The sequence below is a fragment of the Pituophis catenifer genome, unplaced genomic scaffold (genome assembly GCF_029215685.1).
Source record: "Pituophis catenifer annectens isolate HBS135680 unplaced genomic scaffold, rPitCat1.0.hap2 SCAF_3, whole genome shotgun sequence".
Classification (NCBI taxonomy): Eukaryota; Metazoa; Chordata; class Lepidosauria; order Squamata; family Colubridae; genus Pituophis; species Pituophis catenifer.
In genome coordinates, this window is record NW_027256883.1 from 88,558,873 (window position 1) to 88,617,110 (window position 58,238).

General features: G+C 40.2%; 1 protein-coding gene across 1 annotated transcript; it reads left to right on the top strand.

Annotated features, from left to right (window-relative positions):
* Positions 1-442: 442 nt before the first annotated feature.
* Positions 443-52,216, top strand: DAP (death associated protein). Its single transcript, XM_070942596.1, has 4 exons — positions 443-643; positions 7,485-7,584; positions 49,556-49,598; positions 51,328-52,216. Exons 1-4 carry the CDS (start codon positions 589-591, stop codon positions 51,445-51,447), a joined length of 318 nt encoding a protein of 105 aa, XP_070798697.1. The 5' UTR covers positions 443-588; the 3' UTR covers positions 51,448-52,216.
* The last annotated feature ends 6,022 nt before the right edge of the window (positions 52,217-58,238 follow it).

A 58,238-nucleotide genomic window follows, 5' to 3' on the forward strand; every position in this document is an offset into this window, starting at 1 on the left:
TTTGGGGGTTCATGTCTGGTTTCTACGGTTATTTTAAAATACAATGAAATCTAGGTTTTTTGATACATTGCATTAATGTATCAAATTATATGTATTAAATGGGTAAAATGATTTAGCTTAAAACTGACTTGTGTTTTTGGTAATCGGGGAGGGGGGGTGTTGTGTAGAATCTGAGTTCATTTGAGCGCGAAATCTTGCTAGGAAGTCCACTGGCCAGCTCTGAAAATAGGTAAAAATAATTTCGCTTGAAACTGACTTATTGTGCTTTTTTGTTTTCTGGGATTTTGTGTAGAATCTGAGTTTATTTGAACGCGATTTTTTTTTTTTTAACGAAACTCCACTGGCAACCTCAACACATTGGCTGCGAGAAGCGCAGGAAGAGGAAGGAGTAAAGTTCCTCCTCCTTTACCCCAAGCTATGACGACAGAGCCGTGCGCAGCGCAGCGACGGGGAGTAGCCACGTTGACAAGTGAAGCTACACGGAGGAGGAGTGTCTTGCTTTGGAGTGAGCAAACCTACCAGCTGCTGTCTGTCTTCCGTACTGGATTCGCGACTGCCCTGTTGGCGGCGGCGGCTCTAGAGCAAACTATGTCTTCGCCGCCCAAAGTCAAAGCAGAAACCCGCGCCGGACATCCTCCCGCCGGTACAGCTGCTACTCCCGCTGCCCTTTCCCTCCGCTCTCCTTCCGCCACTTCTGCTTTGCTCTGCCTCCTGTGGGAAGTTTATGGCGGGAGGGCGCGCTGGGGAAGAAGGGAAGCTGATAATGGGGAAAGATCCCACCTCTCTGCCTCTGTGGGCGCTTTCAAACTGAGCTTGGGTTTTGGGAGCTTTATAGTCTGGATTCGACCCCTTCTCCCACGTTAATTGTTTCAGGAGGAAGACAGCAAGTTTTTGGGGGAGTTAAGTCTCGTTCGGGAAAGTAGTTTACTTTTGAGTAAACAGGACTGCGCGATCCTATGTCAGTACTTATTTCTAAGGCGGGGATTCACTCGACGTGCTGCAGAAAAGTATTAACGGCTCAGTTTTTAAACGTTCGGTAGTAACTGCCAGCCGCCTTCGTTTGAAATAACAGAAGGCGAGGGGGGAGGGGGGTGATGTTTCTGTTAGGCTTATGGAATGTGTTGCAAGTCTCCTAAGAACCAGGTTGCCCATCCCCCTCCCGGTTGACGTGTTAACATCGGGCACGTGTTGCGAATTGAGGCAGACTGTCGGAACCACGAGAGAGATCCTGTATTGGGGCTCTTTATGGAAGGTCAATACTTCAACCCGTTATTTTCTCTTTCCTCGTGCAGAAATTATGATACCGCAGTCACATAATTAAGAATTCTTGAAATGAATGCTGATTTTATATGTGTGTGTGTAAATGTGTATGCTAGGACATTCTTACTGGTTTTTTCTTGCATATTTCACTTTGATTTAAGGTAGCATGCCTAATACTGGGATTGTGTGAAGAGGTAGTTACTTACTTCAAACACCCAGAAACAATATCTACTAAAGAACAAAAGTGCAAAAAAATCATGTTTAAAATAACACTTCAGGAGCAAAAAAAAAAATCATTTTAAAAGCAACACATCAAATGCAATGAAGTGATTATTCCTTATTAGCCCTTTTTAAAGATTGTTTTAATTTCAATAATGAAATAAAATTAGAATAAAAAGGGGATCAAATCACAAGAGTTTAATGATGCTAACCATTGCTAATGATGCTAAGGAGCCTTGGTGGTGCAGCGGACTAAAGTGCTGTTAAGTAGCACTTAGCTGCCAGCTGCCTGCAATTACTGCGAGTTCAAATCTCACCAGGCTCAAGGTTGACTCAGCCTTCCATCCTTCCGAGGTAGGTAAAATGAGGACCCGGATTGTTGGGGCAATAAGTTGACTTTGTATAAAAAAAGAACACAGCTTAGGAGGGGCCGAAAGCCCTACTAAGCAGGTATATACAAAAGTATGAAGGCTATTGCTTAACGCATTGTAAGCCGCCCTCAGTCTCTGGAGAAGGGCGGCATATAAATTGAACCAATAAATAAATAAATAAATTCAGATGCTGATTTTTTTTCTGTTAAACATCAGGACAATAATCATATTCTTCAACTTTCTGCAATGTACTGTGTAAATAAATAGGGAAATATTTTCAAGTTCTCCTCTCAAGTACTTTGAAGTTCAGAAGTACCAGTGAAAAACCAAGTACTTTTTCAGAGTTTCTTTAATTGACTTTGACATTTTCCTGAGATATGTTTATTTGCAGTCAGTTTGATATAGTGGTTACAGTGCTAGCCTAGAAACCAGGAGACTTTGAGTTTTGGTCCCGCTTTAGGCATGAAAGTCAGTTGGGTGACTTTGAGACAATGACTTTCTCTCAGCCCGATCCATTTCATAAGGTGGTTTGTTGTAAGGAAAATGATGGGGAATACTACATATGTTTGCTGTCTTGAGTTACCTATAAAATAATAAAGGTAAAATAAAGATGTAATCTAAATAACAACACAGTCTGGAATATTGATTAAAGGTGCTGCACTAGGAGCAGGATAATCCAATTTCTAGTCCTCCATTAGGCGTGAAAGATGCTGTGTCTCTGGCCCAGCCACTCTCTAGGAACAAAGTACTGGCAAATCATATTTATTTATTGTAAAAGGAAAAAGAAAATTAGGAAATTGTTTCATATGCTTATTTTGTAAGTTGCCTCACTATGAGACAATTTTTTAAAATTAATATTTATGTAAAAGTCCATGTAACTTCTCTGTTTTAGGAAAATATTCCCTATATTTATAGATAATAACAATAGCACTTATACCGCTTCATAGTGCTTTACAGCCCTCTATAAGCAGTTTACAGAGTCAGCTTATTGCCCCCAACAATCTGGATCCTCATTTTATCGACCTCGGAAAGATGGAAGGCTGAGTCAACCTTGAGTCGGTCAGGAGTGAGCAGTGAGTTAGCCTGCAGTACTGCATTCTAACCACTGATCCACCAAGTATTCTGGTTCCTCTTATTTAATTTTTATATAAATATTTGGGTCAGGAGTATCCTTTAAACTGTTAACCTTCCACAAGCTGAACATTAATTGGTAAACCATAAAAATACAAAATTAAGTTGTTTTAATTAAAACCATAGGTGACAAATAGATGGGAAATCTAATGAACAAGGTTTTACATCTATTTCTCCACCATCTACATAAAATACTATATTGTATACAGTGCACTCAGAATTGTTACTTCTATTTTTCAGTATTTGCATAGAAGGTGTGCTACTGTGATCCCAATGCTTTAAAAGTGTTTGAAGTTAAAATGTTATTTTGGTTGCTTTTTGAAGTGTAGATTAGTAGTTATAAGGACTGTTGTGTATTAAAAATAGCACAATTCAAATTATTGCTCCATCCTTTTAATCGTGGCAGTACAGCTAGAAGTGAGTTTGTATTTCCTTGGAAACATAGGCTTGGCTGGTCTTTTTTCAACTTTTGGTTAAAACTTGCCTTCATTCCAGTGGGTTTAGCTTGCTAATTTTAGCTGCTAAATTTAAACCTATGTGGAGGAATCACTAAAAAAACAGCCTCAAACTTATGTTTTTTTCTTTGAATTTCTCATTGCTTTAGATCCTAATAATGCTTAAAAAGTTATTAAACAAACTTGGATCTAAAAACAAAGGATCAATTTATGCACCCATTTCTATGTCAGGGTTCCTAACATTAACTTTTACCAATACCTCAACCTTTCTACTGTTCCAATGTTGGAAAATTGGGCTTTTTACTTTGACCTAGTTTACTCTTGTTCCATCATGTTAAGTATCCTAAAACTTTTGTTCTTCATATCTGCTCATGTTCTTACGTTGTCCTGTCCTTTTTATCAAACTTTTATTTGTGTACTTCTATCAGCATAGATAGGTTTTGCACTGTGGTGTGCACTGCATAGTATTTGGAGATATAAGACAAATGCAGTCTGGTATAATGGTTTATTGCATGTTTTGGATTTTAGTCTTAGAATTTTAGAAATAGACCCTTACACATTGTAGATTTATTTATTGGAGGTCCTTGTGCTTATTTTAATTTAAGAGTAACAACTTTTCTTGTCTTTGTGCAATAACTGAAGTAAATTCCATCTGTATATTATAAAATATCACCATAATATTTTGTACTGTGACTAGGTACTAGAAGTCAGTGTTAGAATTTGGGAGCGGAAGGGATACAGAAAAGAAGCAAGACACTTGCTCCCTGACACTTTGGAGTAGGCTGAAATTATGAATACTCACATAGGAATATTAGAATCTGTTTCATATTGACTTCCTAAAAAAACTTTGTTAATCCATGGTTCTTTAAATTTTAAATAAATAAAAGGATCCTTTCAATTGCCTTTTCCATTCTATAAATGAATTGTCAGTCCTGGTGTGCCTGGCGGCCCAGGGCTGCCATTTCAGCAGGGAACTGAGAAGCCGGGATTGCCTTTTATGCGGGGACCCAAAAACGACACAGCCACCGTGACGCTAAACCCATCGAACTGAAGAGCCCACACCAGACCTGTTGGCACTGCTGACATCAACACCGAACAGCTGATGGGCGGCTAAAACCAAAATGGACACTTGCGTGCATGCTCACTGAGTATGGCTGACAATGGAATTCTGCTGGCCTCCCTGCTCAATGTCTACTGATTCGGTTTAGGGAAGAATAGAGGGTGGTGCGAGTGTGTGGGTGGCTGGGCAGGGCTAGGGAACAGTTTAAAATGGTGGGACAGTTACTGGACGATTAGTCCTGACTTTGAATTTCCTGTTGATGGATGTCAGTTCGTGCCGGTGTTTGTGAGGGAGATAAAAAATACTCACTTCAGAACTGTGTTTGGGGAATCTCAGACATTTTAGTTAGTAGGGGCTGGGCTATTTCATTTAATCTAGAGGTAGAAGAACAAGACTAGATTTCTTCTCTGAAACAATATTTAATAACCCTTGAGCTGAATTCATTTATTACCATACAGGTAGTAAGTCCTCAACTTCATTTGATGATGGTTCAAAGTTACAGTGGCTTTGGGAAAAGTGACTTATGACATTTTAATTACAATTGTCATAACACCCATAGGGTCACATGATTGCAGTTTGGACACTTAGCAACTGACTTGTATTTATGAAGGTTGTAGCATCTTGCAATTATGGCATGGTGATTTGTGATCTCAGATGCTTTCTGACAAGCAAAGTCAATTGGGAAAGTTAGATTTGCTTAATGATCACATGATTCATTTTAAAAATTGCATTAAGAAATTGGGTTTAATCACGTGATGACTCACTTTATGACCACATCAACTTAACACAGAAATGTATGACCCAATTTTATGAAAAGGCTAGGACTACATGTATCTGTTTGCAACGGAAACAATTGTCTACATCTTTTTGTGTGTTCTGGGAGTATAGTATAAATGGGGGAGGATTCAATCTTTTGTTCTGCAATGGTAATGGAGTCCAGGATCCTGGTGATCATACATATTTGTTGTACTAAAGGTGAGAGTGCTGAAAGCTGTAATTTGTCAACACGTGGAGAAAATTCACAACCCTGCTGTGAATGAATAATTAGAGACCCCTCCAATTTGAGAGGGAAAAGAAAACTTTACAAATGGCTGCCTTTCCAGAAAAAGTTTGTACAATAGGTTTAAGTCATTTGCAATAGATTTAAGAAGGATCTTGGAAGAGTTTTGGAATAATATCAGGTATCTATCAGTCTGAAGATCTGATAGACTTTTCAGCATGTACACGCACATCAGATTGAATCCCTAAATTGATTCTGTTAGACAATTCAAATCCAAATCACATTGATGCACTGAATAATGAATTCAGAAGGAATCTTAACTGTTACATGCAAGATCTTAAGTACAAACAAGTGGTTTGCAAAAGCATATTACTCCTTTTGGCACAAATCCTTTACTAGAAGCTTAATTGAATGCATCACTTTACAGCTTTTGTACATTTTTGCACACAGAAATGGAAAATGTTTCATTATTTAATACATGGACTATTAAAACTCGAATGATCAAAATTATCAAAATCTTTCCCTGCTTTTTAACTCTATGGTTCTCAGTCCTGTTATCTAAATTTATATATACTGAGCCTGGATATGCATGTCTCTGAATTGATCAGCAAAATAATCTTCCTATCTTTTTGGCCAGGAGCTTCTCAGAGATAGTGATTGTGTAAAGAAATTCCTAAGTTTTTTTTTAGGAAAAGCATTGCTATCGGATCAGTATTGAGGGATATTTCCAATGCCTTCTGACAAAAAAAAAATATTGTGCAATTTTATTTCAGGATGTGTAGATGTAGCCAGTGTTATTTTTCATTTCAAACTATTCTGGTCATTCACTTAATTAATTTCTGGAATTAATTTCTGGAATTAAAAAAGTTACATGTTTTTCATCTTCAGTCTAGTCACCGTCACAGCCAGCAAAATACAATTGATGCTTTTGGGGGGAGAAAGTTTCAGCATAGATTTTAAAGTATCATAACTTGTTTTGGGAAAAAGTATTTCTTTGCAAATATCTTTAAAAATCTGATTTTCCCTAATTGGCTTGCCAGGACACTTATTTGTTGAACTCATTTTAGCAATTTGACTCAGTAGGAGTGAGGTTGAAAAGAGCTGAAAGGCTATAAATTCAGGGTTTGGAAACCAAGAAGAAATATAGTGAAATAATACTGTAGTAGTATAAAGAAATCTTTTGTGCAGAAGGCATGATATTAGCCTCTGCATGGTGTGAAGTTAAGTAGGTACATCCTGAAAGAGGTTCACTAAACTCCTCTGCTATTGGAACATAATTTTTAAAGTGAAAAGTACCTATAAAGTGATGCTTTTATTGATTTATGTTTTGTTTCATTTCCAAAGACCCCATCAACCACAATTCCTTGGGTAGAACCTTTCTAACATATGTTCCCTCAGAAAGTATTATGAAAATAATTTACCATAATTTGTTATACCATTTTTACATAGCTCTACACAATATACATTTTTGTCAGTGCCATACCTGATGCATTTTTATCCAAATGTGCACGCATGCGCGCGCACACACACATAATATGCATTTTCAAGTAATCATCTACAGTAGTAACTTTCCCTTATCCCAGATAATGTGAAATTTAAAACATAAATACATTTGTTTAAAGTATAAATGGACTAGAAGTCTGAATGGGAATATAAATTCATATCTCAAAGTATATAATGTTATATCAAATAATACAATGGTTATGAAAGTTCTCAGGATTCTTTTGTTGACCCTATTCCTAGCTATCATTTTAATTGGGATGCTGTAATTGAATTAAAGGTCTTCCACAAACACAAAGACCTCTGTTAAAAATTTGTAAAGATTTAGGCATACAGTAGACATTGAATCAATAAGTGCTAGATGAATTTAATCACAATCACAACATTAAAATGACATAATTTTAATTTATGAAACTGTTAACCTTAATATGTTCATTGTATCTTTACTTATCTGATGGATTCTTTACCTCATCTTATTTTTCTCGTAGTCAAAGCTGGTGGAATGAGAATTGTGCAAAAGCATCCACATACTCCAGATACCAAAGAAGACAAAGATAAAGATGATCAGGAATGGGAAAGTGGCACCAGGTGAAGTATTATAAATAAGATACATGAATTATAATCTGCATTATCCTGTTTCAGCTTTCATGTGAAACCAGAGAGTTCTAGAGAACAGGAATTATGACACTTTTTTAAAAAAAATATTTTTTAAAAAAATTCTTTTAGTCCAAGGCTTATCTGTGACCGTATTTCAGCAAATAGAGTTGTTAGTAAAATGTGCAGAACTGGAAGTAAGAATTGGGCATAGTCTGGGACCACAATAATACATGCACTAACAACCACTTTAAACTCAATGTAAATAGTTCTAAATATGATTTCTGTAATAGAGTTGTCAAAGTCTGGAATACCCTACCTGATTCACTTGTCTCAGCTACAAATTTTCACAGTTGGTCACAAATTGACTTCCGTGGACCTTACTTCATACTTAAATGGTCAGTGGAGGGAGCGTGCATCAGTGCACTAAAGTACCTATCGTCCTTGTCATTGTATTTTTATTTTCTTATTCTTGTTCTCGTTTTTGTTGACAAATTCCAATAAATAAATAAAAAAAAGACATAAAATGTCTAAAAACTTGCAGTATCTGTAGTTTCTCTATTTCTTTAATGTAGTGGCACAGTGGTTAGAATGCAGTATTGCAGGCTAATTCAACTCACTGCCAGGAATTCGAGCCTCACCCACTTAAGGTTGACTCAGCCTTCCATTCTTTCAAGGTCGGTAAAATGAGGACCCAGATTGTTGGGGGCAATATATTGATTTTGTAAACTACTTAGAGAGTGCTGTAAAGCACTGTGAAGCAGTATATAAGTCTAAGTGCTATTGCTATTTAAAGTATTTTGGGCTCATAATTTATCTGTCCAGAGTAAATTGTGATTTTGGAAGAATTACGATATGAGCAGTGATAGCATGATCAAAATCTTTCCCTTGCATACCTGCAGTCATACCTCTGCAAAAGTTGAGGTGAGTTTGAAATGGTACAACCCTCTGAAAGATTTACTAATGAGACATTGTGTCCATCATTCGAAAGAAAAGCATGAATACAGGTAAAGCATCAGGAGATACAGAAGAAGCAATGTAAATACTCACAATACTCAATGAACTTGCTCTGGTAGAGCGCAGAGATAGTGAAAGCTTTACAAATTAGGTTTGTAAATGGCTGTAGAACTTGCAGCTTTCTAGAAGTTATGAATCTATACTCCTCAACAACCGTACCCAAGGTAGCCAACAGTTAAAGATGCTGGGGTTGTACTTCTTCAACATTTGAAAAGCCATAGATTTCTCAAAACTTACTTTGTTGGAAAATACATATAAAATGAAGAAATAAGATCTAGAATAGTGTATAATCTAATAACTCTGTCTAAGAGGTTGAATATGAGCATTTGCCTAAAGAACCTCACTGCAAATTGTTTGGTAGAAAATTTGACTAGATTCATTTGTTTTCTACATTTCTTACATTGCAGCCATAATAATGAAATTATGCCCACTGTAATAAAGTAGAAAAAATATGTACAAAAGGAAAATATGATTTCCAATGTGCCTTCATTCTTTCAGTAAATGTTTAGTTACTAAAAGTTTTGCTGAGTAAAACTGTATGAAGGGAGCAACTTAGAAGCTGATATAAGTTATTTTTTTCCTGATAGTAGTTAAATTATCCTTGACAAATGTCAGAAACCTATCAAAGCAGCATATCTTGGCTGAAGGAAAGTTCAACCAATTGCTGTTCTTCAATGAGGTTTCTAACATTCTGCAGAGTCATACATGAGCATGGCTGGTAAACATTGGATTGGATACAAGCCAGCCAAGCTGTAACTTGCAGGCTTTATATTACCGTATTTTTCACACTATTAGACGCACCGGACCACAAGACGCACATTAGCTTTAGAGGAGGAAAACAAGAAAAAAAATCTGCCTCTGCCTCCCAGCATCCATCCAGTATCCATCTGGCTAGCGTCCTTGCAGGAAACAGTGAACAGCCTGGTCAGCTTCAGCACATTATCACAGCCCCAGCAAATGGTTCATCAGGGCTCTGCTCCATTGCGCCCACCACTGTCAACTGAGCTGAACTTCTGCCGTTGCCGGAGACCACTGGAGCCTTCGCTGCCAAGCAGCTGATTGGCAGTTGGATCGACCTCCCAGAATACTGCCAGGGCTGCCATGGCTTCAGTTAAACATTGTTCAATCTCTTCAATGGCCACGGCGGCGATCCCCGCCACCTAGAACAACTGATTGGCGGTATTCCAGGAGGCCAATCCAACCGCCGATCAACAGCGAAGGCTCCAGCATTCCCCGCCAGTGGCGAACAGTGGCAGCAGTGACAGGCAGCAGTTGCTGCTGCCACACCAACCCCTCTCCCCCCCCCCACCGCAATATTCACTCTATAAGACGCACAGGCATTTCCACCCACATTTTGGGAGGGAAGTACATCTATAGTGTGAAAAATATAGTATATTGCAGCTGTATTACTTTTCTTGAAGTCTTAAGAGTCATTTAATAATACACCAAAATAATTTAGTGCGATTATTTTTCTTCTATTGTTAAATCTTTTCTGAGGAAAGTCAAAGACTTTCACCAACCAGATGCTGGTTTAAAGTGCTCGGATACTGGCTTAAGGCTGTTTCTCCTTACTATACACAGTTTCAGTTTCTGATGGTAGCCATGTCTTTTATGATGCAACCTTCATATTTCTTGCATTTAGTCATATTGACAAATAGGCTCAGGTTTATCAGTTGACATTTACTAGAAGATAACAAGGGGAAAAACCAATATAAAAAATGCTCATTTGTGTACTCAAAATATGAGATATATATTTTCCTTTGTAATTCTGAGAAAGTTAAAACCGTTGTGCTAGATTAAGCCAAACATCATTTTGGTCTATCTCTGACAATGGTCAGTTCAAGTATTGTGAGGAAATTCATGAACAGTACAAAAATGTCTACAGATGGTCCCCAACCATTTGTTTTGCAGCCGTTTGAAATTATAGCGGACCTGAAAAAATTGATTTATCATCCATGCCTGAAGTTATGGCTTGGTAGCCTGACCATACTTATGACCACAGGAGCGCTGCAACTCCCATTACCCACTTGTTTCCTCCCAATTTATGCCCTTTTGGCTGCCCTGCACATTGGCAGCCATAGCACCAAAGCTCATATTGAAATACTGTAGAGGCCAGGGTGGGCAACTGTGGCTCTTTTACAACCTGTGGACTTCACCTCCTAGAATTCCTGAGACAGCTTGGCTGGCAGTTGAAGTCCACAGGTTGTAAAAGAGCCACAGTTGCCCACCCCTGGTAGAGGCCCTTCAGCAATTTGGTAATCAGTCACCCCCAATTTCTTCTATTGAAAATACATATGCAGTTTCCCAGTGTTTTGTGATCAGTAATAGATGAAAACTAAGGTAGGTCTGTCCATTCCCCTCATTTTACAACTTTTCTTGCTAAAGTGCTAAGTGAATTAGTTAACAATGTTACTAACTAACAATTAGTGAATTAGTGCAATTGTTAACACAGTTGTAACAGTTGTAAAGTGAATCTGACTTCCCCGGAACACTGCAACCATTGTTATGAGCCAGTTGCCAAGCGTCTGAATTTTGCTCATGTGACTGTGGGAATGTTGCAATGGTTGTGAGTGTGAAAAACAGTCCTAAGTCACTTTTTCAGTGCTGTTGTAACTGAACAGTCACTAAACAAATGGTTAAAAGTCGAGGACTACCTGTACAGGTTGTCCAGTACTTTTCCTGCTTAGTTATAGTAAATAAGAAGGACATTATATATTGCAGTGTCAGTTTTTACAGAGGTATGTAAATATATTTTTTTAATTACATGCTCCTCTCAGATGTAGCTTTTTATATTATGAATTGTGGCTGAATTGTGATACTTGTTTAAATGCAAAAAGAGGTTGCATCATTGAATATTATTTTTGCTTCTAAATGATAGAGCAAAAAATAATTTTAGGTGATATAGCTCCAGAGTCAAATTTGTCCTTCTCAAATATTTTACCTATATTCTCATTCTCTTTCTCTCCTACATAAATGCTTACTTGAATAAAAAACAATTTTTTGCTTCAATGCTTTTGATTTCATTTGATGATTTTGAACAAAACCTCTGCTTTCATAGGCTTCCAGAATAATCTTAGTTATTTAAACATTTTAATATATTGTTGAAATTCAGTAGTAGGATACTGTAGATCATGTTCTAAAAACTTATTAGCATTTAATTACATTTTAAGAAAACAAGCAAGCTTGACTGCCTCAGTTTTTGCTTACTGATTGTTCTTTCAAGAATGGTCAAGGCTACATTTGGTCCATATCTGGTTGAGTGATACTTTTTTTTTTTTTGCAGTTGATAGCACTCTTAGAAACCATGTCAGTTTGGAAATAGAGTAATGAAAAAATTGATGTTACCTGTGTATGAACTGATGACAAAATCTGGTTGCCTTACCCAAAAAGTTGATCTCTCTTTCAGAATTTTTGCTAAAACCAGAGAGGGAAATGGTATCAAAGAACACTTTCCCCATGTATCAATATTAACATTAACTTCAGGAGATCTGACAATTTTATGGTGAAAATCTGAAATGTTAATTGGACTACATTCCAATCTATTCAGAGTGGTATCTAGCCACAGCTGAATTTATAAAGCCCAAAATATATTTAAATTTTCTTCTGACTTGTTTTACACTCATTTTTCATGATTAGTTCTAATAATTATGGGGCAATTTCTTCATAAGTGCTGTTGAAATGAATCAGAGGTACACGACAGCCCAGGAGATCACATACACAGATTCCATTTATTTTAATGGCATTTGTGCTATGGATTATGACCATTGTGCTTAATCATATTTTCATGGGTATGAGGCTGAGGCCTGCTGTTACAGCAGTGGTTTTATTAAATACAGTAAAAAGGTAGATGTCGGCAATGTTCCACTAATGATTACCATTCCCTCTGCTCTTAGTTTAGAGGAAACAAGATTCTTTAATCCCTTTTGGAAAAGACACCTGCTATGGATTCTCTCTAATGGTCATCAGTCTGACAGTCAATCCATCATCCTCCCAGAACTGATTGCATGGAGAAGTATGCATTTTACGGAAGCTTTCTGAGCATTTTTCTCCTTACATTCCTATCCTCTTTACTCCTGTATATCTTTACTGTAAGATGGGCTGGGTTGGTTTTCCATGCCACTTTGGGAGATTTTCTGTGTAGAAGCAAGATAGAAATATTTTCAGTCAATAAGCAAGAGAAGATACTTCTGCTCTTAATATTTTTATGGCAGTCTTGATAAATGCAATAAAAATTGCATTAATTCGTTTGTCCTTCTAACCACTAGATCAAGTAATACTTAAAATCACTAAAAATAGCAGCATTTAAAAAGTAAAATAAGGTTTAATATGCAGATGCAGGAGTTAAAACATTTTGAAATATTGTATGTTTTTTGCCAATGTCTCAATTTTTTGTTGGGGAAAAAAATTAGTTTTTTTTTATTCCCTTCTAGAAACTTCTGGTTTAACACAATAGTTGATGCATTAAGCAGTCATATTTATCTAAACGTTTTAATAACCATGTATTTTTTTATACAAAATGTCCAATATTTGAAGAATATTTTTGCAAATGCAAGAAAACTGCTTTCTGTGCTTTTGTATGCTTGAAATTCTATGTCTTTTTCAAAGTTTCAACATTCAATTGTTTTTGAGAATTCTTTGCAGTACCAATACACTCACAGCACAATGCCATTAGATGGTTTCTTACCAAATATGCTTATTGGCCCTGCCCTTTGTAGCACTAGTAGAAAACAGCTTGCTTGGGAATGATTGTAAATCTGCCTGCAGGGTAGTTTGGAGAGCAACATAAGAGATTATGTACCCACGTCAAATCCAAAACAAATCACTTAATTATGTTCTGTTTTGGTACTATCAAATCTGTCAACAACTTGTGGCAGCTTACAACTGACCACAAAATGTATGTACTACAAATAATTAAACCATCGACAGAAATTAATGTTTATTTGTATCAGAAGCATCACAATTAAAATAAGGCAACCTATATGACATATTTTTAAAAAAATTAAAATATGTACAAATTAAGTAGATCTTGCCCAGAAACTAGCAACATTAATTGTGTTTTGTCACGCTACTATGAGATCCTCAAATGTACACTGATCGGGGCATAAAGGGCAGATATTCATATGGTGTTGTCTGCATGTCACCACAGAAGCAACCAGATAGCCCCATTTGTTCAGAGTGTCTCTGGATCTTGTTGTACCCGTGTGCAGTCTATACAACGATTTCCATACTTTCCAGCTTTCATCAGACCCAGCTGCCAGCTCCTCCATTGATTCCATCCAGTGTTGATTCATTGTAGCTTGCCATAGATCCACTCTCCTTTCAAATTCTTCAAAGTCTTTGGTCAACCTAAGGAAGCTTTTCCTGGATTTTAATCTCTGCTGAGCTGGTTGTAGGCCATAGATAAGGTGTTGTCTAAATATTGGTGATTTGAGTCTCTCTGTATGCTGTTGCTTCTCTGCAAACAGCAGATAGGGCAATGCCATCTAGATGGTAGATCTTAGCTAGACAGGTAGGTTTAAGGCATCCAGTATTAATACTGCTAGCTTCATTCAAAGGAACATCTACTTTCCCAGCATGTGCTGATTTAAACCAGACTGGGCAGGCTTATTTGCCTGCTGAGTAGCAAACAGCTGTTCTCTTAAGGACCCTTTGTTTGGCACCTCAGCTAGAGCTCATTAATTTCCTGAAGATGTTATTTTGTCCACTGATCTTCAGCTTAGTGTTGGTACAGTGATGTTATGGCCCTATCTAGAGTGACCTCTAAATATTTAGGACTATGACAATGCTCCCATAATGTCCCTTTCCATATAATACGCAGCTTCCTAACAGCCTGCTTATTGTGAAGAGGGAAGGCACCTACCAGAGGTTTTGCTGGATTTGGTTTTAACTGGTTATCACAATTGTTCAACCTCCTCAAATGTTTTACCCTATACAGCCATTGCTTGATCATCCGCATACATATAGTTGTTACTACCTTCAGCGAGCAACTGATCATTGGTGTAAATATTAAAAAGAATTGGGGCCAATACACTACCCTATGGAAAGCTTTTACTTTGGTTCCTCCATTTACTTCGCTGTGATGACCCAGAGCTGGGCACGAAAGCAACACAGCCAGAGTGAAGGCTTAACTCCCTTTTATTGCTCCAACTTTTCCCCCCAAAGTTCCCACAGTTCACTGTAAGTCCCAGAGTAATGCTCCAAACACACCCATGTACCTCCACTAGTTCCTGGCTGCTGTGAGTCCAGAGAAGCAGCCTTTCTGAAGGCAAATCAGGAATCTTGATTCCAGGGAGTCCTCGTTGCATGGGAGGGGGGTGTCACTGGGGCTGCAGCACAACCCGAAAGAGCTGTGTTGCTGAATACTTGCCCACAGCCAGCCCAGGCAAAGCAAGGCAAGTCAAACCCAGGCAAAGCAAGGCTAAACATAGTAAGACAAGGTGGCAAGATGTCGACAACTGCAAGCGTGGCTCAAAAAAGTCAACACTTGTTCCTGACAAGCACCTTTCCCCACAGCGTCCCTTTAAATCTTATTCCCCAGGTAAGCCTTGTGATGAGGGGCGGGGCACCCTCTCCCCCGACCTCATCAGTTCGCCCTGTGCTGATCCCGCCTCTTCTTCACCCTCCGCGCTCCAGGATTGGGCGGGGAGGCAATTGCTCCTTCCCAGAGCTCCAGAGCTCCTCTGCTCCGCTGCCTACTCTTTCTCCTCGCTCAGTCATCCTGCACCCTCTCCATCGCTGACCACCCCTCCAAGGCCAAGGGATCTGGGACTACCTCGTCCTGCTTCCCTGGTCGCTCCTCTCGAGCCAGAGAGGCTGCTCCATCCTCCTACATTGGCCCCAGCTCTGTCTCGTCCTCGGAGCCAGGCTCAAAGGGGCCATGACATTCACCTTCCCTGGAACTCTACAAAAAAAATACATTTCTGAAACAGATTCCTGATGATATTTGTATAAGTTTAAAATCTTTAGTCATATCAAACGTTCTGCTTCAGTCTTCTAAAATTAATGGTATCATATGCAGCCATGAGATCTATGAACAGAGTTCCTGTTATAGTGCCCTTTTGAAATCCATCTTCAATGTATTGGGATAAATTCAGGAGGTATGTGGTGCAACTTTTGGGGGGCAAAATCCAGCCTTCTGTGGTATGAAAAGGGGTTCTATGGCTACAGTGAGAAAATTTTGTATCATTCTTTCCAAGATTTTTTAAGTATGGCATAAGAAATTGAACAACCTAGAAGCATCCAAAACAGAAAGTAATTAAAACTATCTATCTATCTATCTATCTATCTATCTATCTATCTATCTATCTATCTACCTACCTACCTACCTACCTACCTACCTACCTATCTATCTATCTATCTATCTATCTATCTATCTATCTATCTATCTATCTATAAGCAAAAACCACTCACACCGTAATCACAAAATCTCCAGAACCGTAAAGCCTACAAACTTGAAATTTGCCACTATGCTCCTCTTGGCTTCTAGGTGCTCACTAAGAAAAGATTTTTTTGAAATGCATTAGTATTTCCTATATTATTATTAACATGCTCTGATGTCAAGGAGTTCTACTCCCCCTCCCCACCTGAAAAGAAATCTGTTCCAAATGCAAAACTCAAGCAGAAGAGAAGAGTTTCATTTTCAGTTTTACTTGGACAGCAGGAAGCAGCTTTAATACAGAACACTTGAGCTAAGCCATGGCCAGGCTCCTTCCTGTCTCCTTGATCACACAGCAAATACTGTTTCACTTTCTGAGCAGCCCTCTGATGCTAAGGAGTTCTACTCCCCCTCCCAACCTGAAAAGAAATATGTTTCAAATGCAAAACACAAGCAGAGGAGAGGAGTTTTACTTTCAGTTTTTATTTTCACAGCAGCAAGCAGGGGATAGGATAGGGGAGGCTTCTGTGGGACAAGCCTGGGAGAGAAGGGGATAGGATAGGCTTCTGTGGGGCAAGGCTGAGAAGGGGAGAGGAGAGGCTGATCGTAACTACTCATTAATTTTCAAGCTGTAAGTGTTGATTTATCAAATCCCATCACATAGTTTCGTAGCGAAGCATCTAGTAAATTACATTGAGAAAAAAATTAACAAATCAACTATAACAATAATATGGCAAAAGTTTTTGCATAAATATCTGATTGGGTGTGTCTGAACAGACAAGAAAAAAAATGGAAGAATTTGCTTCTTATTTTCTTCTTTGTAAAATTCAGTGATAAATTCATGTGTGATACCAACCTGGCTTTGTAGGCTCAGAAAGTTATTTTAAAGAAGATGAATAATGCATATTCAAAATAATGTAGGATGGAATTGTCACATAATCCATTTACTGAAATGCCTAGCATTTATCTGCATATTTTAGATATGCTTCCTAAATATATCCAATTACATTTGAAATAAAAAGAATATATCTAATATATCCAATTGTATTTCAATTGGAAGATCTTCAGACATAACTAAACATCTGAAGCTATTCTGATCTTAATTTATAGCAGAAATACCTTGTTGCCACACTAAGTAAGCTATGGGCAACTATATCTTAGCTCTGTGCTTGGGGCTATAAGGTAGGGATATGGAGCATAGCAAGAAAAAGGCGTTGTTTATATATAATGCAATATCCAATGTGATCTGTTTGCTCTTATTCAGCTGACAGTACAAATGTTAAAAATATTTCATTGTGTGCCTGTTTTATAGATCTTAATTTGTAATCTGTTTCTTTTCATGGTGACGTGTTTTACAAATCGTAACCTGGCATTTTAACTAATAATTGCTAAAAGTGATTCAATATTTTCAAATTAGTTATTGTTTCTTACATTTCAAGCCTTACATTATAAATGGTAACTATCAGTGCTCTTGAAATATTGGAACAGATTTCAGCTTCACCCTCCAAGAAAACTACTACTTTAATTTCTTTTAAAAACTAGAGCTGTAAAACTATCTACTTAATTACTGCTGAATTTGTTAAGTTTATGCTTCTGTATAAAGATACATAGAACATGTTTAGCACATATGCAGTTGTTTTATAGAGAACATATATTTAAAATCAGCTTGTATATTTAGGATGAATAAATTAAAAGATAGAAAAACAATTCACAGTAACTGAGATTCTTCTCTGTAATTTCTTTTGCTTCCTTGATCCACCCCTTTTACTTAGTTTGCACTCTGGAAACAAATGTTGCCAAATCAAATTCCTCCATTTGTAAACTCCATTTATGATCAAAAATAGAGAATTCAAAGTTTTTCATCCCTTTCCAAAAAAAATTTCAGCACATTTGTGTTTTCTCTATCTAACTACTCCTAAGCAGCACGCTTAGCAATTGAATGGACATCTAATTAAGTAGGTTAAATTCTTCAGTTATCCCACCGACACTGAAGGGCATGCCACTAGTAAATAAAATGAGAACAAACTGCAGTTCCTACAATGACTGATAATGTTATCTAATTTGGTCATGAAATGTCTGCAAGAAAACAACCAAGCTCAGAAAGCACCACGGACTCCACAGCATTCTAAATATCAGATAGTTTTTATTTTTTCCAGAACAGGAACTTGCATTAAAGAGGCAGGAGTTCTGCTTGATGGCCCTATTGAGGATGTTTTCCTAGATTAAGTGATGAAGTGTGAAGAGGGTTTTCAGTAGGATTTATTTGAAAATGAATAAGCTTACTTGGCTTCAGCGGCATGTTCACATCACAGAAAATACTTCTCCAAAATTATATCTAGATAATTATTCTTAATGTTACATATTGTATTATGGCCAAATTATACTGTTAGTTTCACATAATGGCCACATTTATACACATTCCACTTTGCAGTATTAATTTATAATTAATGTAATAGCTGGGCTTGCCTCAGTTTTTCACAAAGGAGGATCTACCCTCATTTCCTATCTTTCCTCCTCCTAATATAAAATGTTTGAATAGAAAGTTCATGTGGGATAAATAGAATATACTCTGAAATTTCAGGTAGAAGCAGTTTAGTTTGTCTTGCTTTAAGCCAGGGGTGTCAAACTGGTGGCCAGATGTGTCATGCGCAGGCCACACCTACCCCAGCTCCGCAAATGGGAAAAACGTTGTGAAATATCACGTGACAACGTGACGCAGCAAGTAACACCCATGTTTTAAGCATACACATACCTGAGTAAATATGATTTACATTAACTCTGGGATGAAATGAAAAAAAAAAGATACAGCATATTAGAAATGCTTTGCTTCATGTTTTGCAGATTTGCTATAGAAGTTTGTAAGTGAGATACCATTACATACAAACATAGAATTGGTAATCAGCACAAATCTCTCCTGTTTGAAAATTTCGGTTCTTTTTAATCAATGCTAAACATTTCTTCACCCTTTTTCAATCAAGAGATTGAACTTTATCTTTTGAAACCCTGAAAAGGTCAGTATGATTTTACTTGGTAATTTTTAATTTCTTTCTGAAAGTAACAAAGTTTATTGGATGATGTGTATTAAAATTACAAAAATGCTGAACTAAAATAACCAATAGATCAACTTGCCCGCAATGGGTGGATTTCAACTCCCAGAATTCCCCGGCTAGAATTTTGGAGATTGTGGTCTACATTTCCATAGAATGTCCTGGTGTGTAAGTTGAGGAAAACTACATTAGAAATTTGCACAAATCTAACATTACTGTATAGGTTGAATTATGAAAAGAAAAGGGGCGTTGGTCCTACCTGACACGCTCCTTCTCGTTGGGTGGAGACAGCAGCCATGCTTGGGAGGTGACTCATTCGATCAGATTGGAAGACTGAGCCTGTAAAATTTGACAAGTCCCGCCTCTGTTGCCAGGGATCCCAGCTTTTGGTGAAGGCAGAAGGAAACAGGCTCGTCGTGTGGCAGAGACGTTCTTGAAGAGTACCAGAAGAGGAAAAACAATACCCTAAAGACCCAGACTGAAAACGGGTGGGGATGGCTGCTGTCTCCACCCAACGAGAAGGAGCGTGTCAGGTAGGACCAACGCCCCTTCTCCATTAAGGGTGGAGACAGCAGCCATGCTTGGGACATACCCAAGTTCACAGTGTTAGGCAAGAGAGGGCTCAGTCTGGGCCAACGACTCTCCTCCCGCAAGAACCCTTTGTAACACACTATGCCCAAAAGCTGCCTCCTGTGAGGCAAACCTGTCCAACTTATAATGCTTAACAAAGGGGGAAGGAGAAGTCCAGGTTGCCGCTCTGCAAATGTCTACTAAGGAAGCTTGCGTAACCCAGGCCGCGGATGTTGCCGCGCTGTGTGTCGAATGCGCCGTCAGCCTTGCCGGTACAGGAGAAGAGCGAAGCTCGTAGGCAGTAGCAATCGCCTGGTGAATCCAGCAACCGATGGTAGATGAGGATACCTTAGAACCTAAGGAAACAGGAAGGAAGGAGACAAACAAGGACTCCGAATGACGGATGGCCGCCGTTCTGTTGAGGTATATCCAGAGAGCCCTCCGGACATCCAACTTGTGCCACTTCTTGTCTAACGAAGTGGTTGGGTGAGGACAAAAGTCTGGAAGAATAAGTTCCTGTGAACGGTGAAACACAGAGTTAATTTTAGGAACAAAAGTAGGATCTAGCCTTAGGACCACACGATCCGCATGGAAGACACATAAGGCGCTTCGCATCGATAGCACTGTGATTTCCGAAATCCTTCTAGCTGTTGTAATCGCCACTAGGAAGGCCACTTTGCAAGACAGAAGCCTCAGGCTGGTAGACTTCAACGGCTTGTACGGTGCACCTGTGAGAGAAGTCAAAACAATAGAAAGGTCCCAAGTGGGGTACCTATGTAACACTGGTGGGCATAAGTTAGAGGCTCCTCTGAGGAAGCGGCGAATCAGAAGATCCTGTGACAACAAAGGAAGGGAGCCATAGGTTAGGACCGACGCGAGAGTCGCCACTTGTCGGAGAGTATTGGGAGAGAGACCCTTGTCTAAGCCGTCCTGCAAAAACATGAGAACTTGAACTATCGAGGCCCGGATGGGAGAAATGCCGTGTAGGTTACACCAAGTAGAAAATGTCCGCCAAGTGGCTGAGTAAATACGGTCCGTGAATGGGCGCCTAGATGCCTGAATGGTCTTTATGACCGTGGCAGGGAGATTGTCTCGCAGCAGCGCGTCCCACTCAATCTCCAAACGGTCAGTTGCAACCACTGGGGGTCCGGGTGCAGTATCGCCCCTTGAGATAGGCAGTCCACAGGGCAGGGAAGTCTCCAGGGGGGAGACACTGACAACTGCAAAAGGTCGGCGAACCACAACCTTCGCGGCCAGTGTGGAGCTAGTAGGAGCAACTCCGCTTGTTCCTGTATGAGTTTCCGCAGAACCGTTGGGATGAGGGGAATCGGGGGGAATGCATAAAGCAACCCGTGGGGCCAACGGGAGTGCAGAGCATCCACAGCCTCCGCCTGGTGTGCCGGAAATCTCGTGAAAAATCGTGGAAGTTGGGAGTTCGTTGGCGATGCGAACAAATAGACCACTGGAGTGCCGAATCGGGATGACAGGACCTGGAACAAACGAGGATTCAGGCGCCACTCTGCGTGATCAATTAGTTGTCGGCTTAGCCAGTCTGCGCACACATTCAACTCCCCTGATATGTGTTCTGCCCTCAAAGATGCCAGCCGACGCTCCGCCCAGAGTCCCAACCTCTTGGCCTCCCGCATAATGGCTCTAGACCTGGTGCCCCCCTGGCGATTAATGTGCGCCTTTGCCGTCACATCTGTAAGCACTAAGACGTGGGAGCCGGACACTAGATGTTGAAAAGCTCAAAGGGTTAAATATACTGCATGTAACTCAAGCCAGTTGATGTTTAGTGATGTCTCGAGTGTCGACCAAGTGCCCTGGGCCACCTGATCTAGACAATGGGCTCTCCAGCCAAATGCGCTGGCATCAGTCGTAATCACCAGCCACCGCGGTTCAAAGAAAAGGCAGCCCCTAGAAATGGCTGGAGACCGCCACCATCTAAGGGACGATAGTACCTCCCTGGGAATCGGAACCACCGTAGGTGAAGTGCCCTTGCCCACTCTTTGAAATGGCAAAAGAAACCACTGGAGGTCTCTGAGATGCAACCGGGCCCAAGGCACAATTGAAATGGCCGAAACCATTTTACCCAGCAACTGGGAAAGGAGCAAGGGAGATGCTCATCTGGTACATTCCACCCGAGCCACAAGATCTTTTAAGCTATCTTGCCGTTCACTAGATAAATATACTCTGCCCTCCACCGAATCAATAACTGCCCCTAAATGTAAGATACGTGTAGAAGGGGTCAGGTGGCTTTTCTCCGTATTTATGGAGAATCCATGTGAGGCTAGGGTCTGGATTGTGAGCTGCAGGTCCAACAGTGCTTGCTGAGGGGAACAAGCAAACAACAATATGTCGTCCAAGTAACATTGAAGACGAACAGAACGAAGGCGAAGAATGGCTGCCAAAGCGTCCAGAATTTTGGTGAAACAACGGGGAGCCGAGGAAAGGCCAAAGGGTAGGGCCCTATACTGAAAGTGGGCCCCACTGTAACAAAATTGTAAAAACTATCGGTGGGAGGAGAGAATGGGAACATGTAAGTAAGCCTCAGTGAGGTCAATCAAACAGAGGAGATCGCCCCTCTGGATGCCGTCTAAAATTGAGCGCAAGGATTGCATTTTAAATTTGCGATAAATCATGTAGCGGTTCAGTTGTTTAAGGTCCAGAATGGGTCTCCATCCACCCAATGACAGGTACTAAAAACACTTGGGAATAAAACACCTGACCAGCCTGGTCACGCGGCACCCGTTGAATAGCCTTAATGGCGAGGAGGTGCGCGATAGCTGAGGCCATCAGGGCCTGACGTTCGGGGTCACGAGAAGGTGGGCAGGGGAGAAAAGACACCGGAGGAGTGGAGAGAAATTCTATAGCCAACCCAGATCGAATGGTGGCTTGGACCCAGCGATCAGAGGTGGAACGCTCCCAGACCTTGGTGAAGAGGGCCAATCGTCCGCCAATGGGAGCTTCCAGTGAAGCATTAGCGACGGCGTCGGATGGAACGACCTCCTCTCCCTCAAAAGGGCTGTCTAGCTATGAAGGGTCTGCCCCTGGAATATCTATCATGGGAGCCCCGCTGCCTGTGGGCAAAATTACCAGTAGAACGAGGAGTACCCATTCCCCCGTCCAGTCCACGGAACTGCGGTCGTTGAGGATAAGGGGTGAAACAGGGCTCCCCCCGACGGAACATTGCAGGCAAGACCTTCCTTTTGTCTTTTGTCTCAATCTGATAGGTCTCCAAGGCAGGACCAAACAACTTCCCCCCCCCCCCGAGTAAGGCACAGAGGCCAAGCGCCACTTGTGACGGGCGTCAGTCTGCCAGTGCCATAGCCAACGAAGCCATGGATTTGGAGGCGAAGCGCGCTGCGTTCAGGGTGGCATCAGCGGAAAACTGCAAGGCCGCAATGATCTTATTCAGGTCTTGCTTTATTCGGGTATCGTCTGGGGAAAGCGTGTCCTGAAGGTGGCGAAGCCACAATAATGTGGATCAATTAAAAAAAAGAAGCGGTGGTAGCCGACTTAATGGCCCATGCCGCTCCTTGATGGGCCCTCTGTAACACCTGGTCTGACCTACGTTCATCGGGGCGTAGCCCCTCATCCGGATCACCGGGAACTGAGACGTTAGAAAGCAAGGCTGCAATTGGAGCATCGATAGTTGGTACCTGTAGAAGGTTGGCCAACTCAGAAGCCACCAGAAAATTTCTTTTATCTAACGAGGACGGTGCCTGGGGGGGCCCCAGGAGCCGACCACTGTTTCTTTATTATGTTGAGAAAGAGAGGAGGGGGAGGAATAGAGGCCACTTGTTTCGCAGGTTCAGCAAACAGTGGATCCAAAGAACCCTGTGAGAAAGATGAGGTGGGTTCTGCGACCACCGGGCCAAGTTGTGCCGTATTAATAGCTTTAAAGAGGAGAGATTTAAAGAGGGCTTGAGGGAAATGTCCCGTAAAAGCTGGTTGGTCTGGTAAAAGACCTTCATCCTCCGAAAGGTCAGGCTCCTGGGACTCAATGTCCGCCAGAATAGAAGACTCCCCCGCCTCAGAGGGATCCGGGGAGGCAGATGCTGCGACTGATATCGCATCCTCATCTTATTCTTGCACAGGAGAACGAGAACGGTATGAATGCAACGAAGGTTCCTGGTACGGGGGTAAGTATTGCGCTGAGAGCGATTGCTGCATGGCACTTGCGATCATCAATCGCACATCCTCTGGTCGAAGGCACTTATGACCGTGATCATGAGCCGGCCCGGCTTCATTGGGAGGTCGAAGAGGGCCAGAAGGAACTGTAAGGTCTAAGGGGACCGAATGGTCAGGACCTATAGGGACAGTAGCGGCAGACTCCCCAGGTTGAGAAACTGGGCCCCACAAGTCAACGATGCAAATTGTTGCAGGACAATCATGCAGGGAAACTTGGTCGGATACCAAAGAAGGAGACTTCCTGGCTTCCTTGCCCGATGACTTCGGAGCTGTCATCTTTGGGTCCAAGGAACGCTGCCCAGTGGTCTTAGCAGGGATCCCCTGCTGTCTCTTATCTTGGCACTTCTCCACATGGGAGGAAGCTGATGAGTGCTGTTTAGATGGTAGAGGGAGCGTTCGATACAGCTTTCGAGACAGCGGCACCAGGAGCCGTACCAGGCATGTCCAGGGGAACAGGGACAGTAAAATGCTTCGTCTTGGCCGAGGCCTTGGGCATCGTGCACGAGTCGCAACCGTGAAGTTGCAAGTTAACGGGGTGTGCGTTGTTAGAACCGATCACCCGGTGTAAGCCCAGTGATAAGGACCGCACCCTTACGGGAGACTTAAATCCTATACAAGGTAGTGCTTTAATCAATACAGGCAGCCAAGGCCAGGCAGTAATTATAATGACACCAAAATATGTTAGAAGGCAGAGACTACTGCACTAGTAAATGAGGGAGCATAAAATCTCCACACAATGCGAGGCCAAGTAGGTGTAGGGAACATAAAAATTCCACCCCAGAAAAGCAGCGTGAGGGCAGCAAGCAGGGGAGTGCAATAGCTCTGCAGCGATCCCGAGTAAATTCTTGTTCAAAATGGCCGCCTGTCAATCAAAACACAGGAGCACTGGGCTCTGCAGCGATTCCGAAGGAATGCCTGTCCAAAATGGCCACCTGCCAATCAAAACGGGGGCGCGAGGCTCTGCAGCGATTCCGAGGGAAAGCCTGTCCAAAATGGCCGCCTGTCAATCAAAACGGGAACGCGAGGCTCCGCAGCGATTTCGGGTGAATGCCTGCTCAAAATGGCCGCCTGTCAATCAAAACCGGGGTGTGAGGCTCCACAAGTACGGAGACGGCCACAGAGTCTTCAAAACCAATTAAGGAAGGGGAAAGGGCTTTAAAATCGGCCAGCAGATAACAAGGCAAGTCAAGACACACACTGGAGATCGCAAATCTCCTTCACAAGTCAAGGGCAGTAAATGGAACAAAATGGCATGCCGGCTATATTGTGGAGCTCTGTGATGAGAGGGGCCCAATATAGGGAGCGTTAACACTCCACCAGTTGCCACGATATGTTTAAGTAGAGGTAAAAAACTGACTAAGCAGGGAAGGGGGCGCGAAGTTCCATGATCCCTTCAGTCAGGGGAAAGTTGTTAAAATCTGATTAGAAGGGGAAGGAGTTAACCTTTTCTACCCCCACCCCCCAGCAAACCAGCAACGCTGGTTGCTGAGGTAAGAAAAGGGTAAAAGAACCAGGCAAACTCACGAAAGAATAGTCCAAGAGAAATCCGAGTCAAACCGAAATATCAACCATCTGAAAAAGAGAAATAGGAAAATTAGTAAAATTGTCAGAGACAGAAACCACACGACTGTCCAGTCTGAAGGACTGAGCCAAAAGCTGGGATCCCTGGCAACAGAGGCGGGACTTGTCAAATTTTATAGGCTCAGTCTTCCAATCTGATCGAATGAGTCACCTCCCAAGCATGGCTGCTGTCTCCACCCTCAATGGAGAGTAGGACGTTTTACCATATTTTAGAATACACTGGTTGGCTGTGTATAATGGAAGCTATACATCAGTCTGTGTGCCACTGTTGGGGAATGCTTTGCTAAATGCATAATGTCTAGTTAATAATATAGTATAATGGAGTTGGAAGGGATCTTGGAGATCCTGCCCAAGCAGGAGATCCTAAACCATTTTAGACAAGTGATTGTCTAGTCTCTTTTTAAAAGCCTCTTCAGTATTCTTACACCCACCTAATATTTTCTGATGTGAAATATTAGGGTCGCTAGATGCTGGCTACAAAAGGAAAGGAAGAAATTGAGTTCCATTCCAAATACGTTTTTTTTTTCAATTTTTTTATTATAGGAAAATAGGGGAGGGGAAGGGAAAGAGGAAAAAGTATAGGATAAACAGGAAAAGGGGAAATCATTGACTTCTAACTCTTTTTGGTGCAGTAGAATACAGTGATAAGTTCATACGATCTCAACTTTTTACTTTTACATAATATATACTAGTCATTTCTGTAACAACAAACGTATCTAATTAGCAAAACCCAAAATGAAAGTTTCATTTTTTTTCACCTTAAGCACAAAGTCCAAAAGCAATTTCCAAGGAGAAACAAAGTTAATTGTTTTTTTTTTTTTTAATCAAAGCAGTCAATTTAGCCATTTCTACTAACTCCATCAACTTTTTCAGCATTCATTCATTGTTGGAATCGAAAGTGTCCTTCCATTCCCTTCCAGATACTAATTCCAAAATAATCATTAAGGCTCTGTTGTCAAAGAAGGAAGATGAAAATAATTTTTAATTCTGCATCTATCGTAGTTCAGATGGAAAATGGATTATATTAAAGTTATTTGGATATGTTTTGCTAAAGAATTGACAAGTGAGATGCCCATAGCTAATTGGTTTCAGTTGAATGTATTTGGATTCAGATTCATCTACTAATTTTAACTGAATTCCCTACTATGCTTTTCTTATTACCTATCATGCAGAATAATGTGAATTGAGAAAATGGATCATGGGTGAAAGAATAATTGAAAAGAGAACCAGTACATGGTTTCAAAATGTAAACCACATCAAGATTAATGTAGATAATTTTTGAGTAAGTCATTTCTCTACATGACATTTATAACTAGTATGGAAGAAGACTGGAAGTGTTCTCTGCATCCTCTTGAAGAGTTTATCTGTCCTCACAAGGTTCAGCATATTAGTTTTTATTAGTATATTATCTGCACCTCGACTTCTGATAGAATCCCACAAGCCTGTTAACTTCTGTACATAATAGAGCTGTCAAGGTGCAGCCTGGAAAATAATCTTGTCTTTTTACAGATACTGAACCCATTACAATTTTGCCTGTCCTTGTTCTCTTTCGTTTTGTTTCCAGTCCCCCTGCTGTAGAGTAAAACGACACTCTTTTCAATTCCATTAAGTAGGAGGAAATCCTAAGTAATAGACTGGAGGAGAAAGCAAGTGAGAACTTTCTCCTTTATATTATGGTGACCCTAATATGAGATAAAGCACCCACAATATATTTCTTCATCTATCCCAGACTACATATCTATTCATCTGAAATCAAGCTGATGAAAAAAGTTTTGTCATATAGTATGAAAGCAAGTAAAGGTAGTTTTTGACAAGGTGTCACTGAAGCTAAAACTTTGCAGAGGAATAATTTTAATTTTATAATTTTATTTTTATGTGAGAAAATTCAGAGCTGGCAGGATAATGTTTCAGTGCAGAAGGCTGAACTCCCTTTCAGAGGCTCAGATTTTAGTGACTCCCTAAGTTTAAGACATGGGCAGGCAATCCTTGTGTTCTCTCTCCTTTTGGGAGGGGGAATTGGTCCTTCAGTAGCCAACAATATTTAATTATTTTAATCCATTATTCAAGTGAACCGGAAAAAAGCAAAAACTTAAAAACTTCATCCAATTATCTGATGTAACACTACTTCTGAAAAATAAGCTCCTGGTCTATAAAATATATCTAGCCCTTGAAGAAAGTAGAGTCTGGAAAAATTTCATCAGTGTGACACAGAGGCCAGACTGAAAAAAAATAGTTTACTTCTACATATTTTATTATTAAGAAATATCTAAAACAAAGAGCTGGATTGCTTTTACTTACCTGTGAGCTTCAAAGCAATTTTTGTGTTGAAGCTAGCTTAACCAACATTTGATGCCCTTAAATGCTTTGTACCATCCTTTTATTACAATAGTTGTGATAGCTTTCTCTCCATTTTTCAAGAAAATACTCTAGCTGAAATTCAATTCTGAGAGTATATAGCAGTTGTGGATATATAACTAGGTAGAATAAATATTGTCCATTGAAATTATTTAGTCCGAGGCAACGTTTTGATGCCCTGGAACAGCATAAACCTTTGGAATCGGCAATAATGATGCAAGATTATATCATAAATGAGAGAAGACAAAAGATCTGGGGAACAGGGCTTGTTTTGGGAAAGAGTTAATTTTTGTTTTTTTAAATCATAGTAATGGTTTATACTGTACTTTCTGTGCTTCCCACTTCAAATTCATTTAAATGGTGCTCAGACACGAATTCAAGGATAGCACAAAAAAATAGCTCTCCCACGCTTGATTTTTCATTTCATAGAATCTTTGTCCTAATAAAATGTTATACCATATAAGAAAAGTAGCAAACTTACTTAATCTTTTTAAGTATTAAATTAGCAGACAAATGTGACATACTTTGATGGTCACAAAATATTAAAACAAGATGCTACCATAGTTATCTACCATAGTTGTGGCTAAGACTAGCCCCTTCCAAGTTGATGAGCTTCCACCCTGCTCTTAGATGTTAAACCAAGGTGCTTTGTCTGTCCAGAGGGCCTGATATGCAAATACAGTGTGTATATATGAGTCAGTATATGTTTTGGGATGATGGAGAGACTATTTTTAAGGGGGAAGGGGCAAACAGTAAAAACAGCACAAGCTCATAAATAGGAAGCATTTTTTCACATTTAATTAAAGGGTGGAAGGTCTGGATAAAACAAGTTTCAGTTGAGAAATATCATTCCTGGAGATACTGTTGCTAAAGAATACAAGGGATGAGGGTTTACTGCTTCAGTATATCTTCATATACAGCGGGGCAAAAAAATTATTTAGTCAGCCACCAATTGTGCAAGTTCTCCCACTTAAAAAGATGAGAGAGGCCTGTAATTGACATCATAAGTAGACCTCAACTATGACAGAAAAAATGAGAAAACAAATCCAGACAATTACATTGTCTGATTTGGAAAGAATTTATTTGCAAATTATGGTGGAAAATAAGTATTTGGTCAATATCAAAAGTTCATCTCAATACTTTGTTATATATCCTTTGTTGGCAATGACAGAGGTCAAACGTTTTCTGTAAGTCTGTTGCTGGTATGTTGGCCCATTCCTCCATGCAGATCTCCTCTACAGCAGTGATGTTTTGGGGCTGTCGCTGGGCAACACGGACTTTCAACTCCCTCCAAAGGTTTTCTATGGGGTTGAGATCTGGAGACTGGCTAGGCCACTACAGGACCTTCTTACGAAGCCACTCCTTCGTTGCCCGGGCAGTGTGTTTGGGATCATTGTCATGCTGAAAGAACCAGCCACGTTTCATCTTCAATGCCCTTGCTGATGGAAGGAGGTTTGCACTCAAAATCTCACGATACATGGCCCCATTCATTCTTTCCTGTACACGGATCAGTCGTCCTGGTCCCTTTGCAGAGAAACAGCCCCAAAGCATGATGTTGCCACCCCCATGCTTCACAGTAGGTATGGTGTTCTTTGGATGCAACGCAGCATTCTCTCTCCTCCAAACATGATGAGTTGTGTTTCTACCAAACAGTTCTACTTTGGTTTCATCTGACCATATGACATTCTCCCAATCCTCTTCTGGATCATCCAAATGCTCTCTAGCAAACTTAAGACGGGCGCGGACATGTACTGGCTTCAGCAGGGGGACACATCTGGCACTGCAGGATCTGAGTCCCTGGCGGTGTAGTGTGTTACTGACGGTAGCCTTTGTTACGTTGGTCCCAGCTCTCTGCAGGTCATTCACTAGGTCCCCCCGTGTGGTTCTGGGATTTTTGCTCACCGTTCTTGTGATCATTTTGACCCCACAGGGTGAGATCTTGCGTGGAGCCTCAGATCGAGGGAGATTATCAGTGGTCTTGTATGTCTTCCATTTTCTAATTATTGCTCCCACAGTTGATTTCTTCACACCAAGCTGCTTGCCTATTGCAGATTCAGTCTTCCCAGCCTGGTGCAGGTCTACAGTTTGTTTCTGGTGTCCTTCGACAGCTCTTTGGTCTTCACCATAGTGGAGTTTGGAGTGTGACTGTTTGAGGTTGTGGACAGGTGTCTTTTATACTGATAACAAGTTCAAACAGGTGCCATTAATACAGGTAATGAGTGGAGGACAGAGGAGCCTCTTAAAGAAGAAATTATAGGTCTATGAGAGCCAGAAATCTTGCTTGTTTGTAGGTGACCAAATACTTATTTTCCACCATAATTTGCAAATAAATTCTTTCCAAATCAGACAATGTGATTGTCTGGATTTGTTTTCTCATTTTGTTTCTCATAGTTGAGGTCTACCTATGATGTCAATTACAGGCCTCTCATCTTTTTAAGTGGGAGAATTTGCACAATTGGTGGCTGACTAAATACTTTTTTGCCCCACTGTATACAAGGGAAAGGAATGCTTCTTGTGCAAAAAATCCTATAGTGTGTATCCTTTTCTGCTTTTTGATGTACTAACTTAACACAGTGGTGATGGTAGGATTGGGGGTTAAACATTAGTTATGCAGAAATGTGTAGTCGAAGTGTTAATTGATTCCCTCTTCCTTTTCAATTCCACAGGTGTGTGAGTGTGTACACTGTAGGTGATTGAACAGATCATAAGATGCACAAACAATAGCTAGATATATCATTAATGTTTATGAGGGTTTAACAAGTTTATAAATAGTCTATTTCCCAGGTACTTTTGAGGGTGACTCAATAGGATGTTGGCATGTTAAGGGAGCATTTCAATGAACTGCTATTTTTACTGACTAAAAAAAAAATGTCATAGAAAGCCAATTATTATGGATGAGAACAAGTCACATCTCTTTTTAGCATTTAAATTTTTCTGAGCAGGCAATTTAAACGAGGCTATGTCCTTGTATTGTAAGCATAACATATGAATAGAATAATCATTCTATTGATATATGATATATCATGATATATATTATCATGTTATATAATGTAGATACGATCAAGAAATTCAAGATGTCTATATACTTGCAAATGTGAGAATAATCTATGGCCGTGATGGTGAACCTATGGCACACATGCCAGAGGTGGCACACAGCGCTCTCTCTGATGGCACATGAGCTTTCACCCCAGTTCAACCCTGCTGCACGTGCGTGTGCCTCCTGCCGGCCAGCTGGTCTTCAGGTCTCTTCTGTGCATGCTCGGGGTGTGGGGTGCATGTGGGGGGGCCACACGTGCATGTGCAGGGCACATGCATGGGGGCAGAGCACATGCGCGGGGGCCGCATGTGCATTGCATTTTGGGGGTTTGGGTGCGCGCGCTTTGGGCACTCGGTTCAGAAAAGGTTAGCCATCACTGATCTATGGCTTCTGCCAATGCCTTACAGATGATATATAGTATAAATTGAAGTAGATCTGAATTGAATTGTTATCTTTAAAAACTAGTAACAATGTCCCAGCAGTCTGATAACTAATATAGTTTAAAGCTAGGACATAAAATTGTCATCTTATTTCTCACTGCCATGAATTCTTTCAGCACTATCTTTAGGATAGCATTAATACAGTGACTTTAAATTGAAATCTAAGAAAACCTTCTTGGAGGCATGTGTATTATTTGTATGACATTTATATAGTGTATATATCACTAAAAGCTAGAAACAAGCCAAACCAATCATCAGTTATCAGATGTCTGTAAAAATAGGTCAACTTTGTTGCTGCAGTGGAATGCTGCACTCTTACCCTTTGAATGCAGGATACTTTACCACAAATGGAAATGTTCTGTTATCATTCTTGAACTCATGCTTCTTCTAAATCTCATGGAGAGTTCCTTTGTCCTAAAGACAATCCCACATTGTTTAAAAACCAAAGAGTACTTGCTAGTCACCTTCATGTCTGAAAATACCTAAACCTAGTATCACATAACTCATAAAACTAAACCTTGATTTCTCAGGGATGATTCTTGCATGTACCACTGTTTTGCTCACATTATTATAGCAGCAAATAATGAGTAGCCTACATAGTCGTCTGTCACAAGAATAACACTGCAGGCTGAACCTGAAGCACAATACTTTTTAACAGTATTAGTTGCACAAGCTATTTCAGAGTGCCATGGTGGCCTAGAGGTGAAGATACTCACCTTCCACTCAGAAGGTCGAGAATTCAATCCTAGGTAGTGGCAGATGTTTCTTTCCTAGGCCACAAAGAAAAAAATATCTGCTGTGAATTCCATGTGGGCATCCAGTCAATAAACATTCAGCTCCATTTTGTCACTCCAACTCTACCCCAAATTAAGGGATTACAGAATTGCAAAAAGGGAGTTACACAAACTATTTGAATTTGTCAGGAGTGATTAAAATGGATGAAATAAATACATTGATGTTGTTGTAATAGGAATATTGTGAATAATCAAATGCTTTCCAAGTAGCAGTAAAACATTGGTTTGACAAACTGTTAGAACACATTGACAGGATTAAAAAGATTGCATCAATAATAAAGGATGCTTTTCACCCCTTATTGTTGAAAACCTAAGTTGATGCAATTTTGCATTTTAGAATTCTTAAGGAAATATAGGGCAAAACTATATAAAGCCTTTTATAGTAGAATAATCTATAGCAAGACATAGATTCTTGAGACTTATAGTGAATACTGAATCAAATTTAATACATTTGATGTTGAGTTTTGCATAATAAAATGTTTTATTGTGCAAAGTGAAATTTGGTTTGAGTTTTTTTCATTTTCTAAAAATGAAGGGGATTTTATATTGTAATGGAGATTTTTATAAAAAGACACTCCTATGATATCCTTTTGCTGTAAAAAATGAAATATGGGGAGTGAAAAGAAATCTAAATCATCCATTATTTATTAGTACTTTTAAAATCTACAGAACAAATACATGCAATCCAACACTTACATTTTCCCAAATGTGATGTAAATATAGAAAACAAAAGTACATGTATAAGTTCATGCTGTATTAGAAACAATTGCTTAAAAGTAGATATTAGGAGACATGTAGATGAAAATACATGCAGTTAAGATTTGGAAAAATATAAATAAGCAAAACTGAATTTAGTACCATGTTTCTCCAAAAAGAAGGCTGGGTCTTATTTTCTTTTGACTAGGATAGGCATTCTTTTTGGAGGATTCTAATTATTAACTCACGTCGCGGCAGTGGCACCGACAGCCCCGCCCAGCAGGAGCCCGCTGCTGGCCCATTTCTACTGCGGCCACTTGTCGCCACTCGCATGCATCGCCCCGGTCTCCATTTTGCCTTCAGATGCCTTCCAGAAAGCCCTCTGCAGCCAATAACAGAGCTTCAGATCGATCCAGAGTTCTTATCGGCTGCAGATACCTTCCGGCAGGCATCTGAAGGTGAAACAGAGGCCAGAGCGATGTGTGCGAGTGGTGGCATGTGGCCGCAGAAGAAGCAGCTGCAGAAGAAGGCGAGGTAGGTGTCGGAGTGTATGAGACCTGTTAAGTAGGGCAGCTCCATCACCACCCATCCCCACCCTAGCTTATTTTTTACCTGTGTGCCTCACCCCACCCCCTGCATCCTGGGGTGAGCAGGGTCTTAATTAGAGCTAATTTTGTGGGTGGGGCTTAATTTGATTGCATGCGCTCAAAAACGTGATAGGGTTTTTTCAAGGTGGGTTGTCATTTAGGAGAAACACGGTAGATTTTCTCATTTATTTAATATGATTATTTACTAGTGCTAGAACTTCTTCCTAAATACAGGCTAACATACTAGGGACCTTAATTACATACCCTACTGAGAAGATTGATTATTCAGGGATGACAAATGGAGTCGTCCTTTCCCCAAAAATGAAACTTTATTTGAAAACACAGGCATTATTGAAAGATGATGCAAGTTTCCAACATTGCATATAAGTAAAGAGAAATTGGCTCAGTGGGGATGTGCAAATAGTGTAGCATTTATCATATCCTCCACTGGGCTGAATAAAAGAATGATGATTGGGGAATGTTTAGTATGTTATAGCTATGTGAAACCTGCCATCAAACTGTTGGACTGCTTGCAATAGAAGAAGGGAAAATTTCATTGCTATTAAACCTGGATCTTTGGACTACTTGCTCTGTGGGGTGATGAGAGTTATAATTCAGCATATGTGTGTGCATGCTCAAGGCCCTTAAACCAATGACTATGTTAAAACTTTCTTCACCTTGTATGCTAGCATTTTGTTTTTTACTTTAGAATGGTGCAAAAATAATAGCCATGGTCTTTTTTTTTAAGGGCCTCAGGGGTGTATCTATAAGTATACATTAATTCTTCAAAAGGCTTGGGGGCACATTATTTGCAACTGTGCAACTTTATTTAGGAAAAATAAACTGCTTACTTTTATTCAGTTTCAAAATCTTGAAGGTTCATCAGTGCCATCCTGTGGAAAGCTTTGTAAATGTGCAGTTGGGCTTAAACTGTTAGGAAAACAATATTGCATGTTAATAAAATGCTTGACATTGTGTCAGTCTGCTAACAAAATCTGAGCATTATAAGAAGCAAACAATAATTAAATAATGGTCAGAAATCCAAACTGTTGTAGTTTTAGGATAGCTGCCTGCTAGAAAAATTGTACTTCCCAAATGTAATATCAAAAATTAAAGAGGAAAAGTAAGTAGAATCTCCCCATTGAGAGCACCCTATTGAGATTCTTCATAACTGCATCAAGGCAAGATTGTGTATTTTTAAAATATTAATTTGCAACTCCTCTGTTTTTTTTATGTAGCAGAAGACACCAGTATTGATCACTTCACAAAATCATTTCTGCACATATGTAAGATGGGAGTTGTGGCCACCATCCACATTTTCACGAGAGGGTAAAGGCAGCAAGCATTCTTAGGTGCCTATATTTCAGTTATTATCATCACACCTTTAGAATACCCAAGATCAGAAAGAGGCTTTCCTATGACTAAGCAAGTAGTCATGTCCCAGGTTCAATAGTAGTCATCCAGTATTTTCCTTGCAGCAACAACACTGCAAAGTGTTGCTGCAGCTATAGAAAACACAGACCTTCTTTAGGGATTCACTGACCACAGATAAAGCTAAGCAGTAATAGAGAGTGTTAGCATACATGCTTCCCTTTCTCCATTCTGTGAGCCCAGTTGTTTGTGACAAAACATGTGGTACAAAGATCAGAAGCCGGCCAGCACATGCAACCCTATCTTTGACTGAAAATCTTGCTAAAGTTGGTAAAACAGATCGTTGTCCCAGAGCTTTGGATTTTATGAGGATTATTGCTCAAATACACACAAAGTACTTAAAAAACACTAAAGGGCTATATGAAATATTATAGATGAGATCTAATAATAATTAAGAGTGACTGCATAGAGACCAAGACTGTTAGATCTTTTCTTTAGCTTAAATGGATTTCTCAACTAATCATTTTTCTCGGAGATTTATTTGTAGCGTCAGTAAACTGCATGTTTAATCCGTTGTGTTATAATACATTAGAATTCTGTTATATGGGATTAAAAATAAATGAAACCCTGAAAGAAACCAGTGTTCAGCAGGTTGTTTCATAACAGTGTATGAGTGACATCGGAGTTAGTGCTTGAAAAAAACAAGTGCTATTTTCTCCTCCATATGTTAATTGCTAGAAAGAAAACTCTTTGCCTATCTTAGATAAAAAATATTCTCTCTGAAATGTAACAAATTATTAGTGTTTTAAAAATCAAACCTGTTACAATTCCATATGATATTTCTAAAAGAACATGTTTTATTAAAGCCTTGACAACAAAATTTTTTAAAACCTTGACAACATCTTCAAACCAACATCTGTCAAAGCAGCCATTATAGCTTACAAAATACTGGGCGTGTAAGTTACACTTTGCATTCAACAAAAGCAGAGTGTAAAACATTTAAAACTGAAACTTTATTTCTTCATCCTAATTATGCCCCTTAGCATTAGATAAGTGAGAGAGAGAAGATCACTGCCAGGTTTTCTCTATCCTTTTTTATTTTTAGCTGATATTTATGATAGATGGTGTTGTGGATATAAGACTTTGGTGCTCCTCTTAAAAAAGAAATAGAAAAACAAAATGCAGGCTCTGTGATTAGCATTGAAATGAAGCAGTCTGGCATAAATACTAAGAGCCTGCTTTTAATAAGCTTTCAGTTTGTTGCCATTTCTAGTAATGTATCTTCAGGGATCTCTGGTCATCATAATTATTTAGGGACAAGCGGTCAGAACTCCAGAGAAGTTTTGACATTTGGGAAGAATGAGATGTCTTTTGAAAGTATGCTTTTTTTTCTTCTCAGATGATCAGAGATCATTTGTATTTCTTCCAGGCTTGCAACTTGTTGGCATGATATTTGATTTACCTGCTATCCTAAAACTCTTTTTTATATGTTTATATTCCAGCTTTCTTTAAACAAAGAAAACTCATAATGGCCTATGGGCCTCTTCATCTCATTGCGATTTTCATTCTCATAATAGCCTGTGAAGGAGTCTAGGCTTTGCCCTGTGGAGTTTATATTTGAGTCTGAATTGGAAACCATTTCCCTAGTCCCAAGTTTGATACCCTAAGTGTTCTCTTGAGCAGGCTGATTGGCATCAATTAAAAAGCACTAAAGAAAAAAGAGATACCCATGAATCAAGTTTTGTGGACATGTCCCTTTAGTTTTTTTAACAGCAGTGTTGTCATCTTCCCATATATTTTTGCTGTCATCCCCAGATTAATTTACAGTCTGATATTTACAAGTAGTCACCTTTCCAAGTAGTAATCAAAATGTTGTTTGCTTACTCCTTTAATATTAATACAAAGCCTGGTTGCCTGGACAGAGTTGTGTATTTGCCTTTTTCACGTCATATGTGACCAGGCAAGTATCAATTTCCAAACCTGTTTTAGCTGAGAGCAAAATGTCACAAGTGTTTCCTTTCTGGTACTCTCTGGTTGTATAAATTGATACCTGGCATATATTCCAATTAGTAAAATGTTGTCTGTGCCTGCCAAGGACCATAGACGTTATTGTCAAACCTCTGTGAGGGCCAGTTTATTGAAGATTCTTACATGCTCTCAGTCATATGCTACCATTGCAAGCCCATAGCTGCCTAAGCCTTAGGCCTCTATTTAAGCCAATTTATCAATTTATTCCTCAGCTCAAATTATGATCACTTGCCATGTTGCTGCCCCCTGATTTTGTGTAGTTAGCTTTTAGCTTGAAAAAAGAGCCTTGGTACTACAGTGGTTTAAAGCACCCTGTTATTAACACAGCTGCCTGCAATTTACTGCTGGTTCGAATCTCTCCAAGGCTCAAGGTTGACTCAGCCTTCCATCCTTTCTAAGGTAGGTTAAATGAGGACCCAGTTTGTGGGGGCAATAAGCTGACTTTGTATAAATATACAAAAGTATGAAGGCTATTGCTTAACGCACTGTAAGCCGCCCTGAGTCTCCGGAGAAGGGCGGCATATAAATCAAATTAAAAAAAAAAAAATAGTTTCCATATGCACGCTTACTAGAATCAAGATCATGTGAAGTATTAATAGCACTTTATAATGCCTTGATAAGGCCACACTTGTAATATTGCATCCAGTTTTGGTCACCACGATGTTAAAAAGTTGTTGAGATTCTAGAAAGAGTGCAGAGAAGAGCAACAAAGATGATTAGGGGACTGGAGACTAAAACATATAAAAAACTGTTGCTGGAACTGGGTATGTCTAGTCCAATATCTCAAGGGCTGCCACAAAGAAGAGGGAGTCAAGCTATTCTTCAAAGCACCTGAGGGTAGGACAAGAACCAATGGGTGGAAACTAATCAAGGGGAGAAGCAACTTAGAACTAAGGAGAAATTTCCTGACAATTAGAACAATTAATCAGTGGAAAAACTTGCCTCCAGAAGTTGTGAATGCTCCAACACTGGAAGTTTTTAAGAAGAGATTGCATAACCATTTGTCTGTGGGTTAGGGTTTCTTGCCTAAACAGGGTGTTGGACTAGAAGACTTCCAAGGTCCTTTCCAACTCTGTTATTCTATTCTAGTCAGAGAGAAAGATATTCAAACTAGTGTCTTTCCTGCTATAGGTAACATCATAGCAATGATTATTCTTGGATATATTGGTAGATAAATGTATTTCGGAATGATTGTCAGAAAATGTTGTACTCAACTTTCATGGTTCATTGGAGAACAATGAAAACTGAAAGGTCAGGGGGAAAATATGTGAGGAAATCATTCAAATTCAGATTTGCTATTATAAAGCCTTTCAGAAAATGCCAGAGCAGGCAAATCGTGTGTGAAAACTAAATTTCATGTTTTATTAATACACTGTCTGCTACTTATTATTCTTTATTTTCTTCATGTGTATTAGATGCTTAGCAGATATTCATTCAAGAAGTTTGCAAAGCAAAACTGTGCTCTAGAAATGTCATAATTCAGTTCCTTAATTTTTGTGTTGTAGCTAATTAGAATAAATCCACTCTTTGAGAAGATACCGCCCCTCCCCCCCAGATATTTGAAAAGAGACTGGAAAAAATGCAAACCCAGGTTATTTTGCAACTTGAAGCACAGTCTGTGGCCAATACCTTTGAAATCTTTCTACATAATAGAAATTACTTACTATCCACAACCAAGCCTGATCTTGTTCATTCATCTGCTTCTCTTTCCCCATGGTACTTGAAGCATATTGTTTCTCCTACTGCTTGCTAGGTCTGGTTGTGTTTTGAAATGAAGATAAATAGAATTAGAAGAGCTTATTTACTACAAGTACATTGTAGCCTGGTGAAGAGGTCAGAGCAGCTAATACACAGTTCCCAGGTATATGAGCTTTAACAGGTGGCTTTAAGGGCCTCGTGTATTTGTGCAGTGGAAAAATGGAATTGGAAGTGGTGAGTTAGAGAATTGTATGCCTAAACACAAATTAAGCACATTACCTTGTTAATTATGTTACTTTTTTCTGTTATTTGATTAGCCTAACATGATTAACATAAGATAGGAAACAGGAGACACATTGCTACATTTCCCTTTGATTTTCTAGAAATGTCTGAAGGTAGCAATAGTAACTACCAAACCTGCCATGAAGATTCTGTTTTTTACACTTACTGGAGTTAAACTCTACTGAACAACTTAAAAAGAAGGGATGGAGTGAAGAAAAAGGAGAGGGAGAGGGATGATGAATATTGTAAATGTAGAAGGAGTAGAAAGATGGTGAGCCTGGTGGCTCAGCAGACTGATGGCATTGTGATTAACACCAGCTGTCTGCAATTACTGTAAGTTCGAATCTCACCAGGCTCAAGGTTGACTCAGCCTTCCATCCTTTCTAAGGTTGATAAATTGAGGACCCAGTTTGTGGGGGCAATAAGCTGACTTTGTATAAATATACAAAAGTATGAAGGCTATTGCTTAACGCATTGTAAGCCGCCCTGAGTCTCTGGAGAAGGGCAGCATATAAATCAATTTTTTTAAAAAAAAAAAAATGGAGAAAAGTCCCTGTCAGCTAATTCAATTGCCTGTTAATCCTCCTCACTGATAATACACATTTTCTGTTTGACATTGAGTTCATAAGGGTAATGGCTACTGCTCTTGTATTAGTGACTGGAACTAGCCTACATATTTATTTCAGTTAAATTAGAAGCAAAGTAGAAGACCCTACTGTAGGTAATGTTAGTGTTGAACTCCTGAGAAAAACAGTACATGGATATGTGACAAACCTAAACCTAGCTCATTCTTAATATTGGCATTTATAAAATTTGCATTTGGCTCCAGTTATTAAATCTTGAAGTTCTTGTGAAACAATCAGTTGAAGGAGAGTAACAAAATAAATCCGGAGTGTCAAACTCAAGGCCTGAAAGCCAGATCTGGCCCACGGGGTGCTTAGATCTGGCCCATGGGGCACCCTGGAAACAGCAAAGGACTCTGTCAGTGAAAATGGAGCTCCATTTTTGGCTGCGATGACCTCCTGCAACCCTCTGTCAGCGTGGCCCTTCCAAGCTCTGTTTTTGCTGGCAGAGCATTCAGGCCACCACATGAGTGATGTCAAGCTGGCCACACCCACCCTGGCCACTTGTTCCCCGAGATCAAAAACAATCCTGATGCGGCCCACAATGAAATCGAATTTGACACCCCTGAAATAAATGGATCACTGCTGTAACTGTAACTAAGAGCCTTGGTGGCGCAGCAGACTAAAGTACTGTTAAGTAACACCAGCTGCCTACAATTACTGCAAGTTCAAATCTCACCAGGCTCAAGGTTGACTCAGCCTTCCATCCTTTTGAGGTAGGTAAAATGAGGACCCAGTTTGTGGGGGCAATAAACTGACTTTGTATAAAAAAAGAACATTGCTTGGGGGGCCCCGAAAGCCCTACTAAGCAGGTATATACAAAAGTATGAAGGCTATTGCTTAATGCATTGTAAGCCGCCCTGAGTCTCTGGAAAAGGGCGGCATATAAATTGAATGAATGAATGAATGAATGAATGAATGAATGAATGAATGAATGAATGAATAAATAAATAAATAATAAATTGCCAGCTATAATTGTTATTGTTGTAACAATCATGCTCTTCATTATTTTAATTGCCACAGATGTTTTCCAGTGTGCTGCTCCTACAATCCATAAATAGATGAGTTTTATTCCTCATGTCCTGACAGCAACTGAGTGAAATTTTTACTTCCTTCCTTCATGCTCTCACCATGCCCACTTGTCCCATGGTCCTCCAGTCTTTTTTCACTCAGTCGCTGACAAGACTGTGGTGTTCCTTTGTGCTTGGTTTAACAACAATTTTTCTAGCTACCGTTTAGATCATTTATTTTATTTTTGATTATTTGGATCACGAGAAGAGAGCGGAAGATCTGAGCCTGCTGCTAAGGCGCACGCGGTGGTCCTGGGGCTCCAGGCCGCCCCGCACCTTGCCTGACCACCCGGTTAGGAGCATCCGGTTTCTGACCCTTTGGGGCGGATCCGCACGGGCCTGTTAGCTGCCGGTGTTGGTGTAGGGCTGCGGGTGAGCTGGTTTACCCTCCCGCACCATCCCATCGCTCTTGCTAGTTGGCAGCTCCGGAGTCCCTGCACGGTCACCATGCAAACTCTTGATGTATTGGAAACCTTCGCTGTGCTGAGAAGCCTCGTTGCAGAGAGCCTGCGTTCCCGCCTCACCATTGCGGCCACCATTTTTGTCAATGAACTACAGTGGCCGCCATTTTGTGATCGCGGCGGCCGCCATTTTGGATTTTGCTGCAGCCGCCATTTTGGGAGCCTCCGTATGTTCTGCACCAGCAGGGAGGCGGGTGAGCGAAGTGGCGTGTTTTGGCCAGATTATGGCCAGCGCCGGTGGGAGCCTTTGGTGGCTTGTATTGTATTGCTTACGCTAGTGGAGGACTGTTATTTAAAGGATCGCCAGGCGGCTGGTCTCCTCCCACTCTTTCACAGGGACAGCGTGTGTGGGAGGGGAGTTGCAGGAGTTGGATGCTTTTTGGAGTGGTAACACCCTTGGTGGTCCATACCCCACTCTTACGCCCTTAGTTTTCCTCAGGAATCTGCCCTTCAGATCTACTATACCACATGGCGGATTCCTCTTTGTCATCTGACCTGGAACATGAGGCCAGTCCACCCACGCCTCCCAAATCCCACAAGACTATGTCAGGCAAATAGACTGCATCATCCAGCCGTAAGTCCCTGCAACCCAAGGCCTTGACTGCCCTAGAAAAGGATGCCTTTTTTTTTTAATTTGATTTATATGCCGCCCTTCTCCGGAGACTCAGGGCAGCTTACTATGTGCTAAGCAATAGCCTTCATCCTTTTGTATATTTATACAAAGTCAGCTTATTGCCCCCACAACTGGGTTCTCAATTTACCTACCTTAGAAAGGATGGAAGGCTGAGTCAACCTTGAGCCTGGCGAGATTCGAACCTGCAGTAATTGCAGGCAGCTGGTCTTAATAACAGGGTGCTTATGGCGCCACAGGGTGTTAGAACGCCAGTACAACAAGTCCAAGCAGACTGTACAAGCATATCTTTTTTTTTTATTGAAAAGTTTTACAAAGAAAAAAAAATTTCCCCCAATATTCCCCCCACCCTTTTTCCCTCCCCACCACCCCCACTCCCCTTCCCCCCTTCCCATCCCACCCACCCAGACTTCCCAGAACAAAATACAGGGTATTTCAGTTAACAATCATAAGCTAAATTAGTCTAACTATTCTTTAACTACCTAATCCCCCCCCTGAAACCTTAACTCCACTATGGATAACATAATACTTCTAAAGTAAAATTTAACATTCATTCATAAGCTATTTGATATTTTCTTGTCTGATACTTATTTTGAATATAATCAATCCATCTTCTCCATTCCGATATGTATCTTTCTTGTGTATAGTCCTTCAGATATGCTGAAATTTTCGCCATTTCCGCTAAGTTTGCTACTTTCAATGTCCGTTCTTCAATAGTAGGCAAAGAGTCCTTCTTCCCATATTGCGCTACCAACAGCCTAGCTGCTGATATTAAGTTCAAGATCAGTTTAGTCTCTAATACTGTACAATCCGTCGTTATTCCCAATAAAAACAATTGAGGAGTAAATTTCAACCTTTTTTTCAGAATGTTCTGCATCGCCCACCAAATTTTTATCCAAAATGCCTTGATTTTCTTACAAGTCCACCATATATGATAATAAGTTGCATCATCAGATTCACATCTCCAACATTTAGCTTGTAAGTTCGGGTACATACATGATACTTTTTTAGGATCTAAGTGCCATCTGTAAAACATTTTATAAAAATTCTCTTTCAGATTTTGTGCTTGCGTAAATTTGACATTTCTAACCCAAATCTTTTCCCATGTTTCCATCATCACAGGTTCCTGAAAGTTTTGTGCCCATTTTATCATACAATCCTTAACCAATTCCGTTTCTGAATCTATTTCCAATAAAGCATTATACAACCTTTAATATCATCTGACTTTGATCTCTAATCTGTTTTACCAAGTTTTCCTCATTTTGCATGACACCAATTTTTTGATCTTCCCTCATCTAGCTTGAAGCTGACCATACTGAAACCAAGTATAAATTATCCCTTCTTCTTTCAATACATTTAAAGATTTCAATTGCAGTTTACCTCTTTTCATAAAAAGAAGCTCTTTATAAGTAATCACCTCTGTTTTTTGTTCTATACTTATATTTTCTATTGCATGTCTGGGATTTGCCCATATAGGTATCTTGTAGTTTAGCTTATATTGATATTTTTTCCAAACCCTAGTCCAGTTGGCACATCCCATCTGTACTGCACTTGTTGGTTTCTCAGTTCATTTACCAAAAAGCGAAAATCCTTTCTGCTTCTTAACATTTTTGGAGGGATCTCTTTCAGAACCACCACTTCTTGTCCAGCCACTTGAACCTTATCCTTGTAGGAAGCTTGTAAAATGTCGTTTCTGATCCTCCTGGTTGTAAAATAAATCACCACATCTCTTGGTAACTGCCTTTGTCTTGCCACCCAAGAATTAACCCTGTAGATTTTATCAATTCGACTTGCCACATCATCTGGGCTTTCTTTGATTAGCCTTGCAATTGCTTCTGCACAAATGTCCTTTAAGTTTTCCTGGCTCTTTTCTTTTAACCCTCTCAGTCTCAAAGCAAATTCCATAGATCTGTATTGTAGCATTACCAGTTCATCATCCATCTTCTCTGTTTTAGTCATAATGCCTCCTACTTTGTTTTCCAGGTTCAGGTTGGCTTCATTAATTTCTTCCACTCTCTCTTCCACCTGGATAATAAGTTTTGACAATCCTGAGACTGCAAAAACAATATCATCTCCTATCTCATCATGCTTTACTGCAACAACTTCTTTAATTGACTTTATGTCCTCCTCAAATTTCTTTAATTTCCCTTCCATAATTACTGTTAGGTTATTCATAGCTGCAGCCTGATTATTCATGGCTTTCTTTATAAATTCTTTAAGTTCATTAAAAGAAGCCTCCTGGCTCTGTGAATCAGCCGGAAGTTATGCTTTCTGTGTCACTACTGACACAACTGGGGAACTCCCTCCGCCTCTAGGAGCTCCTGGCTTAATTTGTTTAGAAGCCATCTTTTAAAAAAAAAAAAAAACTTTTTTCCTTTCACAGCCACAAAATCCCTTGAACAGTTTTCAAAAGCTTGTAATTTATAGTCTATGATTTATCAAACAAAATAGTCTTTTCTCCACAAGCTCTCAATTTCCAGCAGCTTTAATCCACTCTCAAAGTGCAAAGTTCCCAATAAACACTTTCGTTTCTAACTTTCACCTTCAGGCGCCATCTTCAAAAAGATTCAGTTAGAAACAATGTAAATCCGGAGTTAAGCACAGTTACTTTTAAAGCTTGTTCTCCTGTTTCCACTCTGCCTGCGCTTGTATTCAATCAAACTCACTTTTGACAGCAGGATTGGACGTGGCATCTGGCTCTGTTTAAAACAGAGTTGTCCTGAATCCGGAGCTTCTTAGTGGGCTGACCGAGGAGCTCTCACCCTCCAAGCCTCTGGAATCCTTCCAGAGGACTTTCGGGGAGCTCCACTCGCACCCACCGGCTCTCCTCTCCTTCTCCCGATGGAGAGATTTTTAAGCCGTCAGACAGCTGATTAGCGCTGTCAAAACGGCTTTTACGGAATCGCGGGGCTGGTAGTCCGTCAATGACGCCTGCAGTGCCAACTGGAAGCCCGGACAAGCATATCTTGAACTGGATACACAATCTCCCTAACTCGCTACACCGCTTCAGAGGCCCACAGTTCAGGGCAAAACTCTACCTGCCGAGATTGTTGCCAGGTGACTTGGCTGATTCTAGACCCCCGCTGGGCCTTTCCAGAGGTGTTTCCCTCTCTTTGCCGGATGTCTAGCGGTTGGGTTAGCTGCATCACATACTCCTCTTCGGAGACATCCAGAGGCCACATTTACGCCGACTGCTGTGGGGCTCCGCGTGGCTGAAGGTTGCCCATCAGGGAGCCAGTTGGATTTTCAATCCTTGCTATCTACGGCTTTGTCATCTTTGTTGGCAGCTGGCATTCAGCAGGCGACTCACCCGCCTCTGCAATCCTTACCTATACAAAACCTGGCCCAGACTCACCCGTCTACGAGGGCCCATTCTCCACCTCACAAAGAGTCAGCCTCTTCCATTGACTCTGAACATGGGGAAGATTGCCCCGAGGATATTGAGTTCTCTGAAGATGGCCTGTTACCAGATGCCCCAGCCTTTACAGGTCTATTCAGACCGTCGTTGCTCAAATCTCTTACACAATGCCCGATTAACAACGAACCTCGGAAAGAACGACACTCCTTTCAGCAAATCTCAGACACCATCAGGGCCTCATGATTCGCTGTTTCGCCTGTCCAAGCCTGTCCCCAACATTTTTCAGAGGTGATTCGCAATCCATGGACTCAGCCTGGGTCACTAACCACACCCAACAGTCAAGACAAGAGATTGTATTGCGCTGCTCCTGAACTGGAAGAGCTCCTTGCATTGCCCTCTGTGGACACGTCGCAAGCCTCTCGTCGACATCCGTACTTTCGACGGATTCAATGGATGGGCTCAAATAGAAAACCGAACTATCATTTTGAAAGACGCACCAGGCGGCTGCCTGGGCAATCAAAACAGCGATTGCGACATCATTTTTCAACAGGGCATCACTAATCTGGCTATGGCAGCTTCAAGAACGGCTTCCTCCTGAGGAAAACAGATTGCACCAGGATATCAACAAAATTGTTGCCGCCACCGAATATTCGGCGGACGCCTCCTTAAATTTTGCTAAGTTCATATCGCGGGCTCTTGCCTCCGCTGTGACATCTCAATGCCTCTTCTGGTTCCGCAGCTGGAAGGCGGACGCCAAGATTAAATGGAAGCTGGCTGCGGCCCCATACGAGAACGCCAGCCTTTTTGGGGACGCTTTGGACCCTCTCTTAATCGAGGATAAGGACAAAAGCAAAATCCTTCCATCCTCGTACTGCAGGCCAGAGCGCCGTTACACCCCATACTCACAACAGCAGCCCTTTCGAGCCTTCTCAGGACCTGGGGGGGTCTTTCTCGCAACGATCATCCTTCCAAGGTGGCAGCCGTTTCCCGGATAGACAACACTTCCGCGATCGTGGCAGGTCCCAGTCTTCTGCCCAAAGGCCAACTACAGGGTCCAGATACAAGCCTTTTTGCAGGGGCAAGTAACACCCGGTCGTCGGGCCCCATCGGCGGTCGTCTCCAGCTCTTTCACCGCCGGTGGGAACACTCAACATCGGACACGTGGGTTCGCCACACCGTCACACATGGACTTTCGATTGAGTTCGCCGGCTGCCCCCCACAGAGGTTCATTCATTGTCCGATTTCGTCCTCGCCTGACAAGAAGCTCCTAATGGACGAGGAGATTCATCATCTTTTGACCATCAGAGCGATAAAACCGGTTCCCTTGGATCAGCACGGGACCGGCTTCTACTCGGTGCTGTTCTTGGTCCCCAAAAACTTGGGGGCTTGGAGGGGGATTCTAAATCTGAAACAACTGAATTGGTCCGTGTGCTATCGCAGATTCAAAATGCACTCCCTCCGGTCGATACTAGGGGGTCTGAGAGAGGGGGACCTCTTACAATCTGTGGACCTCAGGGAGGCATACCTGCATATACCGATTCACTCCTCCCACCGTCAGTATCTGAGGTTTGAGTATGCGGGCAGCCATTTTCAATACTGTGCCATGCCCTTCGGACTCTCCTCTGCCCCCAGAACCTTCACCAAGTTGGTGGCAGTGGTGGCGGCAACACTATAGGCCATCCCAGTTCGCGTCTTGTGTTACTTCGATGACATTTTGGTCCTCTTCTCCTCTCTGACCCAGGCGAGCCACGACATGGAGCTAGTGATGTCCGCCTTCCAACAGCACGGGTTTACGATCAATCTCGACAAGAGCCAATTGGTTCCATCCACCTGGCTCCTCCACCTTGGGGCGGTGATAGATTCAACCAAAGGACAGGTGTTCTTGTCACCGGACAGAGTCCAGAGCATCTCAGAATCGGTTTGCCAAGTGCTTGTCCAGAGATCTGTTCCCCTGCTGCTCCTGTCGCAACTGCTGGGGAGGATGGTTTCATGCTTTGCCATCGTTCCCTGGGCTCGCAGGCACTCTCGCCCATTACAATGGTTTCTCCTTCCCTTTCAATGGACGGGATGCAGCACCTCGACCCACAAGGTTGCCCTACCTCCTCAGATTCGTCTCTCACTCCGCTGGTGGACCTCGCCTGCCCTACTTCGAGGCTGTTACTTTCTGGAACCGGACCGTCTGGTTCTGACCTCGGACGCCAGCCTTCATGGTTGGGGCACGCACCTCAATCAGGTGGCGCAGGGTCAGTGGTCTCCGTCCGAGAGGCTGAGCAGCATAAACCTACTGGAACTGAGGGCGATCCGACTGGCCCTTCAGCATTTTCGACCCACGTTAGTAGGCTGCCACGTCTTAGTTCTCACAGAAAATATATCGGCCAAAGCACACGTGAACCGGGAGAGGGGCACGCACTCCAGATCGCTGATGCTTGAGGCAGAAAGGCTGTTCAGTTGGGCGGGATGTTACCTCCTCCCTATCGCAGCAGACCACATTTCCGGGGTAGTCAATGTCCATGCAGATAGACTAAGCAGGGAACAGATCAACCCTGCAGAGTGGCAGCTTCACCCCCTCCTATTCCGGGAACTCACACTTTGGTTCGGGACTCCGGTCATCTATCTGTTCGCCAGCCAACTGAACTTGCAACTTCCGTGGTTTATGTCCTGCTATCCAAACCCGTTGGTGGAGGACTGCAATGCCCTTCAGTGCCCGTGGCCATCAGGCCTGCTGTATGCATTCCCACCAATTCCCCTCATCCCGAAAGTCATCTGAAAACTGCTTGCCGAAAACGCCGATCATCTGGTGGCTCCCAATTGGCCACGCAGGCCATGGTACGCCGATCTCGTCCATAGGTGATTCCTCCACATTGGATCTCTCTATGCCAGGGGGTCATCTGCCACTCAGAGCCTCAGTGGCTCCAGTTGACCATCTGGCACTTGAAAGGGTCATCATGCGGAGGGACCACCTGTCAGACGAGGTGATTGAGATGATCCAAGCTTCTAGATAGCCGTCAACTTCCTGTATTTATGAAGCATCGTGGAGGGCGTTCTGTGCCTGGTGTTCCAAACACCAGGTTAATCCAACATCAGCTGAGGTTCTGGACGTTCTCGAGTTTCTCCAGGCTGGTTTGAAGAAAGGGCTCGCACCTTCTACGTTGCAACGACAAACCGCGGCTTTGTCCACCGAACTGTCCTGCGCACCCTATCAATCCTTGTCACATCACCCACGGATTAAAGGGTTTCTCCACAGTGCAACGAATTTATGCCCACCTACGGTTCATCATTATCCATCCTGGGATCTCACGCTGGTTCTACAAGCGCTCACCGAGCCACCGTTTGAGCCGATGGGTTCTGTCGCTCTCAAGTTCCTGTTGTTCAAGGTGACTTTCCTCCTAGCCATCACATTGGCCAGGAGGGTTTTGGAACTCACGGCTTAATCCGTCAGGAAGGATCTCTACATCTTTCATGCCAATACCCTAATCCTTTGTCTGGACCCTTCATTCACGCCGAAGGTGAACTCCCTGTTCCACCGGGCCCAGGAGGTCATCTTGCCGGACTTTTGTCCATCCCCTCAGCACCACCATGAACATCATTGGCACAAGCTGGATGTGAGGCGGGCTCTTCGTCATTACATTCATCGCACCGCTTACTTTAGACAGACTGAGGCTCTTCTGGTTTCGTTCCACCCAGCATCTATGGGCTTGAAGGTTTCAGCCTCCATGGTGGGACTGTGGATCAAGGCCTGCATTTCCTCTGCATATGAACTCAAGGCCAGGGCCCTGCCGGGCAAGATTCTCCCACATTCTACTCGTAGCGCGGCTACCACAGCCGCTTGGGCTGTGTCTAAGACACAGGCTTCTGTCTTAGATATCTGTCGGGTGGCTACATGTTCGTCCATTTCACCCTTTATTCACCATTATAAGATAGACACTTACGCCTCTGCCGAGGCTTCGTTTGGCAGGAGAGTGTTACAGAGCGTCCATGTGGACCTGGGGTCGGGGAGCAGTCAGCCTCCTGCCCAGAGGACTTAAGCTTGGGTATATCCCATCTATGTATTGTAGGAGCAGTGCACTGGAAAACAGACGTTGGCTTACCTGAACGTCCCTTTTCTGGGCGCTGCGACTACAATCCATTCCCTACCCCTTTGGCTTCCTGCTCCAGGACTGGGGTGGCCTGCTCTTACTGACTTGTATATACAGTTCTTCTCATCTATCAGGTGACTGTGCCTTTGTGACAAAAGACTGGAGGATCGTGGGACAAGTGGGCGTGGTCAGAGCACGAAGGAAGGAAGTAAAAATTTCACTCAGTTGCTTTCAGGACATGAGGAATAAAACCCATCTATCTATGGATTGTAGTCGCAACGCCCAGAAAAGGGACGTTCATGTAAGCCAACGTCCATTTTTATTCATATTTGTGTAGTGATAAACTCTGTAATAGTTTATAGTTTAAAGAAGAAAACTTCTATGGTTTGCAATGGTACTTCCACTTTTATTCTTCTTTCAGTAATTTTTTAAAATCAAAAACACCTTAAAATAATCCTGTTCAGATCACTCAGATATTTCCCTCTCATGCACTAATTGATTAAGCATGAATAAGGTCAAGTAGGTTGCATATTAAGGCTGTTTTGAGCAAATTAATTTCTAAGCAAGTCTATTTTGAAAGTTTGATTATACCTTTCAAATGTCTTAATTTTGCTTTATGGCTTCTATCAAATCAAATTGAGTATATTACTAAATGTTCCCCTTTTATTTTCCAGTCCACCTAAACCAACTGTGTTTATTTCTGGTGTAATTGCAAGGGTAAGTCCTCATTTTCAATAATTTTCAGCTTTTCACTGTGAAATATGAATTGCACAAGTCTGCTACATTTTTTTTTATCAATGATTTTCCTTACCAAGGATGTTGTTTTTGTTATACCAGATAACATAATTCAATTGTATAATTCCCATTATCTTGGAAAAGAAAAATACTTTTTAGACATTTTAATAGGATGTGAATTACCTCATGAGTTACATATTTAAAAATACTACTAGTTGAATTGTAACTCACTTTTTTGTTTTTTACAATTTCAATCCCCCCTGTCTTTGTAAATGTTGTCAGGGCAATATATGTCATTAAAACATTAATAGAATGCATAGAAAACTGGCAGCAATAAAATTATCAGTTTTACAGTTAAAGTTGGAAAATGAAAAGTAAAAATATGTATATTGGAACATGAAGGAAAATAGTTTGTATTTTTCAAAACTTAGCTTGATATCCTGGAGGGCTGGAAAATTTCTAGTCTGGGTTGTGAAACTAATAGAAATAATGCCTAAAGGTATATTTTGGAAAATAGGGAGTTCTTTCCCAGGCACTGAAAATATAACAAAGTAAATTATAGGAGAACCTTTTTTTCAAAAACGAGTGTAGTCTTGTAGAATCTTCAGGGCCCCTAAGTCTGTTACATCCTTACAGCATAAGAATGTTGACTGAAAATGCTTAGGCTTATGAAAAATACACCCAACATCTGAAATGTACTAGGAACAGACAAATTGCATTAGATTTGAATATGTGAATATAACTTATTCACATAACTACTCAGCAAATATTTTTATTTGCTGAGTAGTTATGTGAATAAGTTATATTTCATTCTGAAAGAAATTGATTTTTCTTGCTTACACTATACCCAAGCATGGCTACAAAATCATATATTAGCTTTTTAAGTTATACTTCATTTATTTCAATGTATTTACTTCAAATGCAATCAGATGTGTAACTGCTATAAGAGCATCATTTCATTTAAAAAAAATAATAAAGCTTCAGTTTCAGATGCAAATATTAAGCACACTTCAATTTCGACTTTTGTTTCAAAAAGCCCAGCACACTGCCCAATATCTGAAAAGACTTTACTGAACGTTATAGACTTTAATGGATTTAGAATTTGCAGTATTTACTGATTCATTCAGGCATAATTCCTATTCTAAACAGTTCCCACTAATATAGTATTTATTTATGGAGGCTGAAATTGATCAAGTCCAACAATCTATTCACAAACATGCCTTATGGATTTCTAATAGGCTCATGCTGATATACACTAGCTTTTTGAAGCATTAGTGTTTGGGAGACAAGGTGGGACAATAATTTGATGCATGCTGTTTAATAAGCAAGAAAAATCAAACTTTTACAGGATTTGCAAAGCTGACTAAATATTAAGATCTGCTAGAAGGATTGATAAATGCTGCTTCAGTCACTAACCAGAATTCTGCTACCCAAACACTTTTCATGCTTAATATAGAAGGATGCCACTGTGGCCTTCTAAAAATCTGCAACAAGATTTGAAGGTTGTTGTAGCCTGTTTGAAGCTATTTGTACAGATTCAAAAGTTCTTAACTCCAAATTCCAAGAGTCTGAACTTCAGACAGAAAACCTGAAATCAGTAAGCTAAAGGTCATTTCGGCAAAACTTCAGTTATTCTTTAAAAAGGTGAGAGACTAATTGTTGATATGTCTGTGTGATGTTTTTAATGCTGATGTGTTTATTCTTTAATCAGGGTGATAAAGACTTCCCTCCAGCTGCAGCACAAGTGGCCCACCAAAAACCACATCCTTCTGTGGAAAAACTTCCTCCCCCACAACATGTCAATCAATACATCCATCAGCCCCGTAAATGAATCGCCTGTCCCAGACCAGCCATGGTGTTTTACAAATGGAAAGATTAAGAGATTTCTACTACCAGATCTTTTAAAAATGGGTATCTCCTGCTTTTGCCTTAATTCCTATGGTTTAAATGGTTTAATGAAGGGGAGGGGAGAGTAGAAAGAGGGAAAATCACTTAATATGTTCCCATCTGAAAAGCAGAGTTTTCTGTACTGCCAGTGAAAAATGTTACGTTCATAGCAATGCAACACACTGCGGATATTTTAGGTTAGTAATTTCTTGGGATAATTATTTTAAGCTTTTTCTATTCTTGGGTATTGGCATTCCAGGAACACGTTAAGGAAGTTGTAATGGCTTAAAACTTTTACTTGCTCTTTTTTAATGAATTTTTTAAAAATGTATGATTCAGATTTCATTTGGATTGTTCTTGTTCTGTTTTTAAATGTGTTTCAGGAAGAACTAGCTGCTTATATATATTTTTAATGAATAATCTGAAATGGCAAAATTTATCTTGCAATATGTTGTCTTTTAAGAGAATGATCCTGCAGTTCTGGCAACATAGCCAAACGTTCTGATTATAGCCTGGTTCTCTGCATTTCTTTCCAGATTAATAGAAGAATGAGCAAAAAATTAAAAGATTGTATAGATCTGCTTGTTGCTTAATTTTTAGATACTCCTGAGGTTTCGGCACTTTTTCACCTTTTCAAAACGGTTTTTACATATGCAGGAATCAGATATGCAGTCTTTCCTACAAATAAAACTGTCGATTACGGTACATGGAAAGTTGGCTGAAATGTTTTTTTCCTGGGAATCTGTATGTGCAAGTAGTTCTTCAATGAACCATGAATGAATATTCAGGTTTAAAATGCCCTGTGTCTACCTTACAATCAGTGGTGGTATTCAGCCGGTTCTATCCAGTTCAGGTGAACCACTAGCGGTGGCTGCGGGAGGCTCCGCCCACCTGCCCGGACATCATCACATCCTGTTTTTGACGCTCTACGCATGCACAAAAGGTCCTGCACTTGCGCGGAGGTAGCGAAGATAAGTGAATACCACCCCTGCTTACAATACTATGGATCATATTTAATTTTTGAAAGTTTGATATAGTTATACACTTATAAAGTTTTGTGCTAGGTGAATCTGGTGAAAGCTGAAGTAATGTATGTTCATGAGCAAGCAGTGTACTTGCTTCTTTTTCATAGCAAAGAATACCGAGGCCAGCTCTCACGTGATAAGCAATCTCAGATTTCAAATTGCTGCTGAAAAATCTGTGTCCCTTTGTCAGATGTATCTGTTATGTTCAGTGGAAACTAGGTGAGCAGTAAGACACACATCTGAATGCAAACTTGCAGTAGCTATATGTGAAGAGTATATTTGCTTAACTGGAGAAAGAAGTAAACAATGTAAGCTACTTACTGAAAGATGGTCATGCATACACAACTGTATTGCAGTGGCATAATTTTAAAATCATTCCGTGCTATATAATCAAATTTCCCTTACTTTTTTATAGATACTTTCATTTTTAATTGATTAAAGTACACTACATCCCGTTTCAATTTTCAAACAAGCCATTTTAATGATTTTCAGAAAAGTTACCTGTTAATGTATCATTGTTATAAGTGTTTTCATTCCTTTTGGGCTTAGGGCTTACTTTTAAAGACCACATGAGAAAGTAGTAAGAAGGAATTTTCATAATAAACTTTTCTGGAAATGTTGCTAAATAAGAATCTATAATTAAGTTATTTTGAAACAAATAGAAAATCACAACAGGATCATCTTGATTTTTTTCCACACCATTAGTAATAGGTAAGACATTACCCATAGAAACTTTGCAAAATAATAAAGTTTATTTTCTCAGGGTATCTTATATACTATATGGTTTCTCCACCTCAGATGCTTCTCACTTTGTCATTAACCAGATAGGAATCCCAGATAAATCCCACTTTCACACATGAACAAATATTTTTATTTTAGTTACTGACCAGAATTGCAAATAAATATATATTAAAAATAAAATAAAAGTAAAACAAGATAAAATATTACAATTAGTAGATTTGTCCATGGATAATCAAAGTCTGCCTAATTTTACAATATAATGAGATATAGCTATATTTAAGGAGACTGAATCATACTGCTCTGATAACAAGAACTATAGATAAGAATGATCAGAATTTTCTGGGTATTTTACCAGATAAGGAGTTATAAGGTAAATCCTTGTAGAGGTACAGTAGAGCTGGACATGAACTGTCGTTTCAACAACCCCTTGTCCACAGGGACAAAATCTTCACTCATGGAGGACTTTTTTGTATCAATCCTCCAAAACACAGCCCTATTGTTGAACACTGATAGATATCCAAGAAATACACCACTGTGTGTGCCTGCAATCAGAGACTATATAAGCAGTTTAAACACCACCTAGAGAAATGTAGTTTATCTGCCACATAGAGTAGTGCTTCAGAGATTTTATAAATCTGGTTAAGCTGCTTGCCTGCAGGCTATTCTATATGGCTAGTAAATTCCATGTGAATTAAAGATTGTAGAAGTGCTTAATTAGTCCCAACTCCCAAAAAGTCTAATGAAAGTTAACAACATGGTGTGAATTTATAAAGCCTGGCAGTGCAATTCTTCACATTTCTCCTTGGAAACAGTCCTATTTATTTAAATGTGTCGTGTTCATGTAAGTGGATGTAAGATTGCATTAAACTAACTGAACTACTGAATTGAATTACTGTCAAGGAAAGCCTAATTTACCCAGTTGGTTATTAGAACCTTCTGTGCAATGTAATCATTGACATAACCATATTATATTAAGTATAAATAGTCTTCTCTTTAGAGAACATGGAATGTTTTTTTGGTTTAAAACATGATAATGCAATTACAGCAGTAAGGTTATAAATTGCTTAGTAAAATTTGAACTTTGCTTTAAACCAGAAAAAAAGTGAAAGTTAGATGGATGTACTACTAGACATTTCTCCCCACTGCAAAGAATTGAAAATTTCAATATCCTGTAAGAGAAAAAGCAAAAAACCCTCCAAGATAAGTTAATGCAAATAGGTAAGGTAGCAGCAGTTAGAATTGAAATACATGTAACTTTTACAATAATCACAATTAAAACCCTTTAATCTGTTACCATTTGTAATACAGAAATAGTTTCATAACAGGTATTGTGATTGCTGCCCATGAACCAATCTGCAAAAAGATAAACTAACCAATTTCACAAACAGGACAATTAAACAAAATTCCCAAACAACTCTTATAGAACAGATAATTCTGTTCTTATTCTGAGGCCATGGACTCAATAGATAGGAGAAAAATCTAATATTTGCATACTCTTCAGTGAGTTAAGTCTCTTGGCTTGAGTATTTCATCCCAAGCAGGCAGGTATATTTCTTCAACATTGGAAAAGTTGCAATAATCACTGCATGGTTGCTGGTGTGTTGACTGAAGAAAGGAGCATCTGTTTCTGCTTCATTGCATATGAGTGTTAATGCCACAGTATCCAACTTTTTTAAAAAATTGTCCCATTAGAAATATTTTATTGGACTCTATAAATACCAGCATTTACAGCCCAACAGGGGAATGAGAGCCAGTATTTTACATACAGATAACAACCAAGGAATAAAGATAGTATTTCAATTTCTTAATTGTACCCCTGAAACATCGGGCCAATATCACAAGTAACTCAGCAATCCAATATGGTATTTTACATGCATTCTGAAAATATCTTGATAGGCACAGTTCTACTAATCAATCCAAAGTAGTCGACGGACCCATTTTTGACTTGCTTTGCAACAGTGTCTACTTCATGCTACGCATGCTTTTGGATCCTGTTGATGTAGAGCTTTCAGAGTACTTTGAAGACTTACTGCATTTTCAATCTACCTGGAAAATATTCACTTGGTTAGAATGTTTGTTGGTGGAGCCAGGAAACATACCAGCTAGCAACTGTTACTAAGTCAATTCAAATATGTGTAAGTCCATCTTCTGGCTCCTCTCTGATTCAAATAGTGCTGAATGGAATGTTCTGTAGCATGGCTTCCCAAACATACTAGCGTGCCAATCACACTATTCTAAAGTTCACATGACTGGACAAGCCAAGGAGAAACCCATGCCAGAAATAGGACTCGAGGCAAGGAGGCATATAGTTACCATTTCATTCATATGCAGTCACTACTGCTCTAGCAATTGGAATGAACATCAGTGAACTGTAGAAAAATGGATTATGTTTGGAGAATGGAAAGATCAGTCAGGTGTTTTCCAGCACTTTCCCTTCATACTTTGGTAAAAAAAAAAAGACTCCTTAGGTAGTTGTGGTATAACAATTGATGACATAGGGGTTGATTTTGATGTAGACTTCAAGAAGATTCCATACAATCTGGTCCAGTTTATGGGCAATGCACTTGATGAGATTTAGCAATCCTGATACCGGCCTCATGAAGTAAACTAAACTCCCTTATCAGGGAGATGGGCAGCATATAAATTTAATAAATAAACCAGACAAGAATCACAATCAGATGAGTAATTCTACTTTATTGTAAAGCTACATAGACAGAACTTTGCTTTTTCCAAAGGGCAACTGGACTTTTAGGGGTTTTTTTCTTTGAAAATGTTTCACTTCTCATCCAAGAAACTTCTTCAGGTCCAGAACTGAAGAGAAATACTAGCCTACAGTATTATGTAAAAGGTCTTTTCTGATAGGAAATTATATTCTAAATCAGTTACAGAGTCCGTGAGTTGGAATCACAATTTGATAGCTATTTTAAGAGGAAATGATATGTTGCTGGAGCTTCTACTGAAATTACTGAGCAATCCAAAAATTGCGGGCAGCAATACTACAGTCCAATAGGAGAAAATTTGAATACCTTTCAAGATGCTATCTTTCTGATGCTGCTCAAGCAAGTTTTCCATTTTGTTAACTGGCATGGCAACAATTTAAAAATGCCATGGCAACAAGAGTAAAAAATCAACTTTTTAAAAAAATCAAACTTCAGTTCATCTGTACTGGTCCCAAAATTTAAATTCCAAAACACTTCTAAACTGGGCACTGAAATTGCTAATTCAAAAAAAACTCAGACAACTAAAATCGTGGCACTTATTGAACCAACATATATAGTCGTACCTCAGGACTCCACTGCTATAAAACTAAGTAAATTTGATACTCAACGCATTTTTATCAAAAATATCATCTTGATACTTGTCATTTAGTACTCGACGTGCTGCTATAGGAATGGGAACTACCGCAAAGGGCGGACAGGAAATTGGCCATGCTGGAAAGATCACTGACATAGGAAAAGGGACAGACAGGAAGTCCTTCCTGGCCTAAACAAAGGGTCATATGCTCAGTCACATGCTTTTTTGGTACTTATTGTTTTAAGTACCGAGCTACCACTATTGGAGAAAATTACAACAATAAAAAAAGATTCAACTTCCTAAATTACTATCTAGCTTTTAGACTGCCAGTTTCCTTCACAAAAGAAATTGTAATTTATAAAATGTGTATTTAACAAGGAAATGTCATGTATAAATTGAAAATTATATTGTAGTACCTCAAAAGAACAGTTTAACATAACACATTTTATAGCCTTTCAATGGAAGCATATTGCCTTTATTATGTTGAAAGTCCTATTTAAAAATGGATACAATAATCACATTTATATAGTTACGTTCTGGGTGTAATCCAGTTTAATGAGAAAATGATTAAACTGCCAGGAGGAGATCATCCAAAATCTTTTTTTGAGGTGTATTATTCAAATCGGATGAAAATGGTGCCCAAAATTAGCATCATGCCCTTCCCTAAGAGGACACCAGTCTTTCCCAGTGAATTAAGAAGTGGTGTCAGCTCTTTGAGATAGGTGAAATCCAGAAGCAGACTCCACAAGCACTACTGGAAGGATATGAGGGCGATCTGGCTGTGGCACTATTATAACACTTATTTTATTAATAAAGGGCATAGTAAGAATCCCGAAAGCCTGACAGATTCCTTCTTGCTCCTCTTACACCAAAGCAAATCAAGATGGAGGAATCAAGCTTTTTTCTCACTCCTCTCTTCCAGCACTGCACTGGTTTTTAAGCCAATAGCTGTTGAATTCATTCTTCAAAGCCATCTCCAAGGTCCTCTACAGTTGGAAAAAGGCCAATCTATACAGATTTAAAAGCATGATCACATTCATTCTCACTAACAATTTAGGATTACATTAGATACAATATGCAAACTGTCTATGATTCTAAAACTAATATGTTAAAAAATATTGTGTTTTATCATCGGCTAAAATAAATATGAATAGTATCTGATAAAGATTTCTGGAATGCAAATTTGGATTTTAAACCATGTATGGGAAAAGAGCTTGGGAAAAATATTATATAAAATAGAAATACTCTATGAAGGCAAAAACTTTAAGCTGCGTTTTTGGAAAAATCACCGACATCTTCAATAAAAATGTGAAAAATCTATACTTTAAGAATTATTCCAAGATGTGAAACTCTAGAACTTTCTGTCACATTTGTTGAGAGTGTCCAGACATCCCATACTTTTGGAAATTAATATTTTAGTTAGTAAAACTAATTAGTGATTTAGTTTTACATTCTTTGTGTAGCCTATTTAGCATTCAATATCCTATATGTTATATGTCAGATATTACATCTTTTCTATCCTGCTCTACGGAGTAGAGAGTTGGTCTCTGACAGAAAACCACTTGAAGAAACTAGAAGCATTTGAAATGTGGATTTACAGACGGCTGTTACATATAAGATGGGTTAACAAAATCACAAATGAGGAGGTGATAAGCCGCCTGGGAAAGCAAAGGGA

Excerpts from the sequence above, each read along its gene's own strand:
- DAP (XM_070942596.1), top strand. The coding sequence starts at position 589 with ATGTCTTCGCCGCCCAAAGTCAAAGCAGAAACCCGCGCCGGACATCCT. Across the intron at positions 644-7,484 it reads CGCCGGACATCCTCCCGCCG|TCAAAGCTGGTGGAATGAGA; the intron begins GTACAGCTGCTA and ends TTTTTCTCGTAG. Across the intron at positions 49,599-51,327 it reads TTTCTGGTGTAATTGCAAGG|GGTGATAAAGACTTCCCTCC; the intron begins GTAAGTCCTCAT and ends TTCTTTAATCAG.